This window comes from Cibotium barometz, chromosome 65 (genome assembly GCF_041138505.1).
Source record: "Cibotium barometz isolate CiBa-2024 chromosome 65, ASM4113850v1, whole genome shotgun sequence".
NCBI lineage: Eukaryota > Viridiplantae > Streptophyta > Polypodiopsida > Cyatheales > Cibotiaceae > Cibotium > Cibotium barometz.
The window spans coordinates 16518333-16590421 of NC_141110.1; the positions used below are offsets into that span (position 1 = coordinate 16518333).

The 72089-nt window shown below is 45.8% G+C and overlaps 1 protein-coding gene and 1 pseudogene across 3 annotated transcripts; one reads left to right on the forward strand and one right to left on the reverse strand.

Annotated features, from left to right (window-relative positions):
• Positions 1 to 484: 484 nt before the first annotated feature.
• On the reverse strand, positions 485 to 59479 carry LOC147602967 (transcription coactivator). Of its 3 annotated transcripts, XM_086797267.1 has the most exons (10): positions 59294 to 59479; positions 59084 to 59176; positions 58867 to 58971; positions 25250 to 25351; positions 23035 to 23119; positions 4093 to 4159; positions 3804 to 3848; positions 1739 to 3652; positions 1435 to 1651; positions 485 to 1191 (listed from the first exon to the last, which is right to left on the reverse strand). In XM_086797267.1, exons 1-10 carry the CDS (start codon positions 59402 to 59404, stop codon positions 622 to 624), a joined length of 3309 nt encoding a protein of 1102 aa, XP_086653393.1. In that variant the 5' UTR covers positions 59405 to 59479; the 3' UTR covers positions 485 to 621. The 3 variants fall into 3 exon arrangements, with proteins under 3 accessions (XP_086653393.1, XP_086653394.1, XP_086653395.1); XM_086797268.1 differs by lacking the exons at positions 23035 to 23119; positions 25250 to 25351; positions 58867 to 58971; positions 59084 to 59176; positions 59294 to 59479 and adding an exon at positions 4435 to 4579; XM_086797269.1 differs by lacking the exons at positions 23035 to 23119; positions 25250 to 25351; positions 58867 to 58971; positions 59084 to 59176; positions 59294 to 59479 and adding an exon at positions 4337 to 4355.
• Positions 8861 to 10590, forward strand: LOC147602968 (uncharacterized; annotated as a pseudogene).
• Positions 59480 to 72089: the final 12610 nt, after the last annotated feature.

Below are 72089 nucleotides of genomic sequence, written 5' to 3' on the forward strand. Positions count from 1 at the left end.
GCCTTCCAGAGCCCCAAATCTAGTGTTGTCTGGCTCAATGAGTCCTACGCGCGTGTGTCTTCCTCCTCTTTGATCTGTGTACATTTACCAACCAAAAACAGAGCAAATCCAATCCACAAGCTCCAAACATCAAATATTTACACTGCAAAAACCTTGTTGACATAGTAAATAAATCCGTCACCATATATTTGCCACTTTCTCATGATCTCACCTTTTGGATGGACGGCTAAGGCATATGCAATGAGCTCTGTCAAGCTATGATGAGATAGAAAGAAAAAGTTTGACAGTACGATTTGCAACAAGATCAATACTTGTTTCCCCATTCTATCTTTTTAACATATTGACCATCTATATACCAAGTTTAGTGCAAAAGCCTTCTCTCTCAAGGAGGATTGCAAAGCGATTCTCCGAGCTTCAAGAATTCCCTTTCAATCATTACCCTTTCACCTTCCAACAATTATATACGTATCAATGCAAGATATAATTTTGATACAAACCAGATACATGTCATGTTTATAGATAAAAAGGTCTTTATTTTTTTATCAATGGATTTTTGCATGGGACATAAATGCACCAGCAGTGAGATATTGCCTCGTTTCAATCCAAGAGGGCTGCCTACCATTAGCCTTTGTGAGAGGCTTTCTTTTTCTTTCTGTTTTTCTGGAGCAATGGGGGCTTAGTGCATTGCATACAGTACCAATCTTGGACAGGAATTTCATCAAGGGGGGGCTTGCAGCAGTCTATGTGCATTGCAATACCACATCCACTTCCATTGTCGTCTCCACAAAGGAGCATTACATCCTCTCGGTCTGACAGGCCGCATGCAGAGCAGCGAATCTCCTCACCTCCACAGCCTTCACCATTATCATCATTACATGCCTTCCTGTCTCTTCTTTCAGCACCCGATTCACTGGCTTTTAGACGTGCCACTATCTTTTGAACTGCTTCATGGGTATCATAAAGCACATGCCTATCTAGGGAGGAAGTCGGTTTGCATACAAAATCCACGAAGAAGTCTGTGGTCACACAAGCCAGGCTATGGTTGAAGAACTCCTGGATCCAGTGATCATTCTTAGGAGTGCCAGGGTTCACAATCGCGAAGTCAACTTTGGAAGCAAGGAAACGAGTGTAAGGTGGAGATGTTGCCACAAGGTCAGCTCCACCTGCTCTGATGGCCCGTCGCAATGTGTCCTGAATAAAACACATGGTTCAGAAGTCACAACAGGCTTGGAAAAACCAGTGAGAGGGTGTGGGTGATGGGTGTTGAAGGCCCAATGTATCCCGCATCCAACAACCCAGAGGCACTTGTTCTAATAAATGGGGATAAAGAACTGCATCTGCATGTAGAAGCACATGGTGACGCTGTTGGATTTAAACTACTTACTTAACATGTTTTATAAAAAAATCTGCCTAGAAACGAAGTAGTAGGATTACCAGGGAGGGTATGATGCACTCCCCATAAAGGAGGATACGCAACCCTTCAAGGGCACAGCATCCTGTATTTTCCCGCAGTTCTCGCCACTTCCTTGGAGCCTCAAAGCTGATGGAGCCATCCTTGGTCATTCCTGATCCATGCCATTCATACTTCTTTTCATCCAAAAAAAAACCCGCATCACTGCTGTCTTTCAAATACTCTTCTCGAAGTATCCATCTGACATAGCACATTCCAGTATGCACAGTGAGTTGCACAACACAAGAACAGGGGAGAGCATCCAAAAAACAAGATACTGAAGTTCACCTTCCAGCTGCAGCTGCTGCAAACAATTTCTCTGTGCGGCGGAGTTGGCCAGCTATGACTAGATGGGTTGTTTGATGAGACCACTGGTGCGAGTCCCTGCAAAGCCTACCTCCAAGCCTTTTCACAAGAGCTTGAAGAGGCCTTGTTTCTTGCCGGTGTCCACTCAAAGCAAAGAGCCTGGTGCTTGAGGTCTTTGGAAGCATATTCTTCGGGCATGCCATCATTTCATGTGAGTTTCTCACCGTGAGAGCATCATCAGATGTTTTGGACACAACTTTGGGGTCATGCCCCTGACTCACAACAGCATTCTCTTTATCTAGAACCATCCTTTCTGCAGCCAGGTGACTAGTTTTCTCTTGACCTTGTAAGGCAGGTTTCTTTGAAAGTGCCCCCTGTTTCTTACTGCCTTCCACCTTACCTTGTTTCTTTGCAGGCTGACCCAACTTTCCTTTGTGATGCACCGCTGCCTTGCAATCCTGTTCAATACGAAGACCACCTGTTTCTCCTGCTTTCTTTTGACTGGCCTTTTCATCCTCAGTGCCCCTTTTCTTACCTTGTGTGTTCTTCTTGTCTGCTTCTTTTCCAAGATGGCTTCTCTTTGTTGCATAAATAAGTTCTTTTTCTAAATTGCTCACAGATAAGGTGTCCTTGGCAGGAGAGTTAACTGCAACTATTTTTCCAGGTGAGAAATGTCCAGGATTGGAATCCGTGCCTACAATTTTTGCTTGCATTTTCAACCTAATACTCCGTGCAGAGTTCTTTTGACAGTCTTGTTTCTGTTGAATTATCACTTCTTTAGACTTCTTGTCTGGAATCACAGAACTGCAGCCCGGTTGCAGACCACCACCTTCATGTTCCTTGGATAAGGTGCAGTTCGAAGGCGAATAGATGGTATGCAGTCTCTTGGCCCTGGATATATGTGGTGGAGAGGAGTCCTTTACCATACTTTCTAGACAAGCATTCTCATCTGTGGTTCCCCCCTCGTTATTATTCAAGAAATCTGTGTCAACTGGAGTCTTAGAGACAAAGTCCTTTACCAAGACATTGCTATGTTCTTGCATTTCATTAACCTTGACAGAGGAAGGTGTTACAGTACTCTGAAGCTGTGCTGGAGGGGTGTTTATACCTGTTCTTTCCACTTGCATCTGACAAGCAATTTCATTGCATGTTCTCCTTTGAAGATTTGGGCTACCTTGCCTTTTGGTATCCTCCTTCAAACCTGGACTAATGGAATTAAACTCCATTTTTGAGGTATTCACATGTTCTTTGGCAGGTGACATAAACTTGTGAATCTTGTCAGCCTTGCATGAGGAGCCTACCTCAGCACTTTCCCCTTGCATCTCACAAACAGCTCCATTTGCAGAGTTTATCTCACTGTCTCGCCTACGTTGACAGTTTGCTTCTCGACTCAGGCCACAATTCTCATCTGCACTCAATGAAACCTTGTGTCTTTTGGAACTGCTTGCCATCTCATGGGAGCCAACTGCTTTCATTTTTCTGGTCCTTGAAAACTGTGCAGGAGTCAAGTCTGCATCCCCTCTTTCCACCTGCATCTCACAAACGATGGCATCCTCAGTGCTCCGCTTTTGATGGTCTTCAACAGCTCTAACTGGTGTATCCTTCTTTGGGCTAACAAAAGTAGAATCCTTTTCTGCATCATTTCCATGCTCTTTGGATAAGATCAACTTTAGAGGGGAGTGCACACCATCTTTTTTCCCATCCACGAAGACATGTTCAGGGATAGAGTCCACATCAATTTTTTCCACTTGCATATGGGATATCACCTCCTTTGCTACTTCGAGACATGTAGCAACTGTGCCAGTCGAAACCTTATGACTAGCTGATCTTACTTTAGCGTTCTCGTCATCCTCTGAATCTTTTGCCTCCGCCTCTAACAGCTCCATTTCCAGACCACTAAAACAAGTTTTTCAAGACAAAATTGGCCATGCTAAGAAGACAAGTTGTATTGAGGTTATGAGAGGGCAAAAAATACCAAGAAATTTGCCTTTTCTGTGCACCTAACTAAAGAAGGAAGAAATCCAACCACAACCTTAAATGGTTTTACCTCTTCAAGTAGTCTTCTTCTGACAGGAGAGCCCATGTCCTCAAGCTGCACAACAATGAGAGACGCTTAGTAAAAGATTTGATTACTGGTGGAAGAATCCTCAGGATGCCCATGTCAAATTCTTTCGTGGGCGTAGGCTGCCAGTGTGTGCTCTAAAGCCTACGTAGGTATTACATAGCACAAATCAGTATCATAAGATACAGAAGACGGACTATTTCCACTGCTTCGTATACGTGTCACAAACATGCTTCTTAGACACATCTTGTTTAATCCGAGTTGCACATCTTACCAGTCCTCGAGCCATTGATGATTTACCAATTTAAGACCAAGCTGTTTCGCCAGATTAAACTTTTCACCTGCAGTTCGTGTGTTCAGGTGAGGATTCAGCAATCTCTCTCTCTCTCTCTCTCTCTCTCTCTCTCTCTCTCTCTCTCAAATTAACATCAGTGGGGGACTAAGTTGCATGATGCTGAATTTAATCTTGGTATCTAATTGTGAGCCATAATTCATGCCTTCCCATTTGGAAACATTACCGTTTGGGAGCTGAATTCACAGTCAAGACAAACAACAAAAGCCTGAGATACAAACTAAGCTTTCCAAGATATTATTTCCCTATTCCAATTTTGCATACCCTTGTAAAGAAGAATAAAGTTGCCAATGCCGTAACTCTGGAAAGCCTTATGTGGCTGCAATTTATGTTGCCTCCCATTAGGACTTGTCAGAAATGCAAGAAATGTATCATATGGATGACGATTTTGCATGTATTTGGGTCAACTTGCAATCCGGGACAGCACATGCCTCTTCTGCCATCAAGGATGGATGTCTTATGAAGGGCAGTTAGGGATGGAAGAATGCCATGAATCTCTCTATGCAGGTCACTTGGATATTTTGCTAACAACACAAATGATTAAACTCTATGTACGTCATTGTAAAAAAGCTTCCAATTTGCTTCCCAATCAACCTTGGAAGAGCATTATCATGGACTTTATAGTGGATTTGCCACGGACAATCCAAGGAAATCATGCCATATGAATCATTGTGGACAAGTTTAGCAGCAAGCCCATGTCTTGCCAGCAGAGTAACAAGAAACGCTAGTTTCTTAGCCAAAAGTTGTAGAAACTCTATTTCTTGGGGGAAGTGGTTTCCGTTTCCTGATCTCACATGAGAATTCTCCCACAATTTTTCTTGGGTCAATCTTGATTTTCTCCAATTTTCCATTTTGTCATCATAAGGTTTGATCTATCCCAAAGTTCTCTATTTCTCTCAACTTTTTTCATCATTTCTATTTACATCTAATATATAATGTTAAAGACATGCCATTCTTAGTCATTTCTCTTTCATGGTTTCAAGTTGTTTCAGTTGCACAAACATCATCACTTATGTTGCCACATGTAGCTTTGTTTGCCAGTCAAGAAGACCATAAGGACAGCACATGGTTTGTATCTTTATCTCCCACATGTTCAACGTCATGGGATAGAGATCCCAAAACCACTAGTCTTTTCTCAAGAGCATTGTTTAACAATATGGATACAAATTTGAACTTCTGATCACCTTTTCATCCTCATACGGATGGCCTAAGTAAGGCTGCAAATTAGGATCGATTGAAATGCTATGACCAATCCTTCGCACAAAGGATAAGATCTTTGCTGCAAATGAGTATGTTAGGGACTTGGCCACTGTCCTTGCCTAGGTGCAGATAACCATACAACGGTCTTAGGATAATCACAAGAGAGCTGCAGACAAGCATACAAGGCAGATTGACATAAAGAAAAACACGAGGTTATAATAAAATTTGAAAAGACCCAACTCAAGAATAGGCATGGTAAGGCTTATATCCAAAGCTTTCTCCAAAAGTAGCATGGCCCTTTTAGGTGACTTAATAGAGCAATGAGGTTACTTTTTAAGCCAAAGCTGCTTTTCATGCCAATCTTTTAGAGAAGTATGTGGGACAAGAACCAATACAATCAGTAATGGAAGATCCACTAAAAATGTATAAGTTAGAAGTTGTTCTACAACCATAACAGATTGTGTTTCACAAAGAGAGCAAGCTTATAAATTGCAAGATTTACAAGCGCTACTAAGTGAAACTCAAAAAATCCAGCCATTGATGCTTACTAGATGGACAAAGAATACCCCAAAGATTATCCGCAGCTACTTCAGAATACTTGGAAGCATTTCAGTTGCACCAATTCGTGACATGGCATATCCCTCTGTAATTTATGGCCTAGTGCATAGTCACAGGGGACGGAAGGGACGGACGCTTGGAATGGCGGGACACCGAGTCAGGACGGAACAGGAACGGGGACGGCAGGGGACGGTCGGCGTCCCCCTGGAGGCGTCCCTCACAAGCGACGGGTACAGGGACGGCTGCAGGAGCGGGGACGACTGTGGGGGATGGCACTGTGGGGACAGCAGGGAGCCGTTGCGCGCTGTCCCGACTGTTTTTTGCCTGTTTTTTTTGCTATTTCTAGCCGTTATGGTCGTTTGGCGATGCCTTGAGGCTCGGCCCTTGCCTCTCTCTTGCCTTGGCCTTTAGGCTTGGGGCCTTGGGCCTTGGCCCTTGCCTCTCTCTCTCTCTCTTGCCCTTGCCTCTCTCTCTTGCCTATCTAATATCTATATAAAAAGGGATTTGACAAAATCCAAGAGCTCGAAGAGAGAACATCCAAGCAAGAGGCTGAGATTTCAGCCTTAAAGGAGCAACTAGTGGAGGCCAAATTGCATGCTAAAAGTCAAGCAGCTGAAATCTCAGCCCTCAAAAAGGAGTTGGAAGCCACTTCAAAAGGCAAGCTTGAGGATGGAAAATTTCAGCCCTCCTTTATTGAAGAGCTGAATACCATCAAGGAACAAATGACGATCATTCGAGAGGAGGAGGGGAACATAAAGAGAAGACATCTTCATGGTTGGAGGTGATCACAGAGACACAAAAGAAGATGGACGAGGCAAAGAAATGGATCGAGATCGCCAAGAAAGGGAAAGGTAAAGAATCGCCACCCATCCCCACTCCCACCATCATCAACGTGACCCTTGAAGATGAGCAAAGGAGGAAGACCCGGGCCTTACATGTACGAGTGTCGGTCTAAAAGACCGTGATGATGCGGAAGAGGAAACCAAGGAGCTCTTCTCTATGATGGGCATTGAAGCCACACACACAAAGGCATGGAGAGTGGGAAAGAAGAGAGAAGGTAGTGGCGAATCTTCTAAGGAGAGAGCACTTATCATTCGTTTCCCCTCCATGGAAGCGAACAAGGACTTCTTGAAGAGACATCCTACACTCAAGAAGACGGGAATATTTCTTGGAGATGACCTCACACTCTTGCAACTTGCCCACATGAAAGAAGTTATGCCCCAGATAAGGGCAGCCCGAGAGAAAGGGAAAGTGGCCTTCTATAGAGATGGTAGAGTGGTGATTATGGAGAGGCGCTCTTCATGACGGCGCGAGACCTATGGGACTACACTCAAAGTTGCTACTTGGAATTGTAATGGATCTCTACGCCTTGATGTAGCGGCTTTTGAGGATAGTTTCACTGGGAGGGACATCATCTTCTACTGTGAGACGCATCAGGCTCCTGGACAGTCCACGCCACATGTAAGTGGATACCGTTGGGAGACAGCTTGTAGACAGGAGACTCATTCCGAGCATAGAGGACGGGGCTCAGGAGGAGTGGAAGTATTGTTTAGAGAGGAGCTGCAGCCACTGATACATATAGTCCGCAGAGATGAGCAGGCTAGGTACATATGGGTTGGAATCAGGGCAGAGACGAGCAGATATCTCTACATCACTATATGCTATTTTGCTCCTAGTACATCAGTGTATGCATCACCTAGCGGGCAGTCTCCCTTTTCTATTTTGGATGATGACATTTGGGAGTTCTCCACGGATGGTGACATCATTCTCCTAGGGGACTTCAATGCCAGGACCGCCCATAACCAGACAGTATTTTATGATACCTCAAAGGAGATGTTGAGGGAGCTTGATGCTAGGGATATGGGCCTATCTAGACTCTCACAGGATGAGGAACATACAATGTATGGGCGGTATTTGATAGACATACAGTGTATGGGGACTGCACATGGATTGGCCATCCTGAATGGCCTACAGAGATTCCCGACAACGGGCGGTTTCACTAGCTTTCCACATCAGCATGGTGCTAGTACAGTGGACTATGTTATGGCTCAGCCCAGTCTCATTCCCTCTTTTCAAGATTTTATGGTAGGCACTAGGCCGGTTGGAGTAGTAGTGGATCATATTATATTGTCCTTCACTCTCACATTTAAGTTCAGCACCACTCCATTGGGACAAGTCTCCACACACACTCGTTATACCTTTACGAGGGAGACTGACACCGTGTACACAGATGAGATATACACACGCTTACGTGCCGAGGAGCCGGGACGGCCATTAGATGAGCTCACTCAGATATTGATAGAGACGCTTCATGCTGCAACATCAGAGGCATATCCCCATAGTCAGCCTACACGGAGACGATCTGGAAACATGACCCAGAACAGCTGGTATGATAAGGAGTGCAGAGAGATGAGGATCAGATTATAGAGAGGTGCTCATGGGTGTTACCACTCACAGATAGTCACGGATTACCTTCCGGTGCCTAGTGCGACGTAAGAAGAGGGCTTATCTTGCTCAGTTAGAGAGGTATTTGTATCAGTTATTTATGAGTTAGGACTCATGCGAGGCATGGAGACTATTCCATGAGCATTCACCATCACCAGCCATTACCTCCACAGAGATTTGGGGTGAGTATGCAGCATCCCTGTACACAGCACCAAGACAGCCGCCCCTGCCAGACCCATCGGAGCCATGCCCAGAGACATGTGCTTTCTTTACTGCTGAGATGGTAAGGAAAGCTATTGACCGGATGAGGACTGGGAGAGCATATGATCATGATGGTTTGGTAGCAGAGCACTTTATTCATGCCAGAGATATGCTTGCAGAGCTTATTGCTATGATGTTTAACCGAGCCATGTGTGAGGGTTTTCCTAAGACTTGGAATATGTCCACGATTGTGTCTATCTTCAAGTCAGGGGATCCCATGCTTCCTGGGAATTATCGTACCATCATGATTGGTCACACATTGGCTAGATTATACGCATCTATTCTTGAGCAGGAGTTGAGTAGATGGGCAGAGAGAGAGGGCATACGTGCATCAGGGCAGGCACGGTTCAGGAGAGGTTTCTCCACTCTTGACCATATCTTGACACTCAGAGCTATTATTGAGGAGGGCAAATTATATGGCAGGAGGATTTATTGTTGCTTTGTGGATTTCCGCAAAGCTTTTGACATAGTACCGAGAGCCAGACTGATGCGCAGACTACAGGAGATGGGAGTGCCCACAGAGCTGATTTGGGGAATCATGGTTTTATACAAGACAGTTGTGGGGCAGGTACGTACTACTCAGGGTATATCTGAGATGGTTCACTCCACTATTGGGGTGAAACAGGGCTACCCCCTTTCTCCCACCTTATTTGGGATGTATGTGGATGAGGTTTCGGACTATGTAGAGCGGGAGGGTGACAGAGGAGCACAGCTAGCAGGGACATGGATTCCGTTGTTAAGGTATGCTGATGATATTGTGCTGATCTCAGATTCTCCAGAGGGGATGCAGCGTCATTTGGATGCATTGCACACGTTTGCACAGGACAGTGGATTGTCTGTTAACCTTGGTAAAACCAAGGTGATGGTGTTTAACACCACAGCACAGTGGGTTAGGAGGTCAGTACCCACCTTTACATATGGTCAGGAGACAGTGGAGTATACAAATGCATAAACTTACCTCGGTGTGGTTTTTAGTGGCCCACTATTTTCCTTGAGGAGAGTAGCGGCAGAGACCAGATTGACCAGAGCTTATGCAGCATTGGGGAGACTACAGAGGATGTGTTTGCAGGTTCAGTTTCAGGAACCTCGAACAAAGCTCTGGCTCTTTGACACTTTGGTCACTTCAGCCATGTTGTATGGAGCGGAGATATGGGGACCCTTAGTGGATCACCACAGCCGAGCTGGTAGCACTGATGGATGGAGATGTATGGAGAGGCCCTTGGTTTCTATGATTTCCCGGATGATTAGGGCCAAGGCCTCCGTACCACATGATATTATCCGTGCAGAGATGGCTGCTCCCCCGTTGGTAGTAGAGGCACTCACTTGATCAGTCTCCTTTATACATAGCACTTGGGTTCTCCCTAGAGACAAATATGGTCGCTTAGCCTTGGAGTCTTCACGACAGTTGGCATCACAAGGAGACGGATCATGTTGGTATGCACAGATGACAGCTTGGTTCCAACTGCATGGCTTTAGTATGGACAGGCTACCTCCATTTAAGTACTCCCTGGATGCACCCTCCCTCTCTCTCACACGGGCAGAGATTACCACACTTATCAGGCAAGACTTGACTCATCTGGACACTAGAAGGACATGGATACACCCAACATACGAGCTTGGTACGAAGATGGCTTTCTATAGAGATCATCTTCTCCAGCTCACGGAGGATGGGTTTGTGATTAGACCCAACTACATGGATACTCATCTTTCTCATGTGGTACGGTGTGCTATTGGTTAGATGCACACATCCTCACACCAGCTAGAGATTGAGACTTGCAGATTCAGAGGAGTACCAGCTGAGGCCAAGATTTGCCAGTTGTACCAGATGGAGCCAGAGACAAAGTTACATTACATATGTCACTGTCCAATATATTATGAGATACGTGGCCGTTTTCACTGCCTGTTGAGAGAGGGTTTCGGACCACACTTTCCAAAATCATGAGATATCAGTATTAGAGATGCCTAGGATTTTACTTGCTGGAGCTGCGTAGACATAGAGAGGGTCTCTTGAGAGGGAGGATTACAGACTTCTTTCAACCAAACATTGAGCAGTCAGGCCAGCAGGCATTGCAGCTAGCCCTAGAGTATAGCCGCACCAGAGGTACACTGATTGATCGGGCTATAGAGCTAGGGTGGTCCAGGCGCCCCAAGATGAGAGGCCCATCCCGACACCGGCGGAGACTACAACAAAGGATCATGGCCATACTAGCATGGCATCGGAGACGTCCAGTCAGAGTACTCACCATGGAGGACATTGAGGATATCCGCCATCAACCGATGAGAGACATCTTTGAATAGTGATGTATATGATGCTTACCTTTGTTGCTGGAGTTTTCCTTCCTAGATGTTATCCATTAGTAGCTCCTAGTACCTTACTTTTCCTCATAGTTGTTGTTTCAGTTTCAGTTAGTTGTTTAGTTGTTTTAGCTTTTCTTACACAAACATTGTATCGGATCCACCAATTGTTGTAACCTTTTTGGTCTCATAGGTCATTTTGGCCTTTTGAGGACGTTAATATATCATTTCATCTCTCTCTCTCTCTCTCTCTCTCTCTCTCTCTCTCTCTCTCTCTCTCTCTCTCTCTCTCTCTCTCTCCCCAGTAGGTGCCAGTAGTATCATCTTTATTTTTCATTTTCTGGGTAGGTGCCAGTAGTATCATCTTTATTTTTCATTTTCTGGGTTTTTTTATCCAGACATTGTATCAGATCCACCATGATGTAACTTTTGGTCTCATAGGTCATTATGGCCTTTTGAAGACGTTAATATAACATTTCATTTCATTTCATTTCCCCCCCCCATGTTGAGTAGAAAAAATTTTTAAAAAAAGTATTTTTTGAGTGCCGTTCCCTCCCCCATCCCCGTCCGCCGTCCCTTGTGGCTATGGCCTAGTGATTCTCAGCTAGGGACCCTTGCGTCTGCACCTAGATCTAGATGGTAATGAAGATTCAAGCTCTTGAGAATGGGAGATTGTGTGAACGAGTTTTTGGATGCAATGTTTCGTGTGCCTGCTTGATGTGTGCGTGTTAGTCCAGCATGGGCTGGGGATGCCCTGAAATATCTCCTGCAAGGCCGTGTGAATGACCCTATTTGTTGACTTAATTTGTGGGTCTTTTGCTAGTGGTGTGTTTTTTCAAAGCCTTTGAATATTTGCTAGTTTATTGTACTCTAATGTGTATTTTTTTTGCAAATTCACATTTATTTAAAGGTTACATAGACACTTTGAAAGTTTGGCCCCTTATAGATGGGCAGCCTTTTTTTAAAAGGGGAGTGGCCACGCCTATGGGCAACCAAGTGCCCATGCAAGTGTCACACTTGGCACTCCCTTTTGTGCCAAGCATGCATGGCTAACCATATAACATTCTCTTGCCACTTTTGAGATTACATGAAAGAAAACCGTCACCTTATTGCAAGCGCCTATGCTCCCTTGCAGTGCAAAACCTCCCGCCATCCCTTGTTCATCTCCTCCACCATCTATGTGCTAAAGAAAGGGAAGACTCTTTAACCAACTCTCCTGATGGCTATGAAGAATCCACCAACAACACTCCACCACTAGAATTGGGCTTACCCATTGGAACATGTATGAGGCATGGGTGAGCACAATCCTTGCCCTTCGGCCTCTGATCTTGCTAGGTCTCAAACCTGGAACTCTCGTGCCATGACCACTCTATCCAAACGGGAGGACACATTTGCCAAAAGAGCCTTATGGTTGTCTATGGACACCTTCGCACTAAGAAGTCAATCGGTGATCTATGAATCCATGACGAGTAGCTCGAAACCAGGGATAAAGAATGATGGTGAAGTTTGGAGCCTTTTGCACTGAGAAAGGGTGGGTGATATAAGGCGGCAGCCCTATACCAAAAATACCAAGAAGAACCCAAATAGTGATTTTTCCCAAAACCGGGCTTGTACATTCCCGGAACCTAGGGGCTCTACCCATCCAAGCAATTGTTAGCATATTCATCCCCATATTCTGCCCATATTTGATGCCTTTTATGGCCCTTGGTTGTGGGTTGGCCACCCTTATTTTCTCCGATTTTTTCCCATTTTTTGGTATTTTTTCGAGTCAACCAAATTATTTGTCTGGTCGTCCAAGTTTGTTGCTCCAGTTGGCCAGCCCCATATGACCTATATATAGCTGGGCTGGCCTCTCCCCCTTTCATTCATTCATTGCTTGAGGTGTGGTTCATGTGTTGACACACTCTCACTTTTTGTATCCTTCACTTATGGGACTATATTTGTCATGTGCACAGTGTGTATCTATCGTGTGCTACACGCACACAAGACTAGCTTCGAGGTTTGGGGAAGCTTGGAGCTAGGCAAGCTGATTGGCGAGCTGAGTTAGGGATAGACTAACGAGCGGGCACCCAAGTATGGACGGGCGAGCGCCCAAGTGTGGACGCCCGATGACCGGCCAAGAGCCTATAAAAGGGTGGCCAAGGTTAGTTAGAGTCTCGCATGTTTTGGGAGAGCTCTATGGTCTGGAGCCTAGATCTAGTGCAGACGTGCACCTGCTTTACGCAGCCGAGGCCGGCAGCAGTCTCGAGGCCCGCGAGGGTAGCTTCGTGGCGGTATGGGACGTCGCGAGGTAGAGATTGGTCGGTACGTCAACCTAGTTAGCTCAGCTCATGGCTCGATGGGGACAACCAAGATTGTGGGCTTGCCCACGGCTGTCATGGTTGGTGGGTGCTAAGTCAGGCCTGCACCCCCTTCTTGTTTATTTGTTTGTTTGAAGGTTTTGAGTCTCAAACCGGGAGCGTTCTACGAGGAGATCCTTTGGGGATTTGACAGTGGTATCAGAGCGTGCCTCGTGAACGAGCAAGTGGATAGGTAGAGAAGATGAGGTCGAAGAAAGGTATGTGTTCAAGAAGCTTGCTGTTTTGTTTATGCATGCTGCTGTTTTTTTTCAGATAGTATGTGCTTTTTCATCAAAGAATCCGTGATGAGGGTAGGGTTGTTTTGCTTTCCAAGAAGAAGGCTGAAGATGTTTGTGCAGTCGCATGAACAAGTCGTGAGAGGAAAAAAAAAAAACATGTTCGCTTTTGGTTGAACGAGAGAGAGAGAGAGAGAGAGAGAGAGAGAGAGAGAGAGAAAGAAAGATTTTATTAACGTCTTCCAAAAGACCGAACTCGGCCTATGAGACAAATCGGAGTACAGGTATGGGGTATCCTCTGTCATCCCAACAAAATGAAAAAGTACTGAATAAAAAAAGCTGAATCTGGGTGTGCAGGGGATGGAGCTCTACTACTAGGAGAATGCAAAGCAGCAAGCTATATGCATGGAGTATACAATCATGATATGCAACCTAGCTAGCTCCATCCTGTACCATACTGGGGGTATAAAATGGTATACATCAGTGAAGGGGGTGTCCACAGCTCCCTGAAGAACATGCCTAGGTGTGCTCTGAAGCGGGCCAGAGAGAGAGAGAGAGAGAACGCGAGAAGCGATCGTGGCAGTGCTGGTCGCGTGCAGGTCGTGGGCTACCAAACGTTGCAGGCGCAAGCGAGTACGCGCAGGCCTGTAGGCAACCAGGCCTACGCAGGCGGCCAGGCTGGTAGTCGGCCAGGCCTACGCAGGCGGCCAGCAGGCTGGCAGCCGGCCAGGCCTACGTAGGCGGCCAGCAGGCTGGCAGCCGGCTAGGCCTACGTAGGCAGGCTACGTAGGCAGGCGCCCAGGCCTACGCAAGCGGCCAGGCTGGCGGGCGCCGAGGCCTACGCAGCCAGGCGGCCAAGCCCAGGCGTAGGCTGGCACAGACCGGCGCAGGCCACCTGAGCGAACGCAGGCGCCGGCAACAGTGTAGGTGACGACAGCGTGTCAGGCAATGGTAGCAACGCATGAGGCAACGCTAATTCCAGGGGGAAAATAACCAATAAAAGCATCCCACCGATTGGGCTGTTTTCGTTTTTTCTTTTTAGATTAAACTTTTTTTTTAAAAGAGTTTAAAGGCCCTAAGGTTTAAAAGTGTTTTTTTTTAAGAAAATAGAATATATATATATATAAAAACACAAAAGCAAAAGCTCAAGTTACTTTTGGGGAAGGTTATATAAACCCCTTAAGTGGGCTTCTTGCCACACATCTCTCAAGTTTTCAAGCTCTCAAGCTCTCAAGTTCTCTCGCACTATTCTTATGCAAGATCGAATTTTCTCTCCACTTGCCCTCTTCAGGATGTCGACCCAACAATCCGAGTTGGAGTCCCTTGTCGAACGCGAAGGCTTGCCGGCTACGGAAGATACCGATGCCGATCTTTTGACAATTATGTGTCGAAATCAGATTTCCAAGAGTTCAAAGTAGCTCTCGAAGCTTCTTCTTCGAAACGTCAGGCACAAATCGCCACCCAGATGCAAGCTTTGCAGAACTCCATCTCTCTCTTGACCACTACCCTATCTACTCTTTTCGGGTATGGATACCTTGGCCTCTGCTTTAGGCCCCAACATTACTCCGGAACCGTTCACGAGGGCGAGCAAAAGCAGCGTACCAAGCAGATCGTGGACACTAGGCTACGTAAGTGGTAGGTCCATTTTCAGTTTCATCCATATGATGATGGAAAAAAGATCCAGTTAGCAGCAGGTTTCCTCTCAGGCAAAAGCTTTGCTTTGGTGGAAGGAACTCAACCCTAAGCCAACGACTTGGGCACAATTTGAAGACGTCTTCAAGAAGGAATTCCTCAAGAAAGAGGATGATTATGATGTTGTTGCCAAGTTTACCGCTTTGACCATGACCTCGCAGCACCTCACTTATGAGGTCTACCTCCAGAAGTTTAGGGACTTGCAGATGAAAGCTACAAAGATGGATCCCACTACTCTTTTGGGGTTCTTCGTAGCTGGTTTACCAGACTCACACCAAGGTTAAAAATAACAAATGCAAAACATTGGACGAAGCCATTCATTCAGCTCGTATCTATGATGATACAATGGTCTCTTCCAAGTCTAAACCCGTTACCGAGCAGGGGAACAAGCATAAAAGAAAGTTCTCGACACCAATGGCTAACACGACTGAAGGAAAGTCTTCGGACCAACCTTCGAAGAATTCCAGTTCCACACCAGCGAAGAAGAAATGACTCCTTAAGGCTTTGAAGCTCAAGAAGGAGGGACGTTGTTTCATCTGCGAAGAAAAAGGACACATGCGTAACGAGTGTCCGAAGCAAAAGGATGCAAAGACCAACGCAAGACCCAAGCCAAAGGCAGCTAACCAGTTGTCTTTGACAGGTACGTCAGTTACTGTACTTTCTCGCCCCAGTACATGTTCTGATTGTCTATTCAACTCTAAAGTTTTTGGCTTGCACGATCTTCTCCGAGTTTATGGAGAAGTGAATGGCCATAGAATCCACATTCTTCTAGACCCTAGCAACTCACACAATTTTGTTAACTACAAACTTGTGCAGAAATTGAGTCTTGATACGACACCCAACGATCACACCTATGAGGTACGCCTACCTACAGGTCGGCAAGTATGGGATCGAAAGGTGGAGATGCTACCAATCCAGATTCATGACTACAAAGATACTCTAGAATGCTATGTTATGCACCTAGAACATGTAGACTTGTTATTAGGGATTGAGTGGTTTAAGACTCTTCAAGTCCAAATCGATTGGTCTAGTCATATTTTTTATTTTCAACATAGGAACACCTAGTATAGTATTTTAGGTGATTGTATACATCCCTCTCAAGGACCTCTTGTAAATACAGTTGATTTTGGAAATATAATGGATTCTTCTTTGTATACCACTTTCCATTGTGTATTGATTCCACTTTCTTCATTTCTCATACCTTCCATGGATGTCAGAATTAAGTGTATTTGAAAGCAAAGAATTACAGAAGATACTTGATTCGTTTCAAGATGTATTTCCTAAGGAATTGCCATCGGGTTTACCACCTGAATGTATATTACAAACCCTAACCATAGAGGGAAGCCATCTCCTCTCTCACACAAAGCATAAGATCATCGTATTGACTTGATCCCTGGTGCTCATCCTGTTAGTATTCCACCTTACAAGATGAGCCAAGCTGAGAAAGATGAGTTGGCTAAACAACTCGAAGATTATTTGAGGATAGGCCAGATTCGTCCAAGTAAATCACCTTGGGGTGCAGCTATGTTGCTTAGGAGAAAGAAGGACAACACCTGGAGAATGTATATAGATTACAAGAGATTGAACAAGCTGACAATTAAGAACCGTTATCCTCTCCCTAGATCAGATGACCTGATTGACCGGTTAGCAGAAGCGAAATATTTCACGAAGATAGATTTACATACTGACTATCACCAGATACGTATTCATGAAAGGCATGTCGAAAGAACCGCCTTTCGGACTAGGTATGGCCATTACGATTTTCTCGTATTACCTTTTGGGTTAACCAATGCTCCAGCCACTTTCCAGCAAATGGTGAACGATCTTTTTCGTGAACATTTGGAGAAATTTGTGGTGGTTTTCTTGGATGATATTTTGATATATAGTCGTACTCTTGAGGATCATGTTAGATACCTCACGATTGTCTTATCTATTTTAAGACAAAATCGACTATATGCTAAATTAAGTAAATGTGAGTTTTTTATGACAGACATCATTTACTTGGGACACAAGATCACTAGAGATGGATTGAGCATTGACTATGACCGAGTTCAGAAGGTTCTGGATTGGCCTATACCAAGAACAGTGAAACAACTTCGTTCTTTTCTCGGTTTTGTTATTTTTCTTCGAAAATCTGTGCGGGAATACTCTCAGCTCACACTATCGATGACCGACTTATTGAAAGGTCGTGGACGTAAGTCAAATCAGCCTATCACTTGGAATAACGATTTGGATATGGCCTTCAGACTTTTGAAAGATAAAGTCAAGGAAGCACCTATCTTAGCATTACCCGATCCTAATCGGTCTTATGTTCTTGAAACTGATGCCAGTGACTATGCCATCGGGGCTGCTCTATTTCAAGATGGTAGACCTGTTGCTTTTAAAAGTAAAAAGCTAGACGACACTCAATCTCGTTGGCCAACCCTTGAGAAGGAGCTTTATGCTGTGATTCACGCTCTCAAGGTTTGGAGACATTATTTATATGGCTCCATCTAGGACATGCTCAGTGGGTTACCATTCTAATTGGAGAGGATAGCGTTGGCTTCCTCAACATTTATGCCCCAAATGCGGCTGCACGTAGAGCTATCTTTTGGAGCACTGTCCAACAGGCCCTTTCGCAGGCTGATTTTTGGTGCATGGACAGTGACTTCAACATGATAGAGGCCGCAGAGGACAGACTTGGAGGTGACACGGCCGCTGTCTCAAGGGTGGAGTACTCTGCATGGGAGGAGATGATACTGATTCTTAGGGGACAGGACCCTTGGAATCTTCCAGAGTTTGGGCGCAGCCCTAGGAGTCTTAGCTTCTCTTGATCGGATAAGCAGAGCACTGGCCCCAACCTCTCTCGGCTGGATAGGTTTTATGTTGACGAGTGGGCTTGCAGACATGGTTGGTATTTTGGCAGGCACTACATTTTCAGATCATGCCCCAATTATTCTGTCCCTAGAGGACCCATGGAGGCATGACAGACATGCGAGCTCCAAGATTCCAGACAACCTCATTCAGGACCCCGAGATTTGTAGCCGGATTGAGTATATATGGGCGAATTTGGACTTTTCCTCAAGATCTGCAGCGTGCACTTTGGATGTAGGCCTAGGGGAGGTCAGTATTTTCTTGCAAGAGGAAGCCCAGAGTAGATTGGAGGGATTTCGGGAGCATGAGAGGAGTCTGAGGAGGAGCCTCGTATCTTTACAACGTCTTCAGGAGAGTTCCACGTACAGCCCGTGGATTGAGAGTCAGATCACTACTGCTCGCACAGAGATTTGGTCCATTGAGGAGAGGAGGGTGGAGTATAGATACCATGCCAAGGCCTCATTCTGGACTCAAGCCGGTGACAGAGTTACTGGAGACTTCTTTGAGATAGCCGGCCCTCACAAAAGGAGAGACGGTATTCGCAAGCTACGTGGCTAGGATGGAGTTATTGTTTCCGATCCCCCGCAGGTGTGAGCCATCGCCACGGATTTCTTCCGGTCTCTTCTCACTGGTGCCCCATTATCCCCCCAAGTGATGGATGCACGCGAGAGTCTGGAGACACACGAGAGAGGTGGTTCCCCCCTCCCTTCGGTCTTTCTTATTGACCCCTTTCACTACAGAGGAGCTAGCGAAGGAGATGAAGGCATTACTCAGGGGCAAATGCTCGACGACGGATGGGCTTCTTGCTTCTTTCTTTCTTCGCCATTGGGACCTCATGGAAGGCGGCCTTCACACTGCCTTCAATGAGATTATGCTCACAGGTGCCATGCCAGAGAGACTCACAGAGGGCTTGATACATTTGATTCCCAAGGAGGGTGGTGATAGATTGGAGATTTGGCAATGGAGACCCATCACCCTTCTAGGGACGGCCTACAAGATTTTGGCCAAGGCCATCAGCAGCAGGCGACTTCAACCTTGCTCCCGGACTTGATCCATGACACTTAGACTGGTTTTGTTCAAAATCAAAGTATTCTTGACAACATCTTAACCTTTTGGGAGGCGACAGCTTCGGCCAGGATGCGACAGCAAAACCTCATTGTGCTACTCCTTGACTTTGAGAAAGCTTATGATAGGGTGGATTGAAGCTTTCTAGAGGGCCTATGAGCCGGATGGGATTCCCAATGGAGTGGATTCGTGGAGTCTCGGGACTTTATTCAGCATCTCACAGCCAGGTTCTCATTCAAGGAGCCCAAGGCGACAGATTCCCCCTTTCCCGCTCCGTTCAACAAGGCTATCCTCTGGCCATGAGTAGTTCTCTCTCCGCCCAAGAGACCGGACTTCAGGGACTGCGGCTTCCCCTCCAGATCATGGTTCTCAAGACTGACAAAGGGGGTGAGTTTACATCCCAAGAGTTTCAGCAATATTGCAAGGATCACGGCATTCAGAGACAGCTTACTACAGCATATACGCAATCACAGAATGGAGTTGCAAAGAGAAAGAATAGGACTATCATGGAGATGACCCGTGCTATGCTTGAGCACTCCTCTTTACCTCGACATTTCTGAGCTAAGACGGCTTCTACTGCTGTCTATATTCAGAACAAGTCTCCTACTGCTACTCTTCCAAATAAAACTCCATATGAGGCTTTCCATGGTGAGAAGCCCTCTGTTGTGCAGGTATTTGGTTGTTCGACGTATGTGCATGTGCTTAAGGAGCATCGCTCCAAGTTGGACTCAAAGTCTCAACGTATGACTTTTCTTGGATACAGCTCTATGTCCAAGGCATATCGTCTGTATGATTAGCAGGCTGGCAAAGTTGTTGTGAGCCGCCTTGCTATCGTGCTATACAGGCATAACTGGATGCTATTGAACGGAATGGCATTTGGTGCCTAGGCCACATTAGCGTAAGGTGATTGGTGTGCCGTGGATCTTCAAAATGAAGTACCGAGCTGATGGCAGCTTGGAAAAGCACAAGGCGAGGTAGGTTGCCAAGGTCTAGCTCAATGCCCTGGAGTCGACTTCAATGAGACCTTCGCTCCAACGGCCCGAATGACTACCATTCAAACCGTTCTTGCTCTTGCAAGACATCATAGATGGCCCGTATTCCATATGGATGTCAAGTTGGCTTTCCTGAATGGAGAGCTTACACAAGAAGTGTATGTTGATCAACCGCCGGGATTTGAGGTTCCAAGCAAACAGGACCAAGTGTATCGGCTGAAGAAAGCTTTGTATGGTCTGAATCAAGCTCCGCGGACTTGGTAACAACGGATTGATGAATTCTTTCAGAAGCTTGGCGTACGTCATTCTCATGCAGATTCGAACCTTTATATCCTCCTTGAGAGGGGGTTAGTTGTTATCATTGTGGTCTATGTTGATGACCTCGTCTTTTTTTGTGAGGATCCGTTCAGTCATGGATGCTTTGGAGCCAGAGTTTGAGATGACGAATCTTAGCCTTTTGCATTATTTTCTTGGCTTTGAGATTTGGCAGACCCCTCACGGTATTTTCTTCTCTCAGCAAAAGTACACACGGGAGATTCTCGACAAGTTTCAGATGACTAGGTGTAGACCAGTATCTTCTTCTATGGATACTAGTGAGAAGCTTTCTCTTCTTGATGCTTCTCCAAGGATTGATCAGGCACAATATCGGGTTCTCGTCAGTTGTTTGGTATGGTTGACCTACTCCCGATTGGACATTTGTTTCGCAGTCAGCTTATTGAGTTTTTCACATCCAAACCCCGTCAGCAGCATTGGCGGTGTGCTCCCAAGTTTCTTCGGTACTTGCGTGGTACTTTAGACTTTGGCATCTTCTATGGCCAAGGGTACACTCTTCTTGGATGGTTTGATTCAGATTGGGCTAGATCTAGATCCTCGGCGTTCGACCACTGGTTGTGTTTTTTCACTTGGATCGGGAGCCATTTCATGGAGCAGTAAAAAGCAACCTTTTGTGGCGCTTTCCTCTACAAAGGCGGAGTATCGTGCAGTTTCTTATGCTGCCTGTGAGGCGATTCGGTTGCGGAGATTATTGGGAGAACTTGGCTTTCCTCCTGCCAGATCTACTCTTCTTTAGTGTGATAATCAGAGTTGCATCGCCATCACTGTCTCATGCTCGACGAAACACATTGAGATTCAGTATCACTATGTTCGTGAACGGGTTCTTGCTAGAGATTTGCGTTTGGAATATTGGCCTTCAACAAGGAATGCAATAGATTTGTTCACCACACCGGTGTCTTAGGCTTCCTCTTCGGCTTCTCGGAGTTTGTTCAGCATCTGGTGCTGAGAGGGCCTGTTAACATATTCATCCCCATATTGTGCCCATGTATTGCACCCATATTTGATCCCTTTTATGGCCCTTGTTGTGGGTTGGCCACCCTTATTCTCTCCTGTTTTTTTCTCCATTTTTTGTATTTTTTCCAATTGGCCAAATTATTTGTCCAGTCGGCCAGGTCTGTTGCTCCAATCGGCCAGCCCCATATGACCTATATATAGGTGGGCTGGCCTCTCCCCTTTTCATTCATTCATTGCTTGAGGTGTGGTTCATGTGTTGACACACTCTCACCTTTTGTATCCTTCACTTATGAGACTATAATGTCTCTTGCTCGGGATTGCTTTCATTGCAGTATATTCAGCTTCATATTGTCTCTGTACCGTCTCTTATTAGCATCATATCTCTCTCTCTCTTGCACATCTCAAATCAGCACACTCTCGTGCTCATCTTGCTTCCGCTCTCTGCACTCTTTCAATAATCGACGCACATGGGTGCCAAAAAAGAAAAAATTTGAAGGTTCATTAGGCTTTGATAGAACACTCCTAGCTATGTGCTTTTTTAGATATAGAAATGAGTGCGGTAGAATCATACATACAACAGACCATAGTCACATGAAAACGCGTTTCTGGAGTGAGAAACCCCAAAACGTTTCGAAACGTTTCAGAAACTCCTGATTTTTTTGGTTTCTCAAAAAAAATATTTCTCAAGGTTAAAAGTTTCTATTTTTTGGAACTTTAGCAATGCAAAATTATATAGAAAAAAATCCGAAACCTTGGCATTTCTTAGCCGAAGGCCGAAACGTCAAAAACTCCGAAACATTTCTGGTGACTATGCAACACACAAGAGTCCTAAACTACTAATCCGTATTATGTACAATAAAGAAGTGTTACAACTGTACTCCAAGTACAAAAGATGACTGAGAAATGAAGATGTCAAATCGCAGCCCCCACAGTGCCTGAGATCTCCTTGACTAGCCTATACTACACAGAGACGCTTTGTAGGCTCTGAGGAATGCAGACGGGAAGTGATGAAATCCCACGCAGGTATATATATGCATCATCTATGCTGGTCGGCATGCTAATACCACTACTGGCCTGCTGCCCAACTTGCCACGTGTCAGGCAGCTGCCAACAGGGCTGCCTGCCTGGCCAAATCACCTGCCCAACCTCCACCCAAGGCTGGCCAGCCTTTATAATGGGTGAGGTGTGTCATAGAGACCCTTTCTTGTAAATATGAATAGCCAAATAATGTGTCAACAGGGGCTTCCTAGCAGGGACAATAGCCTGAATTATGAAAGCTAATTTGCCCTGAATATTCATCAGCCCCAGGTTTAACATTGAACTTCAACAAATTGCTTCCCAACCTTGTGCAATCGGTAAAAGATGATTAGGGCAATGCTACTTAACCAAACTCCAGCAGTCTCCTTGCCCTTGCAATGAGTTCTTGCTAAGCTCCTAGAGATATAATTTCCACACTGCATTTTTCCCTTCTAAAACCTTGCTAGAGCCTTTAACAAACAGATAAACACACATAAAGCAAGCTTCAATGTGAAAGGTGGAACACACAAACCTAAAGAAATAAACTGTTGCTGGGCCATTCGATGATGATCAAAAATATTGTGCAGCATAAATTGCAGAAAAGCAGTTTAACAACGTGATTACCTTCAAATTTGTAGCAAACAAGATGGGTTACTCTATTGGCAACCAATGGCTTTGAGAAATGTGCGCCCATCAAATGCACCATTCTCTGAAAACATGGGAAAAAGTAGGTCTCATATTGTTTCCATTTTGAACTTGAAAAGCCAGGTTTACGCTAAAAAATACATATTCTTTACCATAGTGTATGTTTCAAGCTTTTTAACAAACAAAGGAAACCTTACACAAGATTAGCACCATACTCATGAGAGTTAAATTTAATGTACAGAAACCTATCATCTAGGGGGGAGAGAAATAAAGAAAGAAAGATATATTAAGCATCTACTAAAGACCCAATGGGCCTATGAGACCAAAGTGATACAATAATGTCCATGGCATATCTCATCATGGAATGGAAAATAAAACAGAAAGAAAACATAAACATAGCTATCTCACTAGGGTGATACAAAACTGTCCATGGAAACTCATCCTGGAATACTCAGAACATAGAAACATGAGAGCAACATCAGCTCTGAGTAGATGGTATACCACTCTCCAAAATATCAAACATGGGACTAATGAGTATGGCCGAGAGGTCTCCCTTAGCTATGTCACATGGAAAGGTAGCTCGATGGCAGTGGAGCATGTCTTGGATCTGGAGCTGATGAGGTGATCATGGCCAACACAGGCGGGGGGGGGGGGGGGGGGGGGGGGGTCCGGGGCCGTCGGGCACGCTGGAGTGCGGAGGCTCGGTCCGAGGCAACTCCTCTTGGGCGAGGTAGATCTAGAGCAGCTCGTGGAGGGTCCACAAGATCCACTATATCGATATCTTCCACCTCCTAGGTCCCGAAGAAACTCGTGATGATTGGCTGGCGAGGGAGGGGTCGGGGTGGCTAGGGCCGAAGCTCTTTCAAGAACATGTCCCTGCGTCTGCGGAGCTCAAGCAAGAAGAGGCCTAGGCAACGATGGTCCTAGAAGTCAATGATCCTAGAGAGTGGACCAAACCCCTCACGAAATAGACAGTGAAAACTCTCACGAATCTCATAGTATACTGGGCAGCAGCATCTGTAATCCTCCTCCGTCTCAACCTCTATGTGGCATAATCGACAGATCCTCTCCTCTCTGGGTCTCCGTATGAGCTTCCCGGCTCTGAAGATGCGCTCAGCTCTACCTGTCTCCACTCTGAGGCAGTGGGATGAAACCCGTATCTGGCCAATCGCAATCCGCATGGCATGGGACATGTGAACACTCAAGTAGCCCGTTGTTGGATGAATCCATCCTCAATGAGTGTGAAGAAGTGATCTCTGTAGAACTGCATCTTCGTAGGGAACTCTGGAGGTGTGATCCATGTGCAATGGGTGTCGAGGCTGAGAAGATCTAATTGGATAATCCAGTTGGATCCTCGTGAGAGAGCCGGAGAAAAGGGGATCCAAATTGTACTGAAGGGAGGGTAGGCGGTCCATGCATAGCCCATATACTGAGAACCAAGTGGAAACTCCAACAAAGCATACAAAAGAACATCCCAATGACTATAAAACACTTGGGCAACCATCCTTAAGCCATCATCACAATCCTTAAGCCATCATCACAACTACATTTCTACCATAAGTCCAACCAGATATTTAAGCCTCAATGTATGTAACACTACTATGTTGTGCACGAAAATTCTGATTTAAGCTAACCCAAAACACCTGAGAGATGTTCTGCAAGAACCTTGTACATCTTTCTAAAGGATGGTCATTGGGCTATCCGGCACAAAACTTCTTATCTTAGCTAACCCAAGATGTTTAGCAAGCTCCTCGTATATCTTTCTAAAGAATGGTCCACTGGACAAACCACCACTGTGCATATGGCCCTCAATATGCCTCAGTGCATATGATCCACCAGATATGCACTAGACTCCAGACCTGCGAATAACAGTTCATGTTTGAAAGTACCCAAAGTTATGTGTAACCATATCGATTAAAAGAACATTTAAGCCAGAATGTGAAAAAAAAAATGGTTCTAGTGCATATCCATGCAGTATACAAGGAATCGAGTTGAAAAACATCAATCATCAATATTCAAATAGCATGAGCATAAAAGCCAATTGCAATGTTTGAGCAAAACATAATGGTGGCAACCAGCTTGAAAGTCCAGCAAAAAACTAACTAATTACCATAACGTTTGCCGATTGCACTGTTTGAGCAAAATATAATGGTGGCAACCAGCTTGAAAGCCCAGCAAAAAACTAACTAATTACCATGACGTTCCGCCGTGCTTGACCTTGATATCCTGTTAGGCATACAACAAGATTCTTGCTACCAGGAATACCTTGAGAATCACGTAATGGCCTGTAGATGACCTGCAAGGGATTATAAGAAAATGAACTCTCTCTCTCTCTCTCTCTCTCTCTCTCTCTCTCTCTCTCTCTCCGTCCGATTCCAACCTCAATGAGGTGGAGAATAAATTACACCAACACATCATGGCCCTCGAAGCACGGGTCACGGACCTTGAACAAGCGAACACGGCACTCAAGGAGGAGGTGAGTGCATTGAAAGTGGAACTGGTAGCCGTCAAGAACACCGAGAAGGAAGAAGGGGAGATCAATGACAACACTCTCACTGCCATCAAGGAAGAGATCTCCAAGGAGATCACAAAGGACATGGGGGGAAAACTCGAAGCCAAGCAATGAGGATGGGTTGAAGTGGTGAAGAAGAACATCCGTAAAGAAGTGAGGGAGGAGACTCAAAGGGAAGAACACCAAATCATTCACACCACCATTGAGGAGGAGAAGATGAGGCATGCCCGCCGCCTCAACATTCGAGTCACAGGTATAGCCGAGACACCCAACTCCACTCCCGAGAAAGATGGACAGCTTCTATGCATGAAGCTCGGCTACAGGGAAGAGGACCCTCTCCCCTTCACCAAAGCATGGACAACCGCGAAAGACTCAACACGCAAGCGAGCCCTCATCCTACAGTTTGCAGGAGAGACGGAGAGGGTCACCTTCATGAGGAAGAGGGTGATTCTACGAGGATTACATGGAGATCCCATCCATTTGGATGACGACCTTACAAGGATGCGAGAGTCCTACAATCCCGGAAAGAGGGCAAGAGAGCATTCTATCGCGATGGCCGTGTCATCATCGATGGCAAGGCCACCGATTAGCGCCAGGCGGCCTATGGGACATCGGCTATGGAGGATCCAGATTCACAGATACACATAGCAGTTTGGAACTGCAATGGAGCACTTTGGACACATCCTGGGAGGATGGAGGAGGTTATGGAGGGACAGGACATCATACTATTTACAGAGACGCACCAGAGCCCAGAGAGGGCTACACAAAGTAGAGGGCTATCAGTGGGAGTTTACATACAGGGGGACCACACGGCAGAGCACATCGAGAGGATCTGGAGGTATAGCGGTACTCTTCAAGCGAGAGCTACAGAAGCACCTACAGGTGGTAGCACGTGACCAGGAGGCTAGATACATGTGGATTAGACTGCAGCTCTCAGCAGATAGGGTGTTATACATTGCTCTATGCTACTTCTCTCCTAGAGGTTCGAGATATGCCATGACAGCAGAGGAGGAGAGTAGAGGGGAGGAGGACACAGGGCCATTGGGAGAGTCACCATATGCAGCCCTTTCAGATGAGATCATACACTACTCCAACCTGGGGGAAGTCCTCCTTATGGGGGACTTCAATGCACGGACCGAGAGCCGACAGTGCAACATTTATGATTTCGAGCACCCCGAGGTGATGCACACACTAGAGGTGGAGGACACGGGAGCTTGCAGGGTGTCAAAGGACATGGGGCCGGATAACACCAGATATGGTCCTCACTTACTTGAGCTAGGAGCGCGACACCATCTCATTATTTATAACGGGATGAGACAATGGCAAGATTCAAGAGCACTGACATGCTTTCCACGATCGAATGGGGGGGGGGGGGGGGAGTGGGGTAGCACAGTGGAGTACGTCATGGGGTCCATGGAGACCACATAGGCAGTGACATCTTTCACCATCCCCCCCTATCCTATTGGTGCGGATCACATGTATCTCTTTCTGTCACAGGCGAGCTCCACACCAGCACCCACACAGCCCACATAGGCATCGCATACAACTTTCTATTTCACCCATGACTTGGCAAACATATATGAGCATCATGTATATGACGGGCTATTCCAAATGGATCCCCTGTCACCTCTAAACACTCACCACCTAGCTGTCATCTCTACTACATACGGCCGCCACCCGCAGCTTCCCCCATCATACACACATTGCACACACAGATAGATCTGGGAGCATGCCCCAGAATTGGTGGTGTGATGATGAGTTATATAGACACCTCCGTGCCCAGAGAGCACTGAGGACCATTACACAAAGACAGGCGAGCCGGCAAATGAGGATCCTCACACACTGTAGGAGGCGTGCATATGAGGAGGCACAGTAGTGGGATATATACCACCTACTCATGAGCAGAGATGCAGCCACTGCATGGCACAGGACGAGAGAGCCTCGCCCTCGTACCCCGATTGAGGATCCACACATGGCACACATATGCAAAGAGCCTCTACCATATCCCTCAGCAGCCGCCCATATCACAGCCACAGGAGTCCCGCCCTACCACCTCTACTTTCTTTACCACCTCAATGGTAGAGAGAGCTATCCGCCAGTTACAGCATGGGAGATCGGCTGACCACACAGGTACACAGAGTGAGCATCTTATTTATGCAGCTGACACACTGGGACCCTTTGTTGCTCACCTCTTTAATAGGGCACTAGTGGAGGGCCTACCAGCTGAGTGGACTATGCACACCATCGTGCCTCTCCACAAAGCGGGAGACATGCTAGACCCCAGCAACTACAGGACTATCATGATTGGTCATACATTGGCCAAACTTTATGGCGCGGTGCTCGAGGCGGAGTTAAGCTCATATGCAGAGAAGGAGGGACTGCGAGGACCAGGGCAGGCTGGATTCCGACGAGCTTTCTCCACTATTGACCGTATATTCACTCTGAGATGTCTGATTGACCAGGCTAGGGCACGGGAGAAGAGATTATACTGCTGCTTTGTGGATTTCCGCAAAGCATTTGACACGGTGCCACACGAGAGACTCTTCCAGCACCTACAGTCATTGGGGATCCCATCAGAGATGGTTTGGGGCATCTATGCTTTATATGAGCAGGTCTTCAGGCGCATATGATGCCCCGGGGGGCTATCTGATGTTATTGCTAGCACCATGGGTGTGCAGCAAGGATGCCCACTCTCTCCTACACTATTTGATGGCAAGGAAGGGGAAACCAAGGAGCTCTTCTCTATGATGGGCATTGAAGCCACGCACACAAAGGCATGGAGAGTGGGAAAGAAGAGAGAAGGTAGTGGCGAATCTTCTAAGGAGAGAGCACTTATCATTCGTTTCCCCTCCATGGAAGCGAACAAGGACTTCTTGAAGAGACGTCCTACACTCAAGAAGACGGGAATATTTCTTGGAGATGACCTCACACTCTCGCAACTTGCCCACCTGAAAGAAGTTATGCCCGAGATAAGGGCAGCCCGAGAGAAAAAGAAAGTGGCCTTCTATAGAGATGGTAGAGTGGTGATTATGGAGAGGCGCTCTTCATGACGGCGCGAGACCTATGGGCCTACACTCAAAGTTGCTACTTGGAATTGTAATGGATCTCTACGCCTTGATGTAGGGGCTTTTGAGGATAGTTTCACTGGGAGGGACATCATCTTCTACTGTGAGACGCATCAAGCTCCTAGACAGTCCATGCTGTTAGCACTTTCATCCCCAGTTTCTGCTCTTTTATGGTGCCCATTTGGTCCCCTTTTGTATGGCCCTTGTTTGTGGGCTGGCCACCCCTTTTTATTATTTTTCTGGGATTTTTCCTAGCCATTCTGGCATTTTTCCAGTCGGCCATGTCCAACAGCTCCAGTCGGCCTGTTTATGAGCTCCAGTCGGCCAGCACTTCCCCACTATAAATAGTGGGTGCTGGCCTGTCAATTCTCATTTAGTCTTGTACATATTTTGCTCCCTCACTTATGAGACTAACAGTGTCTCTTGCTTGGGACTGTTTTGGTTCAGTATATTCAGCATAGTTTGCTCCATATCTCTCTCTATTGCACTCTCTGTTCAGCACATTCTAGTGCCACTCTGCTTCCGCTCTGTGCACTCTTTCATGGTATCATTGCTCCCGGTTTAGCAACCTTTCTGCTGCCCCAGATTCAGCCCTGTTTTCAGCACCTTCTCCTCTGCGTTTTCTTCCAGATCCATAACTTTTGTTGCTGCATTTTCTGGACAGCACTCTTCAAATTGGTTTCACCAATTCAGCCATCTGGCTCTTGTTGATCAGCGTTTCATTGCCCACTTGGAGATTGGACTGCAGGCGGCCTGTTTTCTACAGGACAGCACTTGTTCAGTGCTGCGTTTTCCTCTCCAGTGGCCCTTTCCCTTTGCAGAGGGGGCTTGTGGTGTTGCAGACTTTGGTGGCACTCTTGGTACCTGTGGAGGACACCTTTTCTTCAGAGTTTGTGCATTTCTTGAGATTGAGCCCAAGCGTTTGTGATGGCTGCTCCCACTTCTCTTCATATGTTTGCTGAGTCTACCAAGTTGGATGGTTCCAACTACACCCTATGGAAGGTGAAGGTGAAATCGGCCTTGCGTGGCGTGGATCTCTGGGATTGGCTTGTTACAGCGGCCAATGCCACCCCTCCCACCCTTGCTTCCGGTGGTGTGACTCAGGCACAGATTGATATTTGGCAGTCGAATGATCGACGTGTTTTCTCCTTCCTGATGTTGAACTGTCAGGATGCTGTTCTCTCTCATGTACGTACAGCAGATGCTGCACATGAAGTTTGGAAGGCTTTTGCAAATCTCTATGAGATTAAGTCTCCGGGTCGGATTTTGGCATTGGAAAAGCAACTTATGAACTTATCAGTTTCTTCGTTTCCATCTTTATCTGCTTTCATCTCGAAGATGAAAGATCTCCCGGACGAGCTTGTTGTTTGTGGCAAGGACATCTCCATAGAGGATATGGCTATTCGGCTGCTCTCCAAACTTCCAGAGAGGTTTGATGCATAATTTCAATCTCTGGTTTCTTCTCCTCGTCCTGTTCCAGTTACTTGGGAGGAAGTTCTCCCCTTCGTTATGCAGATTGAGTCTCGCTTTGAGGAGCGGACTGGCACCTCCAGTGGCCCTGATGGAGCTTTGGCAGCATGAGATAAAGGGAAGACTCAAAAAAGAAAGGAAAAGGGGGTTCTGACAAGAACTCCAAGGATTCCGATAAGGATAAAGACAACAAATCTTCAAAGAATAAGGACATTGAACGTCATTATTGTGGCAAGAAGGGTCACAAGTCACCCCAATGTCACAAGAAGACGCGTGATGAAGCAGCAAAGAACTCTTCCTCAACGGCGGTGTCTCAACCCAAGAAGGATGATGGAATTCTTCTCTTAGCAAGTACTCGGCGTATACTTGCTCTTGTGACTTCTCAGTCATGGGGTGTCATATGAGCGGTGCTACTGCTCATATGACACCCCATCGAGATTGGTTCGAGGACTTCACCGCCAGATCAGGCAAGATCACTCTGGGGATTCTTCTTCTATGCCAGTGCATGGTCATGGCACTATCCCCATCTTCCGTTCTGACGAGGACAAGAGGTACTTCTCTGACGTTTTGTATATTCCAGATTTGGCTTTTAACCTTTCGTCAGTGAGTGCTCTTACAGCTCAGGGTGCGGAGGTGATCTTTTCTCGTTATGAGATTACCATTCGTGATAAGGCGACTAGTAGCATCTTGGCTCAGGGAGTCCAAGATAGTGGACTCCACAAATTGACCGCTCTGCTTTCTTCTGGTGCTTCTTCTGCTCTTTGGCATGCTCAGTTTGGCCATTTGAGCTATCAGCTTCTGCAGCGAGCTTCGAAGGATGGATTGGTTGATGGATTACCGACCATCAAGGCTTCGTCTTCTGCTTGTTCCTCTTGTTTACAGGGGAAGCAACACCGAGCCACCTTTCCGAAGGAGGCGACACACAGATCTTCGACATCACTTGCTCTCATTCATGCAGACTTATGTCGTCCTATGAATACCGCGTCTTTGAGTAAGGCGTTGTACATGCTCGTGATGGTGGATGATTTTACCAGATATACTTGGGTTTTCTTTCTGAAGACCAAGGATGAGACTTTTCATCACTTCTGTGATTGGAAAGCTGAGGTGGAAAAAGAGACCGGTCACTCGGTCAAGGCTCTCAGGACCGATGGAGGGGGTGAGTTCACATCCCAAGAGTTTCAGCAATATTACAAGACACATGGCATTCGGAGACAGCTTACTACAGCATATACTCCATCACAGAATGGAGTTGCCGAGAGGAAGAACAGGACCATTATGGAGATGGCCCATGCTATGCTTGAGCATTCTTCATTACCTCGACGTTTCTGGGCTGAGGCAGCTTCCACTGCTGTCTACATTCAGAATAGGTCTCCTACTCCTGCTCTTCCCGACAAAACTCCAGCGTATGTTCATGTGCGTAAGGAGCACCGCTCCAAGTTGGACTCGAAGTCTCAGCGCATGACTTTTCTCAGATACAGCACTGTGTCCAGGGCATATCGTCTTTATGATCCTCAGGCCGGTAAAGTTGTTGTGAGCCGTGATGTGGTGTTCGACGAGACTCCTACATCTTCAGAGGAGGGTGGTAAGCTTCTTCTTCCTGCACCTCCTTCTCCTCCTCCTCCTGCTCCCGCTGTTACTGTTACACCTCCAGCTAAGGATACTCGGTCAGATGATGATGACCCTGCTCCTCCTCCGGCGAGTTCGAGCAGATCTGTACCTAGTTGGTATTATCAGACAGTTTGTGACTCTGGGTTACGTGAGCTTCCTTCTGCTCCTCCGCCTGGTTCTCTTCGGCGTTCTTCCAGAGTTACAGGGAAACAAATTCATGAGGGCAACATGTTTGTTAATTATGCTCTTATGTCTACAATCATTAATGGTCCTTCTGATCCCACTTCTGTAGACGAGGCTCTTTCACATGAGTCTTGGCGTCATGCTATGACGACAGAGCTGGATGCTATCGAACGGAATGGCACTTGGATTTTGGTGCCTCGGCCTCTGCAGCATAAGGTGATTGGTGTGCGTTGGATTTTCAAATCAAAGTTCCGAGCTGATGGCAACTTGGACAAGCACAAGGCGAGGTTGGTTGCCAAGGGTTATGCTCGGCGCCTTGGTGTCGACTTCGATGAGACCTTCGCTCCGACGGCCCGGATGACTACCATTCGCACCGTTCTTGCACTTGCAGGACATCATAGATGGCTCGTTTTCCAGATGGACGTCAAGTCGGCTTTCCTAAATAATGGAGAGCTTACACAAGAGGTTTATATCGATCAGCGCCAAGATTTGTTGTTCCGGGCAAACAGGATCATGTGTACCGGCTGAAGAAGGCTTTATATGGTCTAAAGCAAGCTCCGCGGGCTTGGTACCAGCGGATTGATGAGAGTTCTTTCAGAAGCTCGACCTGCACCGTTCTCATGCAGATTCGAACCTTTATATCCTCCTTGAGAGGGGGTTGATTGTTATCATTGTGGTCTATGTTGATGACCTCATCTTTACAGGTTCTTATTCTGTGCAGATCCGTTCTGTTATGGATGCTTTGGAGACAAAGTTTGAGATGACGGATCTTGGCCTCTTGCATTATTTTCTTGGTTTTGAGATTTGGCAGACCTCGAAGGGCATTTTCTTCTCTCAGCAGAAGTACGCTCGGGAGATTCTCGACAGATTTCAGATGACTGGGTGCAAACCAGTATCTTCTCCTATGGATATTGGTGAGACGCTTTCTTCACTTGATGCTTCTCCAGGGATTGATCAGGGACAGTATCGGGTTCTCGTCAGTTGTTTGGTATGGTTGACCTACTCCCGATTGGACATATGCTTCGCACAGTCAGTTTATTGAGTTCCTTCTCATCCAAACCCCGTCAGCAGCATTGGCGGTGTGCTCTCAGAGTTCTTCGAAACTTGCGTGGCACTCTGGATTTTGGCATCTTTTATGGCCAAGGACGCACTCTTGTTGGATGGTCTGACTCAGACTGGGCTGGAGATCCAAATACACGGCGTTCGACCACTGGTTGTGTTTTTTCACTTGGGTCTGGAGCCATTTCTTGGAGCAGTATAAAGCAGCCTATTGTGGCGCTTTCCTCTACCGCGGCGGAGTACCGTGCAGTTTGTTATGCTGCATGTGAGGCGATATGGTTGTGGAGATTATTGGAGGAGCTCGGCTGCCCTCCTACCGGATCTACTCTTCTTTGGTGTGACAATCAGAGTTGCATCGCCATCGCCAAGAACCCTGTGTTTCATGCTCGTACGAAACACGTTGAGATTCAGTATCACTATGTTCGTGAACGGGTTCTTGCTGGAGATTTGCGTTTGGAGTATTGTCCTTCCGCGGTCACAAAGCCCGTTTCTCAGGCTTCTTGGCTCCACATCTTCGGATTCTCGAAGTTTGTTCAACATCTGGTGCTGAGAGGGGTGTTAGCACTTTCATCCCCCAGTTTCTGCTCTTTTATGGTGCCCATTTGGTCCCCTTTTGTATGGCCCTTGCTTGTGGGCTGGCCACCCCTTTTTACTATTTTTCTGGGATTTTTCCCAGCGATTCTGGCATTTTTCCAGTCGGCCATGTCCAACAACTCCAGTCGGCCTGTTTATGAGCTCCAATCGGCCAGCACTTCCCCACTATAAATAGTGGGTGCTGGCCTCTCATTTCTCATTCAGTCTTGTACATATTTTGTTCCCTCACTTATGAGACTAACAGTGTCTCTTGCTTTGTTTTGGTTCAGTATATTCAGCATAGTTTGCTCCATATATCTCTCTCTCTTGCACTCTCTGTTCAGCACATTCTAGTGCCACTCTGCTTCCGCTCTGTGCACTCTTTCACATGCCACATGTTAGTGGATACCGATGGGAGACAGCTTGTAGACAGGAGACTCGTTCACAGCATAAAGGACGGGGCTCAGGAGGTGTGGCAGTATTGTTTAGAGAGGAGCTGCAGCCACTGATACATATAGTCCGCAAAGATGAGCAAGCTAGGTACATGTGGGTTAGACTTAGGGCAGAGACGGGCAAATATCTCTACATTGCTATATGCTATTTTGCTCCTAGTACATCAGTGTATGCATCACCTAGCGGGCAGTCTCCCTTTTCTATTTTGGATGATGACATTTGGGAGTTCTCCACGGATGGTGACATCATTCTCCTAGGGGACTTCAATGCCAGGACCGCCCATAACCAGACAATATTTTATGATACCTCAAAGGAGATGTTGAGGGAGCTTGATGTTAGGGATATGGTAGGTGGCATGAATCAACTCCCCCAAGAAGGGCTGGATCCTCAAACTCAAGGCCTTTGCCAAGACCTTGTAGACAGTATTGAGGATCGTAATAGGTCTCGAATGCCGAATATCATCTGATACTCCCTCCCCCTTGGGGATAAGAAAGATCAAGCCCTCTGTAAAGCTCTGTGGCATCACCCCAGTGTCCAAAACATACTGAAAGCCCCTACGGAGGCCTGGCCCCAAAAGGTCCCAATAGCACATAAAAAAGGCTGGCGTCAATCCGTCCTCCCCTGGGCAACTATGGTGCGGAAGGACCCTCAAGGCCTCAGCAAGCTCAACCTCTGAGAGAGGCTCATCCAGAACTGTACGCATACGATCTGTCACCCTCCTCTGCACATGGGCCCGCAAAGTCTGTCTGCAAGCATCCCGAGCCTCAGTGGCTGGCTCCGCTGAAAGCAGGTCTCTATAGAACCCAGTGGCTATGGCTCTGATCTCCTCGGGCTCAGTAGCTACCGATCCGTCTGGCCTCCCAAGCAGGCGGACTCCTGCTCGAGCATGGCGGGGCCCAGTAATCTCAAAAAACTCCCCAGTCACTCTATCACCAAACTGCGTCCACTTAGAGGCCTGGCGACGATAGTAAAACTCATGTCTCTGCTCCTCTGCCTCTCTACCCTCATGGCGTGCCTGGCTCAACTGGGACGCCACCCACTCACATGTAGGCTGCTGCTCCTTAAGGCGCTGAAGCACAGCAAGGCTACGTCTCAACCGACGCTCCCTGTCGCGGGCCTCTCCCAGCCGTGTCAAGGCTGCAGCGTGCAAAAAAGAGCTGAGCTCGATGAGTCCCTGGGCACACTGGCCTGCTGCATCCTGGTCAGAGCTCTGACTATCATGCCATATCCTCTCAATGTCCTCAACGAGACTAGGATCTATAAGTACCCTCTCTGGGATCCTCAACTGCAAGCTGGTCTCCCGTGCCCTCTCCTCTAGAGTCAAAATAACTGGCGCACGGTCTGAAAAGAGGTGCCAGCGAGAATGCCAACGGAGCCCCCTCGCTCCCCTAACCTGTTGCCCACATAAAAGCAATCAATCCGTGATAGATTAGTCCCTCCCTGCCGACAATCTGACCGAGAGAAACTAAGACTGTCCTGAGAGCGAGAGAAGACCTCATGCTGCCATGCATCAGTGATCCTTAGTGTCATGCAAAATCGCTCCCAAGCTGCAAGCTCCGTACCGTGCACTCTAACATGACTGCCTCCCACCCTATCGGCCGGGTCCTCAAGCATGTTGAAGTCTCCCCCGACACACCAATGTGCGGCCTCTGGCAATGCATCCGTAACCTAGGTCCAGAACTCTGCTCTGGCAGTAGCATGGTTGGGCGCATAGACATTGAGCACGCCAAAGAGCTCATCATGCGTCCTTAGAATGACATACTGTGCTCTACCAAGCACAATGATCCCGCGATCCACAATGGCCTGCCGCCATACATCCGCAATGACCATACATACTCCTCCCTGCCCACCCAAAGGGCCAAATCCTGCAGACCAAGAGGTGTCCCATCTACCAGGCATCACCGAACCATATCTCCGGATCCTGCTGATCAAAAGCCTCCGAGCGCTGTCTAGTGTCGAGACGACTCAGCCGACAGCGGATAGAGGATATCCGTGAAGCCCGAATCGGCATGGTAAGTCTCCTCTGCGGTGCTCGAGCAAGGTCGGTGCTCAGAGCCCTCCGGACTGCAGGTGAACGCCAGGGGACTGCCAGAGCCTCCCGAGGAGCTGAGGCGAGCGGGGGGGGAGGAGGGGGGGGAGAAGGGGGTGGGGAAGGAGCCGCTACCGAAACCGGAACGGGGACGGGAGGAGGCGAAGGAGGAAGCGAGGCGGGAGGGGCGGACAGGGGAGGGGGGGGTGGGGGCGAAGGAGGGGGTGTTGGCATCTCCTGGTCCTCAGTCGGCACTGGGGTCTCCTCCTGGAGGGGAGCAAAGTTGTTCCTCACGGGAAGACAGTGATGCTGAGTCTGTGGCTGCTGCATCGGTCTCTGGGCGTGTCGCTGGGGCTGTCTCCCTCGACGGCGCCCCTGTCCAGGCTGCCACTCCGAGGTCTCTGTGGGCTGAGCAGGTGTCCTGGAGGCTGCCTGTCCAGCCGCATCTGTGGGCGGGCCATCAGGGGCCTGCTGCGGTGCAGGTCGGGGTCTCCTGCGAGGGCAGGCGTTGGCCAGGTGGGCGACCTGTCTGCAAATAAAGCACTGGTTCGGGAGCCCCGAAAACTCCACTCTCTGATCAATCCATCCCCCTCCTATCCTAGCTAGCTGAATGACCTTCGGAAGGGAGGAGATGTCAGGAACCAAGACACTGACCGAAGGTAGCCCAGCTGCTCTAGCCACCACTGAGGCTGCAGTGGGGCCAATCTCGAGCACCGAGCCCACCAGTGCTCCTAGCCTCGAAAGGAGCGGAAGGTACTCACGGCGAAGTCCAGGGAAGCAAACAGTAACATGGAAAAGGCGCTCTCCCTGCTCGGCCGCTGCGGGGTCAAAGCCATGCTGCCAAGGTCTGAAGAATGCCCGAGCGCCCCTGATGTCAAGGGGACTCATGGCAAGGACCTGGGCCACGCTCTAGGTAGTCTCGAACTCGATCTGGTAGTGTCCACGGCCAAGATCCTGAACGTCCAGGATCTTGCCCACATCTTCTTGAAGAAGGCGGGCCTGAAGAACATCCTGGATCTCCCCTCTACTGGGGCGAGTGCCCACTATACGGCAGATGGTGGAATGTGCCTGGAGGCGTTCCACCTTTGCGGCGAGGCTCGCTTCCTCTTCTGGCGAAAGAGAAAGCCTGATGGGGGTATCCTCAGGGGCGGTCGAGGGGGCTGCAGAAGAGTCCCTCTGAGGTGGGGCGGGAGGAGCCTCCATCAGAGTCTGAAGCTATGGCGAAGGCGGAGCAAATGCGATACCTGCAAGAGCCGAGCTGCACACGAAGGGCGGAGAGGGAAGGCGGAAGGATAAAAAGAAAGGAAGAACCCCCAAGGGGCGAAAAAACCAACAAGAAGGGGAGGGGGGGGGGGAGCAGCACGAAAGGAGAGGCAGGGGGAGAGAGAGGGCTGGCGGAGGGTGGGGGACGGGGCGCTGAAGAGGTGAGAGGGGCGCGATGGCGAGTTGAAGGGGGGCGGGCGCTTCAGCGCGAGAGAGGGCGAGAAGGCGAGATGAAGGGGGGCGCATAAGCGAGGGCGGGCGGGGGGGGAGGGAAGGCGACGGGCGAGCAAGCAGCGCGAGCACGGGTGAAGGCGGGAGCTTCAGCGAGCGGGATGTTTCCGTGTAGTATGGGAAGTTGTGCGTGTCTAGTTAGAGAGGGATTTGTATCACTTATTTATGAGTTAGGACTCAGGCGAGGCATGGAGACTATTCCATGAGCATTCACCATCACCAGCCATTACCTCCACAGAGATTTGGGGTGAGTATGCAGCATCCCTGTACACAGCACCAGGACAGCCGCCCCTGCCAGACCCATCGGAGCCATGCCCAAAGACATGTGCTTTCTTTACTGCTGAGATGGTAAGGAAAGCTATTGACCGGATGAGGACTGGGAGAGCATATGATCATGATGGTTTGGTAGCAGAGCATTTTATTCATGCCAGAGATATGCTTGCAGAGCTTATTGCTATGATGTTTAACCGAGCCATGTGTGAGGGTTTTCCTGAGACTTGGAATATGTCCACGATTGTGCCTATCTTCAAGTCAGGGGATCCCATCCTTCCTGGGAATTATCGTACCATCATGATTGGTCACACATTGGCTAGATTATATGCATCTATTCTTGAGCAAGAGTTGAGTAGATGGGCAGAGAGAGAGGGCATACGTGCATCAGGGCAGGCACGGTTCAGGAGAGGTTTCTCCACTCTCCATATCTTGACACTCAGAGCTATTATTGAGGAGGACAAATTATATGGCAGGAGGATTTATTGTTGCTTTGTGGATTTCCGCAAAGCTTTTGACACAATACCGAGAGCCAGACTGATGTGCAGACTACAGGAGATGGGAGTGCCCACAGAGCTGATTTGGGGAATCATGGTTTTATACAAGACAGTTGTGGGGCAGGTACGTACTACTCAAGGTATATCTGAGATGGTTCACTCCACTATTGGGGCGAAACAGGGCTGCCCCCTTTCTCGCACCTTATTTGGGATGTATGTGGATGAGGTTTCGGACTATGTAGAGCGGGAGGGTGACAGAGGAGCACAGCTAGCAGGGACATGGATTCCGTTGTTAAGGTATGCTGATGATATTGTGCTGATCTCAGATTCTCCAGAGGGGATGCAGCGTCATTTGGATGCATTGCACACGTTTGCACAGGACAGTGGATTGTCTGTTAACCTTGGTAAAACCAAGGTGATGGTGTTTAACACCACAGCACAGTGGGTTAGGAGGTCAGTACCCACCTTTACATATGGTCAGGAGACAGTGGAGTATACAGATGCATATACTTATCTCGGTGTGGTTTTTAGTGGCCCACTATTTTCCTTGAGGAGAGACCAGAGCTTATGCAGCATTGGGGAGACTAGAGAGGATGTGTTCGCAGGTTCAGTTTCAGGAACCTCGAACAAAGCTCTGGCTCTTTGACACTTTGGTCACTTCAGCCATGTTGTATGGAGTGGAGATATGGGGACCCTCAGTGGATCACCACAGCCGAGCTGGTAGCACTGATGGATGGAGATGTATGGAGAGGCCCTTGGTTTCTATGATTTCCCGGATGATTAGGGCCAAGGCCTCCGTACCACATGATATTATCCGTGCAGAGATGGTTGCTCCCCCGTTGGTAGTAGAGGCACTCACTTGATCAGTCTCCTTTATACATAGCACTCGGGCTCTCCCTAGAGACAGATATGCTCGCTTAGTCCTGGAGTCTTCACGACAATTGGCATCACAGGGAGACAGATCATGTTGGTATGCACAAATGACAGCTTGGTTCCAACTGCATGGCTTTAGTATGGACAGGCTACCTCCATTTCAGTACTCCCTGGATGCACCCTCACTCTCTCTCACACAAGCAAAGATTACCAGACTCATCAGGCAGGATTTGACTCAGCTGGACACTAGGAGGACATGGATACAGCCGACACAAGAGCTTGGTACGAAGATGGCTTTCTATAGAGATCATCTTCTCCAACTCACGGAGGATGGGTTTGTGATTAGACCCAGCTACATGGATACTCATCTTTCGCATGGGGTACGGTGTGCTATTGGTCAGATGCACACATCCTCACACCAGCTAAAGATTGAGACTGGAAGATTTAGAGGAGTACCAGTTGAGGCCAAGATTTGTCAGTTGTGCCAGATGGAGCCAGAGACAGAGTTACATTACATATGTCACTGTCCAGTATATTATGAGATAGGAGGCCGTTTTCACTGCCTGTTCAGAGTTGCCTGTTCAGAGAGGGTTTCGGACCACTTTCCAGAGTCATAAGATACCAGGATCAGAGATGCCTCGGATTATACTTGCTGGAGCTGCGTAGACATAGAGAGGGTCTCTTGAGAGGGAGGGGATCAGAGAGGGAGAGACACCTACAGAGGCAGATTACAGACTTCTTTCGACCAGAGATTGAGCAGTCAGCAGGCCAGCATGCATTGCAGCTAGCCCCAGAGTATAGCCGCACCAGAGGTAGACTGATTGATCGGGCTATAGAGTTGGGGCGGTCCAGGCACCCCAAGATGAGAGGCCCATCTCGACACCGGCGGAGACTACAACAAAGGATCAAGACCATACTAGCACGGCATGGGAGACGTCCAGTCAGAGTACTAACCATGGAGGACATTGAGGATATCCGCCATCGACCGATGAGAGACATCTTTGGATAGTGATGTATATAATGCTTACCTTTGTTGCTGGAGTTTTCCTTCCCAGATGTTATCCATTAGGAGCTCCTAGTACCTTACTTTTCCTCATAGTTATTGTTTCAGTTTCAGTTAGTTGTTTAGTTGTTTTAGCTTTTCTTACACAGACATTGTATCAGATCCACCAATTCATAGGCCGACTTTGGCCTCTCGTAGACGTTAATATATCTCTCTCTCATACATCGCCATGTTCCAGACTATATCTTTTATACACGGGATGCGGGAGCTCCCACTAAATCGGGTATCTCACGCTGCTTTTGAGGCATCCAGACAGCTTGCTGAGGAGGGACATACCTGGTCATGGTACTCCCAGGTGGTACAGTGGATACCATCACACAGGATTGATATTGACAGATTACCACCCTTACAATACGACCTAGCTGCACCACACAGATGCCTCTCTCAGACAGAGAGGAACAGAGTCATGAGACATGACATTTGGCAGGGCCACATACAAGAGACTTGGCTATCTCCCAGTCAGCCACTCCCAACGAAGATGCTCTACTACAGGAGACTTGGCTATCTCCCAGTCAGCCACTCCCGACGAAGATGCTCTACTACAGAGACCACTTCTTGAGCACCTCCACAGACGGCTTCATCCAGCGACCACGATACTTGGAGGTCCACTTATCACATGGAGCCAGAGTAGCCGTTGGGCGACTAAGGGTCTCATCACACCAACTAGAGATCGAGACTGCGAGAGCAGCACGCATCCCTCGAGCAGAGCGCATTTGCAGATTATGCCAGACGGGGGTAGAGACAAAGGAGCATTTTGTTTGCCAGTGTGGTGCTTTGCAGGAGATCAAGGCATGCTATCCTGAGGTTTTTAGAGGGACCACATCACTTAGACAGACCTGGGAGAGATCGGACCAGAGACAACTAGGCAGACTACTACTAGATCTTACTTCAGACACCCGCACATCATAGCGGAGGAAGACAGTTCCAGTTGACTGACTTCTTCCAGAGATTGGCACCAGTAGCCCAGCCACACATTGGGAGTGACATCTCAGCGAGCGGAGATTCGAGCTAGGCGACGACCCAGACTAGCCGGCTACCAGACACCACGGCTACACCACAGAGAGATCGCGGCCATCCAGTCTCGACACCAGCAGGAGGTCCAAGAGCAACTGGCACATTTTCGCTCTGATCCAGGACGCATGTTCCAGACATTTACGGCATCCTCAGATCGGATGTATGACATATTGTACCCAGACTATGGGACTGGATGGAGTTAGGAGTAGATAACATATCATACTTGTATCACCCCTTCAGCATATAGAGATGCATTAGTAGCCCTAGTACTCCATCCACACCCTCTCGTTTGTACACCACCATTGAGTCCCCTATGGTCGTGTTGTCATACTTGTACATTTTATTCTCACTCCACATTTTCCTCTTGATGACGGGAGGAACATCATTGTACTACTTGTTTGTCTCATAGGCCAATTTTGGCCTTTTGCAGACGTTCATATCTCTCTCTCTCTCTCTCTCTCTCTCTCTCTCTCTCTCTCTCTCTCTCTCTCTCTCATACATCGCCAACAATAAGGAGGAGATGTGTTTTTATGTTTGAGGGCAGCCAAGTAGAGGTCTCTACATCTTATGTATATTTGGGGATTACATTCACCAACAGAGCCGGGCGATTCTCTATGACGCAGGCAGCCCATGATCGACTCACCCGAGCCTATGCAACCTTGGCTATGCTAGAGAGACAGAGCCATCAGGCACATTTCTAGGAGCCCCGTACAAAAGGGTGGCTTTTTGACACTTTAGTCAACCCAGCCCTGATGTACGCAGCCCCAGTTTGGACACCAGGCTTGGCAGCCTCCACATGGAGCCAGATAGAGTGCCCATAGGTCATACTGCTATCCCGGATGGTTCGTAGCAAGCCATCCGTTCCCCATGACATTGTGAGAGCAAAGTTTGCTGCACCACTGATGCGAGCGGAGGCACTCTTTCAGACAGTATGTTTCTTGCACAGACTCAGTGACATGCCGCTGGACCGACTCCCACGCATTGCTTTTGAGGCATCCAGGCAGCTTGCAGAGTCAGGGGACAGTCGCTCATGGTTTACATAGGTAGTCCAGTGGCTCCAGAGTTTTGGGTATGATATGGATCGATTACCACCTACCCAGTATGATCTACATGCCCCACACCTCTCCCTCTCACACACTGAGAGGAATAGAGTCGTCAGGCAGGAGCTGATTCAGAGACATATCATGCGCACACGGGTGACACCATCACAGCCTCTCCGTACAAAGATGGCATACTACAGAGATCATTTCTTGATGCTGACTTATGATGGTTTCATTCAGAGACCGCACTACATGGATCTATATCTTCCACATGCTCTGAGAGTAGTGATTGGACAGCTCCGAGTTTCATCACACCCCCTGGAGATTGAGGCTGGACGAGCAGCCGGCATCCTACAGGAGGAGAGATTATGCAGATTATGCAGAGAGGATGGGGAGAGCGAGTCACACTTTGTATGCAGATGTCCATATTATGATGGGATCAGAGCCACCTACCCTACTCTCTTCAAAGGAGCAGACACATCTTTTCAGTCCATCCTGCAGATATCAGACCCCAACGAGTACTTGGGCGCTTCTTACTAGAGATATACCGACACAGAGAGCAGTTACTCCAGTCAAGAGAGAGGAGAGCCCAGATCCGACAGACTCAGCTAACCGATTTCTTCCAGAGGACAGCCATGCCAGATCCCACAATGATGGGCCGAGGAGTCACTTTGAGGAGAGCAGAGGAGATCCGAGCATTGCGGCGTCCACAAGCGTCCGGATACCAACCTTCCCACAGACATCGACATATGATCAGGGACATTCGGGCACAACACCAGAGGCGACTACAGGAGAAAGGACAGCCAGGACCCATTGATCTGGCGGCCATCTTGCATATCATTACAACCGGCGCTGACATGTATGACATATTACACCCCCCCCTCACCACAGGATGGAGCTGACTAGGAGCATGCCTGCATTGAGCATCGTTGTATCACCCTGGCATATAGTTGTGCATTTACCCCAAAAGTGCTCCATCCTTATATGTACATACATCCCGACCTCATAGTAGCAGTTTTCTTCCGGTTGTTGTATTGTGCACTGAGCACCATCTGATACTCAGAGATACCACATACATTGTACATGGTTTTGTCTCATAGGCCAGTTCTCTTTGGCCTGAGAGAGATGTTAATACAATCTTTCTTTCTTTCTTTCTTTCTTTCTCTCTCGTAAAATGAGAGTCAAAGATCTTAGCTTTCAGTTTTCAGTTTTAGTTTACTGTTGCTTTTTCTTATTTCATCCATGACGAGATTTCATGGACAGTATGTATACATCATTTCGGTTTTCATAGACCCTTTGGGTCTTTTGAAGATGTTAATATAACTTTCTTTTTTTCTTTCTTTCTCTCTCTCAGCAAGTTTCCCAGTGATATCCCAACCCCAAAATGGGTGGTATGATGAACTATGCAAACCACTTGGCTTCGCCTCTTGCTCGAGAGGGAACATGAGCTAATTTCAGCACGTGAGATGCAACACATCTTCCATAGACTCACTTGTCGAAACATGTGCACATTTCTCGCTAGACAAGAACAAAAACTAAACCAGCTCTTTTCAAGCAAGGATAAATTAGGAGCTTGGCCCATGTTTGAGGAAAAAAAAACCCCTAATAACACAAGCCCTAGCCTCTGAGAAGCCAATGCATGACAATTGTATGATGTGCAAAACCAGTCTATACCACCACAAATGTCACACATCCCTTGGCTCACATCATCTTACCTCTTCGATTCTCTCAATGTCACTAGGGCTGTTAAAAAAGTGCATAATGGGAGAGCAAAAGATCAATGCGAGAAACACTACAAGCACCACCAGTTGACTCCCATCAAAGCACTTTGCGAAGGCTTCCCCCCTCTTGGACCACCAACACTATCTTTCCCATCCACAAAGCAAGTGATCTCATGGACCCAAGTAACCACACAACTATCATGATTGGCCACACAATGGCCAAGATCTATGGAGCACTATCCTTTTGAACCTTCGGACCCTTTCTTATCCTCAAAAAGATCAATGATGTCTCCATGAAGCTTAAGCTACCAGACAATTCGACTATGCACAATGTCTTCCAAGTTTGTTGGTTGAACCTCTAAATTGGTCCAAGCTTGCAGGAAATCTCAAATGAGCAACAACTCGACGTGGTAGACGAAGCCGAAGTCACTGAGCCTGAACAAATTCTCCTCCACAGATGGAAGCATGGATCTAGTCGAAGACAAAGATAGTTCTACACGAAGTTTAAAGACCGCAGTACCCATGAAGCCATATGGCTCGACAAAGAGTTCTTCCCAACTCTTCCTTGACACACTGGCTCTACATCAGTGCAACATTTTTCCCCCTTTTCCTCTTGTCACCCTTGCAGGCATAGCTGCCTCTACCTCCTTTTCAACACCTTTAATATCCAGATGTAGACCTCCAAGTATCAATGCAACTTGCCCAATCAGAGTCCGTGAAACCAACCAAATCAGCACCATTAGAATAGGTGATGCCATAATGAAGAACTCTCAAGGCTGCCTGCTATAATGAGACCTTTGAAAGAAAGTGAAGCAAATATAGAACAAAGATGTAGGCCCAAGTAAAAGACCTGTAAATGCTGGAAACTGATGTTTATTGCCAAAATCTGAGCACGAGGGAAGCCCATAGGTGCTGTACAATGGTGAGACACAGTAGCAACTACTAATGACCTCAACTGAATGTTGAAAAATGAGATAAATTGGGGGAAAGGGAGCCAGCCCTTATATATTCCCCCAAGGTGTTGGCCGGTCAACTGTAGCAGGCCGACAACATGGCAGTAGCATAAAATGCCTAAAAATACTAAAAATGGTTGAATAATCTCTGCTAAGATATGCTAATGCAGGGCCTCATAAATGGCCAATACAAGCATGAAAAAGGTGATGTAGACCCTCTGGAGATGATAAAATCCAACATCTCCTCTTCGGCACCAGAGGGGCGGTCCAATACCAGCACGCTGAAGTAACACCTCCATAGTAGCTCTCGGAAGTGGTTTGGTGAAGATCAGCCACATTGTCCTTGGTAGAACAGTAGGCCAGTCGAAGAAGGCCCAACTCGATCCAGTCGCGTACAAATTGATAATGCACTTCAATATGCTTGGATCGTCCTCGTATCACAGAATTATGTGCTAGAGCAATAGCACTCTGAGAATCCGAGAAAATAGTAACCGCGGAAGTGTCGGCACAACACAAATGCTCTAGAATTTGATGAATCCAAAGTGCCTCAATAGAGGAGAGAAGGTAGGATTTATACTCAGCCTCGGTGGAAGAAGCAACAACAGTCCTCTGCTTTTGAGACTTCCAAGAAACCAATCCAAAACCAAGCATGAAGCAATATCCAGATGTAGACCTCCGAGTATCAATACAACCTGCCCAATCAGAATCTGTGAAGCCAACCAAATCAGCACCACAAGAGTAGGTGATGCCATAATCTGAAGTACCTCGAAAATAACGAAGAACTCTCAAAGCTACCTGCCAATGAGACCTTCGAGCAGCTGATGAGAACTCGCTGAGGACACTCATAGCATAGGAGATGTCTAGACGAGTGTTGGCAAGGTAAAGCAATGAGCCAACAATCTGCCGATCCTCTGTGGAATCCACCAAGGGTTTATCATTCTCCTTGGATAACTTGGCATTGGGATACATGGGACAAGAGAGAGGTGTACAATCTCACAACCCATAAAGTGTGAGCAGCTTCCTTACATAGTTCTGTTGAGAAATGAAGATACAGACTACAGTCATCTTTCTGCCAAACCTCCAGCCCAAGAAAATAATGTAGAAGGCCAAGATCAATCATCTCAAATGTCTCTGAAAGAACCTGTGTGACCAACCCAATATCTGAGCCAAAAAGAATGAGGTCATCAACATACAAAACAATGACACAGATATCTACATCAAAAAGAAGCACATAGAGATTACTGTCAGCATATGCCCTCTCAAAGCCAAGAGATAACAAGAAGGCATCAATCTTCTGATACCAGGCACGGGGTGCCTGTTTGAGACCATAAAGAGCCTTCTGCAGAAGATAAACATGGGTGTCCTGTCCCTGAATCAAAAAACCAGGAGGCTGCTCAACATAGACTTCCTCCTCTAAATCTCCATTCAGAAAAGCGGATTTGACATCCATCTGGAACACAGGCCATTTGAAGTGTGCAGCCAAAGCCAAAACAATCCTGATGGCAATATACTTGGCTGTAGGAGCAAATGTCTCATCAAAGTCTTCACCTGCCTTCTGAGCATATCCTCATGCAACAAGGCAGGCTTTGTACTTGTCCAAAGTACCATTTGCATGAAACTTGACTTTGAAAATCCATTTCACACCAATAACACGACGATGTAAAGGCCGTGGTACCAAAGACCAAGTGTTATTCCTCTCAATAGAGGCCATCTCTACTTCCATGGCTTGCCGCCACTGCGGCTGTGAAAGAGCCTCCTCTGGACTCTGAGGCTCATCAATCTCCTTGAGAGAACTCATGAGAGCATAATTCACTGTGTGATGAGATGTGGAAGCCCGGGATGAACGACGAGGGCCAGGGGTGGTGGTAGAGATCTGGTTATAGAGTTGTGCATCAGTGAGACCAAAATCTCTAAAGAGTTGTTGAACCCACCGAGGTAGGCCAGCCTTCCTCTCAAAGCATGAAGAAGAAGATCCAACTACAGTAGAGGACTCATCCAATGCTGCTGGAAGTGATGATGAGGTAAGCACTGGTGAGGGTAATCCCGGAGTCAAAACAAGACTCATAGAGGGAATGGGAGCTGCAGAAGCTGATGCAACGGGAACGGGTGACTGTAAAGGGGCAACTGGCACCGGGGTTGCAACAGGGGGAGGAGAAGCTGGACGTGGAAGAGGTAAAAGATCACTAGCATCTGCCGGGAATGGATCATGCATCAGGCGGAGAGGAATCAATGCCAAACAAGCTCTCATCAAATCAAGCATCATGGAAAATGATGATGTCATCCACCCCCGGATTCCAGAAGCGGTACCCTTTGGATCTCAAACTGTAGCCTCTGATGATCCTCCTCTTTAACTTCGAGGCGAGTGTGGTCCTTTTCTTATATGGGACATGCACATAAGCAACACAACCGAAAACATGAAGATGAGATACAGAAGGCTTGTGTCCTGTAAAGGCCTCCTCCGGAGTCATCCCCTCAACCGCTTTTGTGAGAGCGATCAATGAGATAAACTGAGGTAGCCACAGCTTCACCCCAGAAAGCAGGAGGGAGACCTGCATGATGCAACAAAGCACTAGCCATCTCTTTGACGGTCCGGTTCTTTCGTTCCACAACTCCATTCTCCTGAGGAGTGTAAGGAACTGTAGTCTATCGGTGAAGGCCCTTCGAAGCAAGGAAGTCATCAAATGGTACAAACTCGCCACCATTATCAATCCCGAGAAATGAAACTCTACCCCCAGACTGATTTTCCACCATCGCGATCCAAGTCTCGAAACTAGCAAAAGCATCTGACTTGCCAACCAGAAAACATACCCAAACTTTGCGAGTAAAATCATCCACAAGAAGAAGAAAATATCGAGCCCCGCCAAGAGACTCAACCTCCATAGGTCCTGCAAGACCTACATGTATAAGCTCCAGTCTTCGGGTTGCTTGATGAGTGGCCTCCTCTGGAAACGCATCTCGATGATGCTTGCCCATCATGCAGGATGAGCAGATGTGTGAGAGAGACTTGAGCTGAGGTAACCTGCTTAGAATGGAACTTCTGTAAGGCAGCAATGAATACATGACCAAAGCGAGAATGCCACAAAGAAGTATCTGCCTCAAAAACCAAAGCCAACAAGGGTGAGAAAAGCTAATGAATATGGGAATCAATGTGAGGAATACCTGGATGAGAGAAACTCAGAGAGGAAAGATTGGGAATAGAAACCACCTGTGGAGCCGCGGGAGCAGGGGATCTAGGCTGTGATGGTGCTAAAGAATCAACAAGAGAAGGAGCAATAGTAGAGAAATCTCGTGAAGCCGTGTCATCTGACAAGAAACCTTCTCTGAAGAAAAGGGGCTGAAAAAATCATCAAGTCCTCTCAGGCTATGCACAGCAAGAAGAAAGGGAGGTAGGGTGGGAAACTGAAAGGAGACAAGAAGATCTCTCCAAGATGTAGTTCCTTGTCCTCAGCACCTAGAAGAGGGCTTCAGCAATCAAAGAAATCAGAAATACAACAGTCCCAAGTGTCAGATGAAGAAAACGCAGCACTCTTGAGGAAGCCTCTGCTCCCAAAAGAAAACACAGCACCTTCTACGCTGAAATTTGCAGAAAACGCAGCAAACTATCGAAGCCTCTGCTCCAAAACAAAAGACGCAGCTTTCTTCTGCTCCAGGTCAGCGTTTTGCTCTGATACCATGAAAGAAAGTGAAGCAAATATAAAACACATATGTAGAAGACCTGTAAATGTTAGAAACTGATGTTTATTGCTGAAATCTGAGCACGAGGGAAGCCCGTAGGTGCTGTACAATGGTGAGAAGCAGTAGCAGCTAATGACCTCAACTAAATGCTGAAAAATGAGATAAATTGGGGGAAAGGGAGCCAGCCCTTATATATTCCCCTAGGATGCTGGTCGGCCAGCTGTAGCAGGCCGACAACATGGCAGTAGCATAAAATGCCTTAAAAATACCAAAAATGGTAGAAAAATGCTGAATAATCTCTGCTAAGATATGCTAATGCAGGGCCTCATAAATGGCCAATACAAGCATGAAAAAGATGATGTAGACCCTCTAGAGATGATATAATCCAACAACCTTCAAGCGACTGATGAGAACTGGCTAAGAACACTCATAGCATAGGAGATATGTAGACGGGTGTTGGCCAGGTAAAGCAATGAGCCAACAATCTGCCGGTACTCTATGGAATCCACCGAGGGTGTATCATCCTCTGTTCCATGCGGAAGCTCTGGAGAAGAGAGAGGAGAGAGAGAGAGAGAGAGAGAGAGAGAGCTGAGTATTCATTGTATCATAAAGTACAAAAAGGTACAATGTTCTTGCAGCCCTTGGCTCCCTTCCATGAAAAGGTGTAAGTACCTAATCTATGCCTAAGTCTAGACCTAATCTATGATCCAGCCAAGCAAAGGGGCTGAATGACTAAAACAATGAGCATTGTTTGCTTTTATAGGCTGGACATGACATAATACACTGGCCGACTGTTGGTCCACCAGCTTCCTAGACAAATATCATGAACCTTGCTGCAGTCAACTGGACATACTCCTGTAAAAGCTGGCCGACAACCCTCATGTCCACCCTCAGTCAAATCCTTGCCAAATCAAGAACACATGCTCCTAATCTCTCATTCTGATCTGTCTTTATCTGGTTGCTCTCCTCACGATTAGCTCTGAGTTCAGCCAGTGCATGTCTTGCACATGACATCCCCCTCTGCTAAACTTGATGACGAGATTCCAATCTGTATTCTTGGATGACTGTCATCGTCCCATTCTATTCCTGGAGTTCCCCTCTCATCCTTTCTCTCTGGCAACCTTTTCATTGAACACCCGGCTCCAAATCCACTCTTAACTCTGATGAAGATCCATGCACCTGTTCCATCCACTCCCCATTCCGTTCTTGCCCTATCCCTGAACACTGTCTCTAGTCTTCTTCCCTGAGAAATGATTTTGGCACTCTCACTCCACCCCTTGGAGGATCATCCTCCCCTAGAACTGTTGCTTGAAAGCCTTTCTTGGTGTGCCCCAAGAGGCACCCAACTCACAGGACTACCATCCCCTTGGGCTTTGTGGAACACCACCAACCAACCTCTTGGGAATTCCTCCATGTCTTGTGTTCCTTGCCTTGGGCCTCATACTTGTGCACTTTTCTGTGCCTTGGACCTGTGCACCTTCATTTGGGACTAAATCAATGTTTAGCCTTGCTGATCATGATGCTCTGATACCAATGTCATAAGTGGAAACTCTAGGAGTCTTCTTTTAGCCCTAAACACTATTTGGGAACATCCTGATGCAAAACGCATGCAGAAGAGAGAGAAGAGAGAGAGAGAGAGAGAGAGAGATAGCTGAGTATTTGGTATATCATTAAGTACAAAAAGGTACAATGTTCTTGCAGCTGTTGGCTGCCTTCCATGAAAAGGTGTAAATACCTAATCTATGCCTAAATCTAGACTTAATATATACCTAGATGAATCTAGGAACATGCCCAAATTCACCTTATAAGAATGTGCAATTTATAACCTCATGGTAGTCATCCACAAGAGTCAAGACAATAAACCATCAACTCCATCATGCATAGTATGGAGTGGATACTACTACATTCCCACTAACGACATCAGTCCCCAATAGTGGATGTAGAACTTGGTATCAATATATGCTCCCACACACACACACATAAGAGCATACATTCATACAAAGGTCTGTGTACTGAGTTTCTGTCAAACTCTGGAGATATAGGGCAGACTCAGCTAACGAAGCCTAGCACTAAGGACCATAACAAATAGAAAGAATTATTACAACAAAAAGGTAGTTGATAGGGCATATGCACCCTAGAGATAGAAAGAATTAACACAATATCAACTAGTTGTTGCAACTTGGGCGAAAACTTCACAATGTGAAATTTGCATGTCTAGACCTAATCTATGATCCAGCCAAGCAAAGGGATTGAATGACTAAAACAATGAGCATTGTTTGCCTTTTATAGGCAAGACATGACATAATAAACTAGCCAACTACTGGTCGGCCAGCTTCTTGGACAAATATCATGAACCTTGCTGCAGCCAACTAGACATACTCCTGTAAGAGCTGTAGACAGCCCTCCATGTTCACCATCAGTCAAATCCGTACCTAATCAGCAACACATGCTCCTAATCTTTGGTTCTAGTTGCTCTCCTCAAGATTATCTCTGAGTTCAGCCGATGCATGTCTTGCACATGACATCCTCCTTGGATAACTTGGCATTAAAGCCAAGAGATAACAAGAAGGCATCAATCTTCTAAAAACAGGCATGGGGTGCTTGTTTGAGACCATAAAGAGCCTTCTGCAGAAGATACACATGTTGGGTGTTGGACTCACACACTCACACACACAAACCTGCACATTAGGGTTAGGTGCAGGGTAGAGAAGCTCACACACAGAAATGAGAGAGAGAGAGAGAGAGCCAAAAGTGTGGTATCCACAAAATGCAAGTCAACCCTTGCATGTGTGCCACATCCATATAATATAGAAGTACAAAATATTATATGTTAGAGTGTCCTTTCACACTTGATGTCCAAGGGGAAAAACCACATGGGAAAAAGTGCCCTTGGTTAAGCCCTGTTCACACATAGCACTACCATAAGTGAGCATATGCCTACAAATCCCCCCTGTAGTGGCAGTGTGAACCTATACAAGGTAGCAGATCACTCTCTGTATGAGAGTAAGCCCAAAGCTTTGCGGAAAGCTTCAAACTTTTCTCGAGGTAAAGCCTTTGTGAATAGATCTGCAACATTATCCTGTGTAGGGCAATAAGATAAACTGATCTCCCCTGCATGTAGCCTCTCTCTGACATAGTGATAATGAATCTCTATGTGCTTGGTACGTGCATGAAATACTGGATTTCGTGCCACGGCCATAGCACTCTGGCTATCAGTGAGAATGGTGGTGGGTGTCTGCTGACACTCACGAAGATCAGCCAATAGTCTCCTCAACCATACACAATCTACTGTAGCTGTAGAGACTGCCCTGTACTCAGCCTCACAAGTAGATGTAGCAACAGTGGGTTGCTTTTTACTCAACCAAGATATGCATGTGTCAGAATATGCAGCGGAAATGATAACCAAACTTGGGTAGACAAGAGCAAGTAGACTGCAGAAAATAATCAGCACAAGAAACACAGAGAGATAGGTGTGTAAACTCTTCTCTATACACAAGATCCCGGAAAAATGAATGAGGAAGTGGTGGGGGCTGAGGGGCAATATATACAACTCCGTGAGGGCAGTCGGCCAGCAGCAGATAGTGCCCACGACTGGGAAAAACCCCACGATTGATAAAACAACAGTCGGCCAGCATACTGATGCCCAGTCGGCCAGCAGCCCAGATGCCCACGCCTGAAGAAAGTCCGGTCGGCCAGCATTGGGGTGCTCCTGGCATCACCTGGCAACCCTCCCACCACTAGGAAAAAATGGAAAAAATAGGGAAAAAATACGGGGAGTGTGGAAAAATGATATACGGGCGGACACACCCACAACAGAGGCCCTAGTGTATACAAATAGACTGGAGATGACTTCTAACACCCCCTCTCAGCTCCTGGCTGTGAAACCAACCCAAGGGAGCTGGAGTGCCGCCTGAGCGTAGCCTGAGGTAGAGACTTCGTGAAGAGGTCCGCCGCATTATCCTCCGTCGAACAATAAAGTAGCAAGATGTCACCCGCCAAGATCTTCTCACGTACAAAGTGATATTGTATCTCTATATGCTTGGTCCGGGCATGGAAAACCGGGTTCCGAGCAATAGCTATACAACTCTGGTTATCACACTGGATGACTGTGGGCTCCCTCTGTGGAAACCCAATCTCGCCTAGCAGCCTCCGCAGCCATACAACCTCACAAGCAGCACCACAAGCAGCCCGATACTCTGCCTCTGTCGAAGAAAGGACAATAGTTGGCTGCTTCTTGCTGCTCCAAGAAACTGCTCCTGAGCCGAGGGTAAAAGTGTGTCCTGAAGTAGATCTCCTCGTGTCTGGATCTCCTCCCCAATCTAAGTCACTCCAACCTTGGAGCTTGACTCCATTCCCTCTTGTGTAAAAGAGTCCCAGATCCTTCGTACTCTGCAGATACCGCAAGATCCGCAATCCTGCATCCCAATGAGTCTTCAATGGCGTCTGCATAAAAGAGCTCAACAGCCCCACGGAGAAGCTCAAGTCCAATCTGGTGTTCAGCAACCAGATCAATGAACCAACCAACTTCCGATACTGCGAGACATCAACTGGCTCACAAGGATTTGTAACGGTTAACTTTGTGTTCGGGTCCATCGGCGAAGTAATAGGCTTGCAGTTCTCCATCCCAAAGGCCTCAAGCAACTCATGAACATACCGCTGCTGAGAGACGAAAAACCCCCTCTGGGTCTGCCAGATCTCCAATCCCAAGAAGAAGTGGAGTAAGCCTAAGTCGATCATCTCAAACTCCTTTGACAAGGCAGCCTTCGTCACTCCAATGTGCTCCACATGACCGCCGGTGAGAATGAGATCATCCACATAAAGGATGATAAGTGTGACCATGCCGCGTTCCCGAAAGAGATACAGGTTCGGGTCTGCAACCGATCTCTGAAATCCAGTCCGAATAAAGAAGGAATCAATCTTCTGATTCCAAGCCCTGGGAGCCTGCTTAAGACGATACAAGGCCTTACATAACCTGTAAACCATCCCTTCCGATCCTGGAACAATAAAGCCTGGAGGCTGCTCAACGTACACCTCCTCCTGCAGGTCACCATTAAGCAACGACAAGAGGAAGAAGCACATCAAACATGAGCTCAAACAAGAAGAGGAAAGCAAGGCCCAAGTATGGGAACATGTGAGCATGGACCTCAAGGACATCATGAGCCACTGGGGCAAGATGGCAAGTACTATGGCAGCATATGCAACTACCAAAGTGGATTTACCACAAGCGTTGAAGTACAGCTCGAGACCCAAAGCATTGTCTCTCATGTGCAGGAGATCTAGGTGTGAGTCCCAAAGCCCATTTTGGTGAGTCTTTCTAAGTCGAGCGCGGAGGAGGATGAGGCTGCCAATGATAAACAATTCTCGAGGTAGTATCTCTCAAAGAAGATACTACCTCATGAACAACCACTATGCGTATAGACAAAGTCCAAGAGATAGGACCCAAAGCTAGTGGATATGGAGCAAAACATACAAATGGAATGGTATGGAAGTGGAGTACAAGTGTCTTGTGCCCCAATGCTCCAAGATCAGCAAGAGGGGATGTCACATTCATGTGTTAAATGGCCTAGCATGTGGACATGGACGTTACTTTGCAACCACCAAGATTAGGGGCAAGATATGGTCTGGTTTGGGCTGTTTGGACAATCCAATAGGCACCAAGAAGTGCACAAGTGGATGGGACACAAGTTGGACACAACATGAACACATTGCTTTTGGATGATATTTTTGGGTCAAGAAAGGACTGACCAGCATACAACCTACTATCAAATAATAAATTCCTATATAAAGACAAGTCAAGGGTCATTGTAAGCATAAGCCTCCAAGACAAGAAGCAAGGCAACAAGGGCATGTCAAGTAGATCATATGTTGGCCAACCAACATACGACTTACAATCAAATTCCTATATAAAGACAACTCAAGGGTCATTTTAAGCATAAGTCTGCAAGACAAGAAGCAAGGCAACAAGGACATGTGGATCACCAAGAAGACAAGTTGTGGAGGAGCAAGAAAGACCGCCCTCATATGCGTTAGAGCATGCACGAGTGGAGGACAGCCTAGAACCTTTTGTATGCACGATAGATAGGCACGCATCAATTGGATCTTAATCAAGAAGATCTTTATCGTACATATTCACGTTTTGGAATATACAATAGATTAGGGTTTACATCTCTTGCCTATTGTGTTTTCACAAGTGGTTGATTAGCGTTAATCTAGCATGCCTAGCATTAATCACAATTAAAGCATGCTTCAGCATAGTTAGCATGTTACAGTTTTTGTGATGAGGGAGACCTCACAATGAGTCTTGGGAAGACCAAGATCATGCTTTAACACCTCTCACACCGGGTTGCATTCAAATAATTCTTCATGTATAGAAGTGATGTGGTTGAGCATTTCTCCTTCTATGTTTACCTTGGGAGAACTTTCAATGGCTAATTTTCTCCATGAGGCCGCCCCCTTAGGCACGCATGGTGAGAGGCTATGTGGCCTTAGCCCGGTTATCTTCATATTGTTACCCTAAAGGTTTGATTCTCATTAACTCCTAAAGTATTACATATTAGTCACTAAGACTGAGTGTGTAGGACTTAGATTATATATGTAAAAAGAGCCTCACATGAAACATGTTTGCATGTTTGGCAAAATCATAGACTTATAGGTATGTTTGAAACATACATCTTTAGAATATGAAAGGAGAGCCATCATAAGAAGCAACTCAATAAAGAGTATCAGACATAATAGAAAGACCATTTCAACTTGTAACTGTTAGAAGATGCCTTATATCCTCTTTTTGTGCTTTTTGTGCCAATGGAGTTCCACTAGCTATTAAGAAATTAGATGGCAAGATTAAATAGTTGATATCATGCTTTAGTAAAATGGCAATTTGTTCTATTTTTGCAAACAAGTCAAAAAGAGCTAGAGGAGTAAGGGGGAGATTAAACAAGGAAAGTTTCAAAAACTTGTGGCATAGTAGGCTTTTACAATATCCTCAATAGCTTGGTTTAGCCTTTTTGTTTGTCCATCAAATTGAGGATGGTGTTGGGTGGACCCGTCCATTACAACAAAATGAAGAGGAAGATGTAAGGCCAAAAAAAAAGGGAAAAGCATTAGATATTTGATGGAGTTGAATAAGCAAAGGGGCAATCATTTGATGGCATGACATTGGACGGTGTGGGTGGAGGGATGAGGAAGCCCTAAGAGGAAAATGTTGATAATATGAAAAATATAGAATTTTGGATAACTCAAGAAGGAGAGCACGAAACTCCACCAAGAGCTATAAGAAAAGAAGAGGGAAATCACAAAGGAGCTTTACCAAACAAAGTAAGCAACCATGTTGGAAATCCAAGCAAAGAATGCGGGCCAAGGGAAAAAAGGCTAAGGAAGGAGATCAACACCACCTCTAAGTGGGCGGAAGTGGCCAAGAACCTCAACGAAATCTCCAAATGTATGGAGGCGTCAAAGAAGCAAAAACTAGTCCAATCTCTCCAAAACACGGTCTTGATGGCCACCCTAGAAGGAAAAAGAGGCACTCACAAGCACTACGTGTACAAGTCGCCAGCCTCCTCACAAAAAAATCCCTGAAGTAAGGCAAATGGGCCATATACCAAGAAGGTCATGTCATCATCACTCAGCAACACCCCGCATAGCGGTGCGGCACTTTACATGGCCACATGGAATTGCAATGAGACTTATGGTTCAATCCACGAGGCTTTGCAAAAACCTACACATCCATGCATCTAAAGCTCAACACTGTGAACTTTGAATCCATATAACACAAACCACTTGGGAAAGCACCTGATATGCTGTAAATTCTAGTAGCTGTGTTGTTGATATCTTCGTTGCTTGTGCTACTCTAGGAGAAATCAAATCCTTCATACTGCCTACATCAAACCTTGACACCATTCATGGAGGAGAAAGTGACTCCTCCGTATTGCCTGGATCAAAAACTTGACACCATTCACCTCACCAAAGCACTAGAGTCCTTCATTTGAAAGCCATCGGCCACCTACTGTCAATGGAAAGCCCTCTTGTAGAACTGAAATAGTAGGTGCCCCAACAAAACCAACACTAGCATTTATCATTGTATCTTGGCTTGCTATTGTTAATGCAAACATGCCATCATGTGATTCAAGTAAGTCATTTGAGCAAGCACTTGAGCTGCAGCTATCATTGGCTTCATACTTCAGAATCAAATCCCTGTGCCAGGTTGACCCTAAACTATGGTCAGTTACCTAATATGCTAGCAGTCTATGGTTTGTCTTAGCGTATGTACCCTGACACCTCGGGCAGCCCTCTCTCAGAGCTTTGATGTGTCTCTATGTAAAAGGTGATGTCCCTCTATGGACAATAGACGCACAATTACAAGATGCAAATATCATTTTTAGCATTGCCCTCATGCATCAATATGACCCTATCATCAGTTCGCAAAATCACACCATAATGATCAATCAAGGGCATTAGACCATGGTGGTGAGGTGAGACCATTGCTTAAGAGTGCTTAAGTTAGAATGAAAAAGTACCAAATGAAGATGGAGCATCTTTGAAGACCTCCAGCCCCCTGTTCCAAATAAGTAGGGGGCATCACATGCATCAACCTTCAGATGGATGTCCCAAGACAATTAAGGAATGCACAAGGTAGCATAGGACAAATAAAATTTAACCGACCCTTGTGAGCTCTCGAAGAAGGGACGCTGTCGAGGAGTGATTGTAAGTGAAGGTTAGGGTTGCACACATTGGGTAGATATAGGTAATAACGAGTCACCACCACCCGGAGGCACACAGTGTAGGAGAATGGACAAGCTGGGAGCAAGTAAAGACAGCACAAGTGCAAGTAAACAGAGAACATGAGCAAAACAAAACTCATAGTATCACCATTTGGTCACCGAAGAGGTCTTCCCCTATTTCGTGACAAGGTACAAGAGGCCAAGGTGCTTCATGTTGCCTGTACTGAGGCCAGGACTCGCGTCACCTACGGGAGGCCAGGCTTCGTGTCACTCGTACTACGTAGTGTGGCCAGGATGTGGAACCCACTGTCACGGATCCCAATTTAGGCTTCCCACTGAGCCAATTCCATGCTCCGGTAGACCTACTATTTACAGGGTCCAGGAATAGGAGATATATACATTGCATGATGCACGTGCACACATCTCTGCTTGCTTGAAACTGATTTCGCATGACTTGTTTTCAACGCATGTGCACGCATCTCTACTCGCTTGAAACTGATTTCAAGTGAGTCGTTTTCATGTGACGCATCTCTACTCACTTGAAACTGATTTCAAGTGAGTCGTTTTCATGTGACTGCTTGCTATGACGTGTCCAATTCACGGGCAAGGGACGACCACCCCTAAACCGTGCGAGTGTCCTGTATTTTGACATGGTTTGTGGCATGTGAACAGGTGGTAAGTATTCATTTAAACCCTTGTTTATTTTTTCTGAAGGTTTTATAACCTTCGCTGTTCACATTCATTAATATTGGGCACCGGCCACCATTGGCCAATGTCCGGGGCCCAAGGGACCCACATGTGGGCAGCCCAACCTTTGGGCACCCTTTTGCTCATGTGAACCCTCCTCTTTATTCAATGGGCACTAAAGCAAGTGCCCACCTTCATTAAAGGTGGGCTTTGCCACATGTCAAATGGGGGTTGGTGGACCCCTTCCACCCCCTTCACCAACCTATCCCACGAGTGCTTCTCTCCCTCTCTGACGCTTGAGCAGGCCTATGAAATGCCTCCCTCATACCTCATTTGGGCATCATCAGCCCTCAGCCCTCTCTTGAGCAAAATTCAACCCACTGACGACTTGTCCGCATTTAAGTTGCTGGAAACATCAGTTGGCAGCATCCTGCCAGATGGAAAGTGATGGAGGGAACTGGATGAAGCTGTAGTGGTTATCAGCTTGGTAAAGCACTGAGAGAACAGTCATGTAAAGAGTGAAATGTACCTTTATTCTCATATCAATAAAGCAAATAGAGCACAAAAAAAAGAGGGCAGGGAGGGGAGGGGGGGGAGGGGGGGTTGCATTTTAGCCATTGGGACCCAATGCAGTGTCTTTGTGCATGAATGTGTGTTTCAATTCCATTACTTTGAACAATCTTTGTGCATCTGAATGTTACTGACCTCCACCGTCGTTAAGAGATTTTCAAACTCTTGCAGTTTACTTTTGACTTTAAAATTTATCTTTTAATCACAAAAAATTCTTCTTTAGGATTCCCTCGAAAAAAAGAAAAGAACAATCTTGTAATCCAAAGAGGGAAGCCAATCACTTACATGGTTCACATCTGTAACAACACCTAGATCCAAGCAATCAGAAATCCAAAGCTCCGTGACAAGAGACTTTCCATCTTTCCTTGCAGCGGCACACACGGGATCATCCTGCCAGGAAACAAATGTACAAGGTTGTAATGTGCTGAAGCTCCCCAGCGCATCTCTCTCTCTCTCTCTCTCTCTCTCTCTCTCTCTCTCTCTCTCTCTCTCTCAGACTTACCAACAGAAAGTTTCGAGAGACGATGACGTGCGTGCAGGATGCATCGTACTTGTCGACATTGACACCCCCGTGCTGCTCTAGAGCCGCTGAGAGCTGAGAGTGACATGGCACGCGACTTAGTGGGAGGTGCATGCAAGCCCTCCCAGGCCCAAAACTGAGTTTAAATTGCATTGTGTGTGTGTGTGTGTGTGTGTGTGTGTGTGTGTGTACCTGGGTTTGTGTGTGTGGATCGAAGCCAGACAGTAGGAAGTGGACGCCTGCAAAGAGGGGAAGCGCATCATCGCTTTGGCTCTCGCTCGCTGCCTGAGTTGTGGCCAACATCGCTCCTTCTTGAGCTTGAAGCTACATTCTGAAATTGAAAATTCGAGCGGGGAGTACCCTTTTTTTTCACTTCCAATTAAGTTTTGTTTTTTTTAATACTAAAGGAGATTTCAAACCAAACCAAACAAGAGGGAAATCAGGTACCTAAGGTCCCATATGCCATAATCCCATTTTTTTTAACCTAAGGTCCCATAATCCCATTTTTTTAAACCTAAGGTTTTACATTGGTGCAAATCATAGTGCTTGCAAAGAGATGATCTACAAATAGCAACACTCCTCCCTCTCTTACTCATGCCCCAACCCTTTTTTTTCTCTCGAGGAAAGCATAAGGTAAGAAGTGATACTTTCAAAAATTGAGATAAGAAAATTTAAAATTGAGAAAGGGGGCACTGTGAATCGCTCCCCTTTCTGCCTTGGCCCTCTCCCTCCTCTCCTTTGGCCACTTGGAAGGGGGAATAGCTGTTTAATAAGAGTATAGATATAGATGATCAACCATATTATGGCTATTTTTGGTGAATATTACAACGATTTCATATGTAATTATTGACCTTAGAAAGACATTATTATTTGTTTTTATAAATTGACTAAGCAAATCAAAAGATCATAGCACCCATAATGGATGTCGGGTATTGTGACGTCTTGAATGTGCGGTAAACAAAGGAGTCATATCATGCTCCCATGGAATTGGCAAGAGAGGGACAACCATATGATCCCTTTACCAACTAGAAGACTTCTTCATCTTTGAAGACCACACCCATTTCCCAAACAAGAAAACCAAGTTGTTCGAGCATAACAACAAACATTGGTAATGGTGATATGGATCTCACTTGTTGGGAACCCATCAAGGATTTTGTTAGATTTCTCACCTGAGAGGGGAGGTACTTTGCATCATCTTCACTTTCAAATGACTATGAGGTTGATGTCCAGATCATTAATTTCAATACGATAATTGTTGAAATCATACATGGCTTGGGATCCTAGCAAACCAATTGTTATAGGGGGCTCGTCGTGTGTAGGGGATTGCTTCTAGTAAGAATGCATGTTTGGGCATTGTATGAAGGATTTGCACAAGTTGCACTTTAAGTTCTTTTTTGCTCACAACACATCTTTTGAAGAAATCACCAAAGGTAGGCAACTTTATGCATTGTATGGTCGAGCTGATTTATGTCATGGATTTAATTTTGAGCCAAGCCCAAGATCATCACGTTGAAGCTCGCTACAATCAATCCTTCGCAAATACAAAACAAAAAACTTCATAGAAATGGAACATGACCAATAGTAGGGTATCCCACACATACATACTTGATTCGCTCAGTTACCAATGGAACATGGGGACCTACAGCACCAATGATAGGGTATCCCACACATACTTACCCGATTCACTCAACAACCAATGGTAGGGTATCCCACACATACATACCTGATTCGCTCAACAACCAATGGGTTTCCTTCAGCCTGACACTCACGCATCTGTACCCTCACCTTCAACCTCACGCCTCTCCATTCTCTTATGCATGGCTATAGCTAGTCCCCTTTCACCTTTCTCATACATGCGTAGGCACATGAGCTTCACCCATGTCCATCTGTGCTTGCATCTCCATTCTCTTGCGCATGGCCAAAGGTAGCCCCCTTCGCCTTTCCCATGCATGTGGAGGCACATGCGCTTCACCCTGTCCATCCATGCCTACATCTACATACTCTCCCATTTAGTCATTGTTTGTGTGCTCTCTTTCATAGCGTACCTACTTCTGCGCTAGTGTTTGCCCATCGTCTGCATGTTGGTCATACCACCTTTGACCACATACCCACCTATGCATAGCCTTGTGGCCGCACCACCTTTGCCAAGTCTATAGCCATATTTGGTAGTGATGTATGTGAACACACTAGGACCAACCGACGCACTTTTTCCCTCTGTAGGAGGCTTTTTTCCCTGTGCTAATATACACCAAGCATCAAGAGAATAAGATCTCTCGTCTCATTTAATTGATCCCTGTTGCTTACGCCTCATAGAAAGAAAAAACTCGATTTAATCCTTTATGAATAACTAAGTTATGACGTAGACTTGGTTCCCCCTGATAACCAGAGAGACAATTTTTTGTTCCCCATTTAGAATTCTTACTATAGTTGAATGAAATTCTTTTTGTTTCTTCACTTTTACTTGACTAATAATCTCTTGACTACCCGTTCCAATGGGGACGGTGTCACTAGGAATAACATTCTCCTTTAATCCCTTTAACTGATCGATTTGACCCCGAAGAGCAGCTTTAGCAGATACTCGAGTAGTTTCTTGGGGACTCGCCTCCTCTGATAAAAACTAGTAGTATTGAGAGATGCTTTCGTCATTCCCAATACAATAGGCTCATAGAAAATTGATCTCTTTAATACGCAATTCATCCGTTATGCTTGTGATGGTTCAATAAGCTCCCCAGGTGAAAAAACATTAGTTATTCCATCTTCCGATGCTATGACTCTTGATGTCAATCCAAATGATAATTTCTAGATGTTTATCGGATATTTGTACTCCTTACGATCCATAAACCTTTCAAATTTGATCGATCGAAACCAATTGACAATGTTCCATACTTGTTCCAGCGCTTAGAAAGTGACTCCAAAGGTTTCCAATTAATCTTGTAATACCCCTATTCCATCTTCCAAAAAGATCTTCGATTCTTGCCGAGATAGAAGCAATGGAACAAGACTCCTGCAGCAGCTGCTCAACTTTTGGAAGACCCTAGATAGTGTCCCGAGACCTCAATCTATCATGTGGTAATGTTATTAATGTATCTCCCTCTCTAATGATATCTCCAAAATTCTTCTGAAGAATAATTGCTCCGCAGGTCGCTAAAAGAGGCTTAGCTGTTCTGGTTAATAAATATTCCTAGTGAATAACATTGTTCCTACAGAAACATCGACTTTCATTGATTGATAGTCCGAGATTAATTAACAACATTACTCGACTAGAGGAAACTAGTGGTAAATAGATCTGCTTGGTTGATAAACCTGTATGAATTTTCGTTTCATCCCGTTAAGGACAAGCACACTTGTTCATATGTCAAGTGTTACATACTTATCTAAAAAAAGATTCGTAGGATATTTCAATATTAATTCATTTTCATCGATCGGATACCAATTTCTATGTACCGATGTATTTGTCAAATCATCAACAAAGGAATTTTAAAAGGAAGGGGCTTCGTCGTTGCCCAACGTGGGGGGATGGAAACAGGGGGGCACCAAAATATGGGAAATATCCCACGAAGTCCCTAATAAACCTAAGTTTTATTATTCAGTAACTCTTTTAACATTTGTTGCTATTACGTCGAGAGAAAACTCGATTCAATCCTTTATGAATAACTAATTTATGACGTAGACTTGGTTCCCCCTGATAACCAAGAGACTATTTTTTGTTCCCCATTTAGAATTCTTACTCTACTACTTATAGTTGAATGAAATTCTTTTTGTTTTTTCCATTTTGGTTGACTAATCTCTTAACTACCCATTCCAATGAGGATGGTGTCACCAGGAATAACATTCTCCTTTAATCCCTTTAACCGATCGATTCGACCCCGAAGAGTAGCATACTCGAGTAGTTTCTTGGGGGCTCGCCTCTGATTAAAAACTAGTAATATTGAGAGATTCTTTTGTCATTCCCAGTACAATAGGCTCATAGAAAATTGATCTCTTTAATACGCGATTCATCCGTTATGCTTGTGATGGTTCAATAAGCTCCCCAGGTGAAAAAACATTAGCTATTCCATCTTCCGGTCCTACGACTCTTGATGTCAATTACCAAATTATAATTTCTAGATGTTTATCGAATATTTGTACTCCTTAAATACAGCATGACCTAACCAACCAAAAGCTATCGCGTCACCGTTGTCCATCGCACCTGATCCACCTTTGGCTAGGTTGTTACCAATATAGTCGTAGAAAGCCGATTTTTCTGAGATCTTAGACGAAGCTTCGGATAGACTTAGATTTTCAGCTTTACTAGAACGGATTCGTTGATCTATCTCTTGTTGAAAATATCCTTGATCCCATTGATAATGGGTGGGGCCAAATAATTCAATTGGAGTGGCGGGCGGCGGAACCGTACCACATGGATCCAGCGACTACAAAAGCGGCAAAAACTGGCAGCGATACTGCTAGATGACATGGTTTCAACATTCCCCATGCGTAGAGCTTTGTATAATCGTTAGGGAGGACGAACACTGAGGTGGAATAGACCAGCTAATATACCTAGGAATCCTGCTGCTATATGGTAAAAAGAAAAAGAATAGAAAGGGAAGAGGGGGGATAAAAAAAACCAAGAAGAGGGAGAATTTATAATGGAATATGTAAAAGTTTATTTTTAAGAGAATCTATCAGTTACTAGGATATTTGGAAAGAAACTAGGGTTGCCAAGTAGCAAATACTTTGACCTCAATAAAATTCTTCCAAGATATTTTAAAATATTTCTAGGTATACCTAGAGAAGTAACTAATAGAAGTGAAAATACTACTCATTTAAATGAATTGAAAGGAAAAGATAACCATCTTGGGGTTTACTTATCATCTTTGTACAACACACATTCATTATCTATCTATCATCTCATTATGTACTCCCTTAAGCTTCTCTACTGTGTGTGTGTGCGCGCGCGCGTGCATTAATGCAACCCTACTTCCAACATTTAGTATTAGAGTATATGCTCCTCACCCCTGTTAGTTATTGCTACTACCTGCCCTTCACCCCGAGTCACCTGTCTTCTTGAATCAGATCAAGGAGCCCTTCTTGAAGAAGAAAGAGGACTTGGAAGTATGTTAGTACTTTGTACTAGAGTTTTTTGGTCAGATGTTCGTTCTAGCACATTTTGGGAACCGTTCATGTGGTTTTCGATTTTCTACAGACATACTCGGGGATCTGATTTGCACTGAGTGTCCAAAAATTGGATTTTCACTGATGAGAGCAAAATCAAGGTCATCTTGGAATTACCCCCACCAACAAACTACAAGGGGGTCCGAAGATTCATGGGCCATGTCGACTACTACCGTAGTTTTATTATTTTCTATGCAAAGATAGCTTGTCATTGGTACAATCTATTGATTGTATTTGTATGGGGACCAAGGAGTGTCAACAAATTTATGATGTGCTGAAGCAAGCCTTGACTAGTGCTCCAATCTTGCGGCATCTAATTGGGATATCATCTTTCATGTGCACATCGATGCCTCCAATTTTGCGATTGGATGTGCCCTAACATAGCTAGAGGAACACAAATTGGATTATTTTATTAATTACACCACCACTAAGCGTGAAGGGTCATTAATGGTTTATGTTGTAAAGAAATTTTGTCATTACCTTCTTGTTGCTAACAAATTTGTTTTGTCGATCACATCAAGCCTTATTGTATACAGTGAACAAACCATGCTCCATGGGAAGGATCACAAGGTAGTTGTTGATTCTTCTTGAGTTCGATTTTATGGTAGTTGTGAGGCCTGGCAACAAGAAACGTGTCATGGCAGATCATCTATCCCGCATATCTAATGGTGAAGCACCAATCGGAGTTGATGATGAGTTACCGGATGCTACACTATTCAAGGTACATGTTATTCCAGAGTATAGTGAGAAAATAGTTAACCTTTTAGCTAATGGTTTTCCAAAAGGAAAGGAACGGAGGAAAGTTTTAGCAAGAAAATTGCTAAAAGAGAATGAGCCTTACCAACTTATTGGCTGAAATTCTTTAGAGAAGAGGTAAGGATGATATTCTTAGACACTGCCCACCGGCGGAGGATGAATACCTCATGATCATGGAACAAGCATACGAGGGGGTAGCAGGTGGATATTTTGTGATAGAAATCACAACGAGGGAAATACTCCACTCAGGGTACTGGTGGCCAATGCTTTTTAAAGAGTGTGCACTATTTGTAAAAGGTTGTGACGAGTGCCAACGTTGTGCTAAGCCATAGAAGAAGGACATGATTCCATTGCATCCTGTTAGAGTCAACCATCCTTTTTAAAAATGGGACTGGCCCTGTTAGTCCCGTTGCATGTGGCACACAAGCACGCTTCATCATTGTTGCCATAGATTATGTAACCAAATGGGCTGAAACAAGAGCTTCACGAAAAGCGAATGCCATGGCGACAAGTTTCTCTATGAGAACATCATTACCTGCTTTGGTGGATGTCCATTTAAGCTAGTGAGTGATCAAGGTAAGCATTTCATCAATGATGCTATCAAAAATCTCACTAGCACATTCATGATCGCACACCGTAAGTTAGTGCCATATTACCCACAATCAAATGGCCAAGCAGAGAGCATTAACAAGGTTCTTATTTCGATATTGATAAAGACTGTTGAGGCTTGATGCAATGACTGGGAGTCTAAGCTCACAACAGCTTTATGGTCTTGTCGTCGCATATCATTGGTTGCACACCATTTAAGATGGTGTATGTACTTGAGGTAGTAATGCCTTGGGAGTTCATGATCCCTAGCTTAAGGGTAGCTGTTAACTGAAAAGCTCGATGGTAATGAATTGGTTGACCGGTTGTTTATTTTAGAACAACTTACAAAGGAAAGACAAATTGCAGTGCAAAACATGATAATAGAAAAGGACCGAAGAAAGAAGTGGTTTGACAAAAATCTCAAGGACAAGGAGATCTTGTATAGATGTATGGGGTCCCTAATGAAAAGAAAAAAGCTCAAATATACTGGAAAGGGACCATTTAGAGAGCATACAAACTCACTAGATTTGAATGAACAAATGTGTGCCAGATACAAAAGATAAGTACACACCCCAAAATGAGTAGATAAGAGGGTGTACATACGCACGGGGGAAAAACCCTCCTAGTGAGGGAAAAACTGCCTCAACAGTCCTAAGTGTGTTCACACACATCACTACCATATAATGCTACAAATCCCCCCTGGAGTGATAATGTGAACATGTACAGGGTATGGCCGATCAATCCTGAAAAGGCAGTAAGCCCAAAGCTTTATGAAAAGCTTTGAACTTTTCACGAGGAAGAGCCTTCCTGAATAAATCTGCCATGTTGTCATATGTAGGCACATAGACCAAGCTAATCTCTGCTATAGAGAGTCTTTCCTTTGACACAGGGGTAATGCACCTCAATGTGCTTAGTGCGAGCATGAAACACTAGGTTCCTTGCAACTGCTAATGCGCTCTAGCTATCATTGAAAATTGTAGTGCTAGACGACTGTCCAACACCCAAATCAGCCACCATAAGACGTCTGAGCCACACACACTCAACTCTATAGCTGAAAAAGCTTCCCTGTACTCACAACTGGAAGTGGCCACTATAGGTTGCTTCTTGCTAAGCCATGATATACATGAATCATCAAGGCGAAAGAAAAATCCACTAGTGGACACTCACGTGTCATAACATCCAGCCCAATCTGAATCACTAAAAGCATGCAGCTGTGACTCACTCCCCTTTGGATAAAACAATCCAAAATTATGAGTGCCCTGCAAATAGCGAAAAACCCGCTTGACAGCCTTCCAATGCTTTATACCTGGGCTATGCATAAATCTGCTCAACTGTGAGACCACATAATGTATATCTGGCCTCGTGTTGCATACATAAAGAAGGGATCCAATAGCCTGCTGATACAAACTAGCATCAAAAGATTCTCATGCATCTTGAAGACTAAGTCGAGTACCTGTCTCCATAGGTGTAGCCACAGGTTTACAGTCTTCAAGATTAAACCTCTTCAATAGCTTCTGTATATATTTAGATTGCAACATAACAATGCCATCATTACGCTGCTAAACTGAATCCCCAAATAATAATGCAAGGGCCCCAAATCTAACATCTCAAACGATGACTGCAAATCAGCCTTAAAGGCTAAAATCTGTCCTATGAGCAGCATGTCATCAACGTATAGAACGATGACCAAAAAATTGTCCTTACTTCTCTTCACATAGAGGGTACTCTCTGTTGGACTGTTGCAAAAATCATTTGCAACCAAGTATGCATGAATCTTCTCATACCATGCTCTAGGAGCCTGCTTAAGGCCACTTGCATACTTTAGACTCTTCTCCTTTCACATCAAAACTAGGAGGCTGCGATACATACACCTCCTCATATAAATCACCATTTAAGTATGCAGTCTTAATGTCCAACTAATGTACATTCCACCCATGATGTGCTGCCAAAGCAATGAGACACCTAATGGTAGTCATACGAGATGTGGGTGCAAATGTCTCATCAGAATCAATGCCCTTTTGTTGGGCATACCCCTTTACAATAAGTCTGGCCTTGTAGCGATCAATGCTACCACCTGCTTTATGTTTTAACTTATAAACCCGCTTAGTACCAATGCCCTTTTGCTGGGCATACCCCTTTACAATAAGTCGGGCCTTGTAGCGATCAATGCTACCACCTGCTTTATGTTTTAACTTGTAAACCCGCTTAGTACCAATGGCCTTCTTGCCACCATGAGGTAGATTTGTCAAATACCAGGTGTCATTCTTGAGTATAGAGTTATACTCATCCTGCATAGCATGCATCCCCAATGATCATCATCTTGTGCTTCCTCAAAGGAACCAGGTTCCTCCTCATTACATAAAGTAGAATTGAGAACATGATCCACATGAGAATAATATGCATGATGAGAACCTGCATGCGTTTTGCTAGGTAAAGGAGCTTCCAAGCACAAGCCATTTTGGCATATGCCTAGATTCTTCTATGGCTGCTCTCTCCTCATCCACTATATCCTCAATAATTGCCTCATCAAAAGGTTGATTTGCAACCTGATTTTGCACCTGCAAAGGCTGAATTTCAGCACGTAGTTGAGCATTCAATTACTCTACATATAGTTGCCCTCCATTAAACAAAGGTAGGAGCAAATCAAACATGTCCTTTGAGCATACATTCTAATTTTTTTTTTTGCATGAAAGCATGGGCTGAACTGAGTTTTCGACAAAAACAACATCTCTACTTACCAAAATCTGCTTTGAGGTGGATGGTAGAGTCTATATCCCTTCCTTTCTGAACTGTATCCCACAAATATGCATTTAACTGCCTTATCATCAAGCTTACTGCTCATAAGGAGTTTTAGACTGCAAGGCCTTAGTAGGGCATTTGTTCAACACATAGTTTGTGCACATAGTTACCTCTAACCAAAAACCACGAGGTAAATCTTGGGCTTTCACCATACATCGTACCATCTCCATGAGAGACATGTTCTTCCTCTCAGCCACACCATTTTGCTGAGGTGTGTGTGGCACTGTACATTGATGCCTTATGCCTTTTTCAGCCATATATGCATGAAATTCCTTGGACATATACTCCCCCCCTCGATGTGAACGAAGGGTGCCAACTTTACATTCACATGCATTTTCAGCCATGGATACGAAGTGCCAAAAGCAGCACATAAAAACCTCTGACTTCTATTTTAATGGATACACCCAGCTATATCTGGAGTAATCATCAATAAAAGTGACAAAGTAGAGATATCCCCCAATAGACCACATACATCACTATGTATAAGCTGCAATTTCTTAACAACTCTCACAAATCCATCCTTTCGGAAATGATGCCCGATGCATTTTACCAACAAGAATACACCCCTCACATACATGTCTAGTAGGGGTCTCAAGAGTTGGCAACTCAGACAACACCATATCATGCCTTTGAAGGCGTAACAAACTTCCATATTTTAGATGGCCAAATCGTGCATGCAATAATTCTGCATCACTTATAGCACGAGTCGTAGAGACTGAGCAAGCATCATGCTGCAACTCCTCAAATACATCCATCTTGTATAGGCCATGAAAGAAGGTACCTAAGGCAATGATAGAATAACCATCATTTCTATCCTGAATTGTACATTTGTCATCCACAAATTTCATTGTCAAGCCTGACAAGGCAAAGGCTGAAATTGATAGGCAAGTTCTTCTTAATGCTTGGCACATATAAAACTTTCAAAAGAGTAAATGCATCCCCATTTACAACAGTGACCACAACTCTACCGAATCCTTTGACAGGATATGAGGAACCATTTGCACATGTGACGGTTCCTGCACTTGGGACAGATTCTAGAGATGAGAACAAACCTTTTTGTGAAGTAATGTGCTTACTAGCACCACTGTCAAAGTACCAAGCATCCAATTTTGCCACCACTAACATGCATACATCATGAACAGAAGGGTCATAACTACAATGTACAGTCCATGCCCAATCATCTTGAGAAAAACTTGCAGATTCCTTCTTCTCTGCACTTGGTGCAGATGCATCAGTCCCAGCCATGCCCGATTCTTTTATTTTCTCCTTCTCTAGCCTTTTCTTACACTCATGTATGTAGTGCCCTGGTTTTCTGCAATAGTGACACTTGCCCTTCTTTTTAGGCTTATCACCTTCTTTCTATGCATCCTTACCTAAGGATTCTGATTTTGGCTTATAGCCACCATGCGAAGAAGCTTTACCTTTACCTTTATAATTGGCAACAAAAGCTTGGTCACCAACTCCATATTAGATGTGTTTTGCCTAGATTGCTCTTCTTGTAAGAGTACTGAAACCAGCTCATCAAATATATGGGCATTTGGATTTCCCTTCATCGTGAGTCTAAGGGTAGAGGTAAAACTCTGATAAGAATCTGGCAATGCATTGAGAACTATGGGCACCAATGTACTATCAGGATATATCTCATCCACACTAGCAAGCTGCTCCTTAAAATATTCGATCTTGGTCAAGAAGCTGTCTATTGAGTCCCTTATTCATGTACTCAGACTCCAACTGTTTGCGCAAATATGCAACATGTGCTTCATTGCGCACCTGGTATAATGTAGCAAGTGCATCCCATGCCTGTTTTGAAGTTTTACATGACCGAATATGAGAGATAATGCTTCGCTTTATAGAAAGTGCAAGTAATGCATGTGCTTGTGCATCTCTTCCATCCCATCTCGTTTGAGCAACAGTGGGAGGTATTGGTGGTGCATGTGGAGGAGCCACATCTGTATCAGATTCTACTTTAGATGTACCTGCAGCACCTGGTTGCATTGGTAGTTATGAAACAGGACGAGTTTCACTACCACTGACCACATTCCAAAGGCCTTTAGCAGAGCCAATATATGTCTCATCATATAGGACCACAATGGGTAGTTAGTCCCATCAAGTTTGTCCTCAGCAGACAACATGTTGAATACATCACTATTGCCAGCCATGACTTTCTACCAAATGCAAAATCTTTCAACACACTACATGAATGCAACCTTGGATGGCTGCCAAAACTGACTGAATCACATGTAAAGTGTATGAAAATTAACACAAAGTAGAGAATAGAGTGTTACTGGCAAAAGTATGATGGTCGATGTTGTTGATAGATGCTGCTGCATACCAAATCTTTGCCATTACACAGCCCAAACACCCAAAATCGAGTAGAACCAATCCAAAATGACGTCTCTCCAAAGCTTTTGTAGAAACCTTGTGGTGCCCAAAATGCACTGCGGACTCCGAAAATTTAGTATACCTTGTATAATACAGAACACTACAGTATACACCTTCTCCTAAGAGGATATCTCAATCGAAGACAGAAAAATAGGGTCGTGAGGAGGGAGACAGACTACTAGATTAAGTGTCAACAAGGAAGCTAGCTCTGATACCAATTGTTGGAATTAGGGTTAGGGTTGCAACAATGCACACACACAAGATAGAGAAGCTTGAGAGCACACAAACTCACTAAATTAGAATGAACAAATGTGCGCCAGATACAAAAGATAAGTACACACCCCAAAATGAGTAGATAAGAGGGTGTACATACGCACGGGGAAAAAAAACCTCCTAGTGAGGGAAAAGTGCCCCGACGGTCCTAAGTGTGTTCACACACATCACTACCATATAATGCTACAGATGGCACGTGGCATTCTTCATTAAGGCAGTCACCCAGTCTGACGGCTGCGCTATAAATTCAAAAATCTTTCTTTTTTCGTCATTTTACATTGTGTGCTCCAACGCAATTCGCCATTCGATCTTGAGCTTCCACATTCGATCGTGCATCGCATTCCCCATTTCCTCTAACTCTAATCGACATTCACACATTAAGGTGAGAGCTTGGACCCTTCATTATTTTCTTTTCTTATTCTTTTTTCTTTTTTCTTTCATCCTTGATTATGATCGATTCAATATCGTGCACTTTAAAAAGCATCGACATTATCATCACACAATCTCTATGTTTTTCTGAACTCCGCTTTGCGGTATCATCACTTGCACTAATTGATAAACATAAGAACGTAAACATCATAAAAACCTGCAATTTCATGGAACTGCCACGAAATAGAACTATTAAAAAACCAGCAGCTTCATGGAACTGAACCTGAAGTTTCATGCTTCCAAAAAAACTCACAGGATTCCGTCTCACAGAAATCCCTTTCACGTCACTAAATCTCACTGGATTCCGTCTCACAGAAATCCCTTTCACGTCTTTAACTCTCACATCACTGACTCTCACGAGATTCCGTCTCATAGAAATCCCTTTCACATCACTAACTCTCACACGCGATTTCGTCCCACACGGAAATCCCATTCACATCTTAAAATCTCACGGAAATTCCTTTCACGTCACTAACTCTCACGAGATACCATCTCACCCACGAAAATCCCTCTCACGTCACTAACTCTCATGGGATTCCGTCTCACGGAAATCCCCTTCACGTCACCAACTCTCACGGGATTTTGTCTCCTCACGGGATTCCGTCTC

What these genes read in the sequence shown, in the direction of transcription:
- LOC147602967 (XM_086797267.1), bottom strand. Translation starts at nt 59,404, where the DNA reads ATGTTGGCCACAACTCAGGCAGCGAGCGAGAGCCAAAGCGATGATGCG. An exon ending in TTGTTACAGATGTGAACCAT is followed by an intron (nt 25,352 to 58,866) that starts GTAAGTGATTGG and finishes AATCCCTTGCAG; the next exon opens with GTCATCTACAGGCCATTACG. An exon ending in GCAGCAGCTGCAGCTGGAAG is followed by an intron (nt 1,652 to 1,738) that starts GTGAACTTCAGT and finishes GTGCTATGTCAG; the next exon opens with ATGGATACTTCGAGAAGAGT.